This window comes from Canis aureus, chromosome 12 (genome assembly GCF_053574225.1).
Source record: "Canis aureus isolate CA01 chromosome 12, VMU_Caureus_v.1.0, whole genome shotgun sequence".
NCBI lineage: Eukaryota > Metazoa > Chordata > Mammalia > Carnivora > Canidae > Canis > Canis aureus.
In genome coordinates this window covers 57,974,081-58,042,859 of record NC_135622.1, presented here as the reverse complement: position 1 = coordinate 58,042,859, position 68,779 = coordinate 57,974,081, and the positions used below count along the sequence as shown (strand labels likewise).

Here is a 68,779-nt window from a genome sequence, read left to right as displayed (position 1 = left end):
CAGGGCCCACCTCCCCCCCGCCGCTGAGCAGAGGGAAGGGGCCAGGGCCCAGGAGCTGGGGTGCCAGCGCCCTCACCCCGGGATTCCTAGCCGCCCCCCACCCCGGGCACTGCACATCCCTGAGACCCGGAGCAGACTGGGCCCGTCCACAGGCTGCGAGAATCGCCTGTGTGTTTGTGCACACGAGTGTGCTGCTCAGCTCCCTTGCTCAACAGCTGTTCATGCAAACGTCCCAGGCCCGGGGCCATGGGAACAGGGTGCAGCAGGGACCACACTGGTGGGACCTGCCCTCCTAGGCCTCTCGGCCAGGGGGGTGGCAAGGGGACGGTCAGCATCCCGGCCAGAGGGGCCAAGCCTGGGCCGTCCTGGGGACGGCTGAGGGTGTTTGCAGGCGCACCGGTGAGGAGTCACACGGGAGCCACCCTCTGAGCTTGAGGGGACCACTGGGCTCCAGCTCCAGCCGCGGAGCAACGGGTACCAGGCTTAACTGCTTGGTGACCAACTGAAGGATGGGCAGGTTGTGCGCGGGGGCAGCCCAGGGACTTTCTAAACTGCGGGACAGGGAGCTGTTTGCAGCGGCCGCCAATGTCTGCCAACATTCCCATCGGGGCTGATTTCAGGCTGGGATCACTGAACCTGGAATTGAGGAAATGCGGGCAGTGGCAGGTGCGAGCTGCTCCAGCAGGTGACCACCTGCAGAGCCGGGATCAGCAGCTCGGAGGGGGTAGCGGAGCTCCAGGCAGGCGACCTGTATGAGGTAGAAACACTTTTCTCCTCAGGACGCAGAGTTCCGGGCTGGGCCTTATCTTGGGGGTCAGGGTGCAAAGCACTCTGGGGTCTCCTCTTCCTTTCGAGCTGCAGAGGCAGGGCCCGGGGCTTGGGGATGGGAGCTTCTCTCCCCACCTCTGGGCCTGTGGGCAATGGCTGCTCAGCGGAGAGAGGGCCTGAGAAGCGATGCTGAGCTCAGCCCCGGGCCAACGGGAAGCTCTTCACCCGAGCCCTGAGCTGTGGGGGAACCTGCGCACATCTCCATGAAGCCCTGGGGACGGGGCAGTCTGCTCTGTGACCCCGGACCTCCCCTACACCCACGCACAGCAGCCCCGGGAAGCTGGAGGATGAAGGCCAGAGCAGGAGGGCAGAACCAGGCCATGGCCTGGGTGAGGCTGGCGGCCCCCGAAAGTCATGGTCCCCAAGGCTGAGGCTCTGGTGCTTGTCTTTCCCGACCTGTCTTCCAGCAGCTCTCTGCCCCGGGGAGTGTGGCCACTTTCACGTGCCAACATGGCCAGACTCTAGCACGTGCATGCACACACACACACATGCACACACATCCCGTTATTCAAGCAGCAGGAAGCTAGAGACTGCTGGGAAGGGACGTCGTCCAGGTGGTCACTGCCAGCTGAGGGAGTGTAAGCAGACCTCACCCACCCTGCGAAGGCCTGGGTGGCACAAACAAAGTTTCGAAGAAGAAGAAAGAAGAAGAAAGAAGAAAGAAGAAAGAAGAAAGAAGAAGAAACTCCCCCTGTGGACTGTGGCAACAGTCCCGCCCAAGAGGGTCCAGCCTGCTGCTGACCTCGTGGACTCCTCCCAGCAGTGCCCATCAGTTCCTTGTGCTCTCTCTCTCGCTCTCTCTCTCTCACTCTCTCTCTCCATATTAATACTGTATTGAATATGTAAATCTCATCTATAGACTTACCTAAAACAATGTATTGCAAGGAATTGGCTTCTGCATTACACACCCACATATGAGGGTATCTACGTGTATCTACATACACACGAACACGCTGCTTCTGTTTCTCCGGTGGAAACCCTGATACGCTGGGGCTGCCCAGAACCCTTGTGTCGTGAGTGTGGATCTCGGTAGCAAAGAGCCCTAGTTCCAGGCCCTCGGCCGAGGCAGGGGCTTCTTTTCCTGCTCTAGGGTTGAGGTAGGTGGGTACGTCCAGGACTGTGCGGCAGATGCTGCTGTGGAAAAGCCTTATCTCCATGAACACGGGGTGCCCTGAATCCTTTTTATTCCCTCTAGGGTGAGCTTAGGCTTTTGGAACCCGGAGCTGGGAAGAGGGGTGAATGGTGACGGGGAGGCAGAAGGAAGAGAGGGAGAGAGAGGGAGCTGGGAGCCAGATACAAGGACAGGCTGCCCCCCACTCACTTGTGGGAGAGGACTAGAGAGAGGACCTGCGGCCAGGAGCTGCGGACGGCCTTGAGGACCTAGGGCGGCCACCGGCAGGAAGCCTGGCCCTCAGCCACGCGGCCACAAGTGGAAGAGTTGTGCCCACAGCCTGAGGGGGCACAGAAGCAGAGTCTCCCCCAGGCGAGCCTCCAGATGGAGATTCGGCCCAAATGCCACCTTGAGTGTAGATTACTGAAGCCCTAGGCTGAAGACCCAGCTAAGCCACATCCAGATTGCTCTTTTAGTAACTCATGGAAACTGAGACAATAAATGCATATTGCTTTTGTGGGTTTTTTAAAGATTTTATTTATTTATTCATGAGAGACAGAGAGAGAGAGGCAGAGACACAGGCAGAGGGAGAAGCAGGCTCCATGCAGGGAGCCTGACACGAGACTCGATCCTAGGACTCCAGGATCGGGCCCTAGACTGAAGGCAGATGCTCAACCACCCAGGCATCCCATAAATGCATATAGTTTTAAGCACCTACCTTTGTGGTAATTTGTCACACAGCGTAGAGAGCTAAAACACCCCTGTCTTGTCCCTGCGGCAGAGAATTCCTGCAGCTGCCTGCAGAGCGGTTGGCCCCAGGCTCCAGCCCAACCCACTCTCCACGCTGTGGTCAGAAGCATGGTTCCAAAGTGCAAACATGATCACCGTTTCCCCTGGTGGAGATCCATCATGACTGTTTTTGGTCGTCAGAATAAAATGCAAATCCTCTATAGGGCCTGTAAGGCCCCCGATAACCTAATCTTATAAATGGGCCTTTTCACCAACTCCCACCTATCCGTGGTGGGGGGGAGACCAATCCCCCAACTTCTCATGTTCAGATGTTTGTGATCTCCTCACTTTCCTCTGGCTCTCTGTGCCCCGCACCCCAACACACACACGCACACACACACACACACCCCCCCCCTTTCCTCTTCCTCTTTCCCCTTCCTCTTCGAAGCTCGGCTCAGACATGGCCAGGAGGCAGCCTTCTGACCCTGGGATGAGCACTGTCTGCCGCCGGCTCCCATGCCTCACACAATTCCTCTGGCCCCACCCCCAACCCCTGGTCACCTGCATGTCCCCCCACGCTCCCCCAGACTGTGTGTGTACCCTGGGAAGACAGCAGAAGCTTGCTACCTCAGAGGTCTGCTGAAGTGAATAGCATGGATATTCACGGGGGAGCATATTAATGGATAGCATGCCCATCCCTGGGGGCGGGGGTCATTTAACCCGTCCACGCCCTCTAGATGAGGGGTGGGAGGCGTGCACGAATGGGGCGATCTTGGGAGCAAAGTCGATACGGATGCCAGGGCATATGGAGCCCAGACATTTGCTGGAATCCTGAGAGGCTGGAAGCTTCCGTGGACTATTTAAGCTGAGCTTCTGCTGGCCCTTTGCCACCATACTGACAGTGTCCTCTCACAGCTGGAAGGGGAAACTGAGTCAGGGACAGAGACTGGCCAGCCTCCCTGGGACCACTCCCCGCTGGCTGCTGAGGCACTCAGCCTGGGTGTACCCCTCTGCAGGGGAAGTGGTGGCTGGGCACCCCCCCCATGTGTGGGGAGGAGTTTCCCCAGGGTGGGGAGTTTCCTGCTCCCTGACTACTAGACAAAGCCCTCCGTGGGACACTGTGGGACAGGGAGCTTCCAGCACCCCTTCCGACCTGCCTCCACCCAGAAGAATGCCCTGGGCCTGTGACACCCTCGTCCCCTTCCTTCCTTCCCCACCCAGAGCTTTGTGAACTGGAGCCAGGGAGCCGGAGGGTTGGGAACTTGAAAGATCTCCAAGCCCTGGGCTGCAGCACCCGAGCAGCACAGAGTGAGACTGTGTCCAAAGATGCACCAAGGCCCGGCTGCAGGACAGCGTGCTCCCTGAGAGCACCCGGGGACCACCCAGCCGGGGCCGGCCTGCCAGCCTGGGCGTGCAAACTCAGGGAGCTCGTTTTCTGCCCTCGAGCTCCAGAGGTGCCCCCCCTGCCTGTGGGATTGCTCTGCCCCCACCAGGGTTTCTTGGGGTCCCACACTCAGGACAGTCGATGCAGCCCCCCAGAGTGAGATTGCTAGCTGTCGCCTTCTGCCCTCTGCAGAAAATAAAGAGCTCCCTCCACCCAACATCATGCACAAGCCAGTCCTGACATGAGGGGAAGGCTGGGCCCAGAGAAACCAAAAAGATAACCTGCTCCGGGTGGGCACAACTGGATTGCTATAGGTGCCTTATTTTGTGGAACAAAACCTCTAGTTCTTAAAACAACTCAGCTAGGGAAGTATTCATTTTTTTTACATTTTTTAAAATTTAAAAGCAATTAATTAACATTTACTGGATTATCAGTTTCAGAGGTAGAGTTCGGTGATGCGTCGTCAACTGCGTGGAACACTCGTTGTTCATCACCTCACGTGGGGTCCTTCATGCCCATCACCCAGTGGCCCCATCCCCCCACTCCCCTCCCCTCCAGCAACCCTATTCGTTTCCTAGGGTTCAGAGTCTCTTGCGGTTTGCCTCCCTCTCTGATTTTGTCTCATTTATTTTTCCCTCCCTTCCCCTATGCTCCTCTGTTTGACCAGGTTTCTTATATTCCACATGCATGAAATCATAAGACAATTGTCTTCCTCTGACTGAACCATTTGCAATGGTGTGGTTGGAGCTAGAGGGTATTATGCGGAGGGAAGTATGATGACTCCCATCTTCAAGTTGGAGGGACAGGATTTGGGCTGTCAAGTGGGCCCCTAAGGGTCCAGAAAACAAAAGGGCGAGGGCGGTCAGTGTTGGCCTGGACAGAAGATGCTCAGGAGGGAAAGAGAACCGCGGTGTGACACCTACCACCCTGGAGACGTGTGTGACTGCAGAAAGCCAAACCCAACCCAATGAAAACGTGGGGGTAGGGGGTGCACGCGGGCTTGTGCATACGTGTGTGTGCATGCACGTGTGCACATGTGTGTGTTTACATATAGAAAAAAGCCTGGCACTGATTAGGGGCCCAGGGAGGTTGCTGGAAAGCGGGGAAGACTTGTGCTGTTTGTCCACAGCGTGAGCGCGAGGAGGGAGAAACTGAGGAGAGGCAGAGAGGGGGAGGGAGAAGAGAAATTGTATTTTTTTATGTGCATTTCTGTGTCTCTCTCTTTTGTATAATGAGGACGATTGCTTTTGCAATAATGATATTCGCATTTATTTGAATTATTACATAAATTACTAAAACAAATCTTCAATTGGACCAGCCACAACCAGACACCATTTAAGGGTCTAACCCAGGAATTCCCAGGCCACAGTGCATGATGGCTTGGTGGGCATGCTCAGTGTGGGCCTGGAGGAAACGGGGGGCCGGGGTGGGAGGCAAAAGGCAGGGCTTGCACCACCCCCAACCTGCTGCATGATTTTGGGGCAATTTCCCCAACTTCCTCGTCCTCTGTAAGATGGGGGTCATTTGCACCTATGAGGCAAAGTCAGCACGTGCCCTGTGGCACCTGTGGGGCTCAGTGGGTGAAGCGTCTGCCTTCGGCTCAGGTCATGATTCTGGAGTCCCAGGATCGAGCCCTGCCTCCGGCTGCCTGCACAACAAGGACCTGCTTCCCCCTCTCCCTCTGTTCCTCCCTGCTTGTGATCGCTCTCCCTCTCTCGTTCACTCTCTCTCTTAAATAATTTTTTTTAAGTGTGCCGACAGTGACAGGTGCACCTCGTGTGACAAATAGCGGGGAATATGATTAACTTTTTGTTTACTGTCTATTAGTATTCGTATCGTTCCTACTCCTCACAGTAGGAGTGACAACGTCGGAGTCTGAAGCTTTATCAGTGTCCACACGTGTTATGCTAAAGGTTCCGGAGGGACGTTTGTCTGCATTACCTTGAGGCCGCGTCCCACCTGGCACTGATGGAGAAGATCTGCTCGGTGTTTCAAGGAGCAAGTAGCTGGTGTTGCCTCTGAGGGTGCCCCATCCTCGTGGCAGAGGGAACAGAGGTGGTCTGGATTCACATGTGGGAAGTACGCACGAGTCATAGCCGGTCACCTTTGCATCCGTGCAGGTGGCATCACTGGTCCATCTTGAGGAAGGACAGACACCCCCTGGCCACTCAGCAATCTTGCCCTACTAACCCTCTGGGGGACCCCCATGCACTCCCTGAGAGTCAGCCTGGCATCGGGGGACCAGCCCACATGCCTTGGAGGCTGTTTCTACCAGGTGGTGCTGGTGACACAGGAGCAGCCTGCCACTGTCTAGAGCCATCTGCCTCGGGCTCTAAATCCCCCGCCCGTGTCCTCTTCTGCACAGCCTGTGCCCAGCCCTGCTGTGTGCTCCTCCACGACTCATCCTCCGGCCACTGTTCTGAATGGCTGGCCAGGCGCATTGGTGGCCCACCCTGAGGGGCACGCCATCCTAGCCCCTAACCCTAAAGGCCTGGTGAAGACAAGTGTGCCCAGCTGCAAGGTTCTCCCAGCAACCCTACATGGAGAGCACCACGGAATTGGACACTTGGGACACTCGAGAGCCCCTCCCAGGCTGAACCGCCTGGCCTCTCTCAGCCTCCTTCCTTCGCTCGCCGTGGAGATGTCCCCACCTGTGACCAGGAGGGGGTGATGAAGGAGAAGTGCTTTGTAAATCTGTGCGTGACCATTACAGCCCAAGCGTGCACAGCCCCTAACTCCTGCCTGAGCCCTGGGGTCAGGCCTGGGGATCGGACAAAGCAGAGGTCAGGGGTTCCCACCTGGACAAAGTCAGGCTTCCCGCGGGGACCGCTCAGGTCAGGGACTCCGGCCTCTGGGAAGCTGTCCTCCCACGGGGGCGAGGAGGCTGTGTCACCCGGCTGCGTCACCCGGCACGTCGGGCCTCCTCCTGGGCCCAGGCACCAGGCTCTCCAGGCGCCAGCAGGGCCGGAGGCCTCAGGAAGCCCCGGTAAGGGAGGCCCGACGTGCTGCCCGGGAGCAGGAGAGGGGGAAGGCCCCGGGAGGCTGCCGGCAAGTTAGTGTTTCCTGCTGGGCCTTGAGGTGGCTTCCCAACGCCAGGGAGGCGGGGACCTATGCACGCTGACCGATCCGGCCAGGGGAGCCCCAGGGCCCTTAGCTACTGACAAGGGCCCTGGGCCTCCTCCCTGGACCTTGGCCAGCCCTCGGGGCTGCCATCTCGGCGGGCGCGGGGTGGGGGGCCCTGAGCGTCCGAATGACCGCCGGGCCCTGCTCGCTGGTTGGCGCAGACGCCGGGATGGAGGGACCCAGCTAGGACCCGGTGCGCGGCCGTGGCAGACGCAGAGGGAGCTCAGGCCAGAGGAAGGGACCCGTCGGGTGGGGGGCTGCCAGGGGCAGGGAGGCCGGCTGCTGGCGCTCCCCTGTTCTGGCAAGGACTGCCCAAGGCTCGGGGCCTCAGCGGCCAGCCCACCCCACGAGGCAGCCAGCCCACCCCACGAGGCAGCCAGCCCACCCCACGAGGCAGCCAGCCCACCCCACGGGGCAGCCAGCCCACCCCACAAGGCAGCAATCTTCTCAGGCCCGGTGCGCGCCTGCCCGGCCTGGCTCAGGTAGGCCTCCCCCCGGGGAGCTCGCCCCTCGGGGGCCGTCTGGGGGGGAGGTCTGTCGTCCTCCTTCCCCATTCACGTGTAGCGGGAGGAAAGGCCGTCTGTCCGGGAGCTGGCCGCTGAACCATTCCTGGAGGAGAGACCTGCCTAGGTCTGTGGGTCACTGGTTGTAGAGAGGGCCCCGGGGCCTGAGCCCTGTGGGGTTGGAGAGGGTCGGGGTTTGGGAGGCGGGGAGGAGAGACATGGGGGCACTGCCTATGGAGAGCAGCTCCTGGAGGATGGAGGACTCAGGCTTTTCTTTCTTTGAGGGACACCTGGGGGGCTCAACAGTTGAGCGTCTGCCTTTTGCTCAGGTCATGATCCCGGGGTCCTGGGATCGAGTCCCACATCGGGCTCCCCGCAGGGAATCTGCTTCTCCCTATATCTGAGTCTCTGCCTCTCTCTGTGAATAAATAAATAAAATCGTAAAAAACAAGAAAAAAAGATTATTTACTTGAAAGAGAGTGTGTGTACGCACAAGCTGGGGGAGGGGCAGAGGGAGACGGAGAGAGAATCTCAAGCAGCCTCTTCCCTGAGCAGGGACCTGATGCAGAGCTCGATCCCAGGACCCTGAGTTCAGCACCTGGGCCCAAATCAAAGTCAGACGCTTAACCAACTGAGCCACCCAGGTGCCCCAAGGACTCGGGCTTTTATGACAGGATCATTCTGCTTTGTGTTAAGCCTTCACTTGTACCCCCTCTTCTTTGTGACCTTTGTGACATGTGTCCATGTGCTTGGCTGTGAAGGATCAGGCTGGTCCAAGAGGACTCTAGGCCCAGGCGATGAGGAAAGAAGGAAGAATCTGCACGAGCAGGGAGGGATGTGGCCCTGGAGGTCCCTGATGGTGCTGAGAAGGATGTGGGTTTCCAACCAGGACAAGGGTTGTACTTGAGCACTTGAAGCTATTCCCTTATGTCTCAGGAGCAGGAGGGCTCAGTGGCCGAGGGACTTGATGGCTGCTGATGGAGCACCTCAAGCATCCGTTCAGTTCCCCCGAGAGCTGGGCTGTCAGCTCTGGCTGGCAAAACACATCCCTTCCCTGGAAATCCAAACTCCTCACTGTGGCTTCCCGGAGCCTGCGCCCCTAGCTACCCTGCCTGCCTCCCAGGACCCCCTCGCACACAGACCCAGCCACGCTCATGGCTCCCCTGAGTCTCCATGGCCACTCTGCACACAAGTACCACTCCCCAACCTGCACATGCACACGTGTGCGCACACACACACCCTGCCTGGAAAACCTGCTCCAAGGCATTTTTCACAGTGCATTACTTAACCACATTTTTGGTGATGATTTTAGATTTACTGAAGAGTTGCCAAGATAGTACAGAGAGTCCTGGCACACCCTCCCCCCAACCTAGTGCTAGCATCTTACATGCCAGGGTCAGAACCCAGAAATCAACACTGGGACAACACTACAGACCACACCGCAGACCTTATTCGGAGTTCTCACTAGTTCTCCCACCAGTGCCCTCTCACGATTTCCGGATCTTGTCAAGGGACCACAACACAGTCATCCTCATGCTCTCTAGTCTCCTCCCATCTAGGTTGGTTGCTCGGTCTGTCCTTGACCCCTTTGAAGAGTCAGGGCATTCTGTAGAGTGTCCTTTGATTTGGGTTTGTCCGACAATGCTCATGATTCGACCAGGGTTGTGGAATTCAGGAGGAATCACACAGGGTCGAAGTGTCCTCAGGGGTTTATAACATCGACACACCTGAGCCCCGGTGAGGGTAGCCCCTGCCCCCCGGGCTTGGTCATGTCTATCAGCTCTCGCCTCTAGGGAAGTTACCTGTCCCCCACCCCCTTTTTTTTAAAGATTTATTCATGAGAGACACAGAGAGGAAGGCAGAGCACAGGCAGAGGGAGAAGCAGGCTCCTCATGGAAGCCCGATGTGGGACTCAATCCCAGGACCCCAGGATCATGACCCAAGCCAAAGGCAGACTCTCAACCACTGAGAAACCCAGGTTTCCCTTTCTAAATTGTGTTAGAAGCACCAAGTCCAGCCCTCACTCTGGGGAGAAGACTGAAGCTCCACTCCCTGGAGGGGGTTCTCTCTACGTATTACTGGGATTCTTCTGTACCAGACAACTGTCCCTTCCCTCCTGTTTGCTTAATTGCGATGCATTTGAGTTATCTCCTCTTTGGAGAACCTTAGAGCTGAGTAGCTAAACAGCACTGCCCACCATACGTTCCTCTCCGGTTGCACCTATCAGACCACATCGTTACTATTACTTTCCTTGTGAGCCTCTGATCACAGGACAGTTTTGGGGTCATTACTTATTGAGTAATTGGGATGTGGTAGGCACCTCTGCCAAGAATTTATAGGAACATCACCTCATTTAATCCTCATGACATTCTTCTATTTTTTGCTTTTATTTTATTTTTAAAGATTTTATTTATTTATTCATGAGAGACACATAGAGAGAGAGGCAGAGACATAGGCAGAGAGAGAAGCAGGCTCCCTGCGGGGAGCCCAATGTGAAACTCGATCCCAGGACCTCGGGGTCACACCCTGAGCCAAAGGCAGACACTCAACCACTAAGCCACCCAGGCGTCCCATGACATTCCTCTAAGTAGATATTTTTACTATCCCTCTTTGACCGATAAGGAAAAAGGCTCAGAGAAGTTAAGCAACCTGCTCAAGATCACCCAGGTGGCGACTGAACTCCATGGGGGCAGGAACTGTGTCACACGCATCCCTCCCCAGTGGCTAGCAGAGCACCAGGCTTCCTCAGGAACATGCCTGCTCTGCAACACAGCAAACCCCCAGGCCATTGTCTTGATAACTGCCTCCATCAAGTCCCTCCTGCCTTCCTGCCCAGGGCCTCCCAGCGCCCTCCGTGGCCAGCAGTACCAGCAGAGGTGTCACTCCTGCCCCCGGAAGCCCCCCTGGCAGGAGGCAGAGGAAAAGGCAGTGAAGCGGCTCCCAAACCTAGAGCCCTGAGTGCTTGCTGCTCCCAGCTCTGCTGATGCCCTGATGCCAGAGCGGACCGGCCCAGAGAGGGACCCAGGCAAGGTGCCCAGGACAAATCAGGGCGTGAGGCATTTCCTAAGCTCATCTCGGCTAGGCGGGTCGCTAACTTCTTGGTGAAGAGTGAGCCCGGTCAACACCCTCCTGCTCTCCAGTCAGAGTGGCTGGAGCTTCCAGTTCAGGGTAGAGACAAGTAGAAGATGGTGATGATGGTAAATGTGAGCGAAGAGACACCCCATGGGGACACCGAAGAGGGGCACGGATGGCAGCCTGGGTGGAGGGGGTAGCACAGCTAGCTGGGGCCCCCACCACCAGTCTCTTGGTGGCCGGGCAAGCAGCTGGCAGTGGGGCCAGCCAGCCGGCTCCTGCTTCTGCCACGCTCAGCCCTGGGCCGGGGCATCTTCCGCAAGGAGTTATAATCCAACCCTACGGCAGGTCAGGGCCAGGCCGGCGGGGCCACAGGAACAGGGCAGCCGGCCAGAGGCTCAGCCTGGTGCTCCCCGGAGGGCAGGAGCGGGAAGCGGGACAGACCCTCGCGCCCCGACTTGTCCCGGGCACCTTGCCTGGGCACCTTGCCTGGGTCCCTCTCTGGGCCTCCACTCCGTCATCAGGGCGTCAGCAGAGCTGGGAGCAGCAAGCGCTCAGGGCTCCAGGTTTGGGAGCCGCTTCACTGCCTTTCCCTCTGCCTCCTGCCAGGGGGGCCTCAGGGGGCCGAGTGCCACCTCTGCTGGTGCTGCTGGCCATGGAGAGCTCTGGGAGGCCCTGGGCAGGAAGGCGGGACGAGTTCCCCGGGAGATGCTCCTCTCCCGCCGTCCCGCTGGCCCCGCTGCCTGTCCAGGCTGCGGCCAGGCCTGCCCTGGGTGACTGCAGAAGCCGTGCTGGCAGCCTACCCAGCTCCAGGCAGGTGGCCAGGCAGGCGGGCTGGGTGGCCACGGGGATACTTGGATCGTCGCCCTCCCAGGCCAGCGGGTAGTTTGTGCTGTTGTCCAGGGCCACATCGGCCGCCAAAGGCTTTCTGTTGGGCTTTCCCCAGGACAGCAGCCTTGGAGCATCCATCTAGGGGGCCTTACCACCTGGTGGAGGGCACCGAGCTGGTAAGTCAGTCTGGAGGTGTGGGTTCTAGTAGCTTCTCTGTGTACACTTTGGACAAGATGCCTCTGTTTTCTGGGTCTGTTTCTCTTCCCCAAATGAGGCGGTTGGACTGTATCAGTGGTTCTCACAGCAGGGGCCCTAGAAGAGTGGTGTCAACAACATCTGGGAACTTGTTAGAAACACAAATTCTCAGACCCCATCCGAAACCTCCTGAGCCCAGCAGTCTGTGTTCTAACAACACTCCCTCCAGGGAACTCTGGTGCTGCTTCGTGTGAGGACAGCTGGCGTGGATACTCTCAAAGGTCTCTTCCCAAGGCCTTTTCACTCTCTCAGGCACCCATTGTGTGTGCAATGTGGACACGGTGTGTCATCAACACTAAAACGTCCCCTCCGTTCCTCAGATGTCTACCACCCACTGGCTCCTTAGTTCCGATGACAGCTCCTGGGGGAAATCGTGCCGGACTACTCTCCCCAGCTCTGCAGGCGGAGGGAGCCAGGACTCCTCTGCTCCGCCTGCACTCATGCCTCCAGCAGGCGCCTGGTGGATAGTACATTCCCTTGTTTGTGGATCGGTTTCTCTCGCCAAGTGGAGCCTCAAGGGCAAGAGTTGGTCTTCCTCTGTGGTCCTGGAGCACCCAGCACACAGTAGGGGTCTCCTTCCCAAAACAAGAGACTATATCGCGCCTGGGCTCTCAAGGCCCCCCTGCAAAGAAGCCTCCAGGGGACCCATCCTGAGGCTTTCCTTTGGTAAAAGCTGCAGCCTGAGGCCCACATGGCTTTGCTTCTGGAGCCTGGGGACCTGACCCATAGGTACAAACTGGTTCTCCCTCTTGGAAGGTTTGAAGGCATAATATATAGGCTGTGCTCCAGCCTGGAGACACACAGTCACAGGAGGACATGACCAGGCACCACCTGCTTCCTCACCCGCTCCCTTGGAGGGGCGAGATCCAGCCATCCCCTTGTGTTTGGTGGGAGCTGCAGCAGCGCCTCCTGTCACCTGGGCCCACTTACAGGGACTCCCCTGTCTTCTTACTGCCTGTTTGCCAGAGAGTCCATAAAAAGAAGCCCTGGACTCAAGTCCAGGAGATGGGCCGTGGCACAAATGGCACCAGCAGCACCAGACAGGCAGGTGGCTCCACCTCTGTAGCTCTTGGTTTCTTCACTGTAAAATGGGGCCAAACCAGAGGATTAAAAGGGAGGAAGAGCTGGCACCTTGCACAATTCTTGACTCATATTTGGTACCTAATTAACATCTGTTGAGCTGAACCTTTTTTATAACTCAAGTGCATCAAACATCATTATTATTTCTCTTCTGAGCAAAGTGGTTCCACATAGACTATACCTCGATTTCCCCATCTGTAAAATGGCCTCAATTTCCCCATCTGTAAAATGAAGGGGTTGCTTAGGATGATGTGTGCCTCAGCTGCCCCTACGAGCCCCTCTGCTGCCCCAGTGCCAGCACCCTGGCAGGGCTAGAGGGACAGGGGCCCTAAGGCATTAGGGGTGACAGACACCCACTGCCAGGTTGGTGGATCGATTACCCAACAGATGGGAGATTGTATGGGTTGGTGATTCATTAATCCATCTTCTCATCAGTCAGCAATGAGGTAAGTCGCTTAGTAAACCAGACCACAGTCAACCAGCTAGTCGGTCTGCAGCACATTCTGGTCCTTGTGTGGCTTCCAGCCAGTGAGCCCAACCCAGGAAGAAGAGAGGAGGATCGGACCCGGGCCCACGGGAGCCAGGTCTCCCCCTCACGTCAGCTCCACCTGCACCTCCACCCTGCCCCCTGCCTGCTTTGCTTTGCTGCTCTGAGTTGCACAGCTGGGCTCTGGCCAAAGCTGAAACCCTCAAAAGCTGGCAAGGCCTGGGACTGCCAGTCAGTGCCCCATGGGAGAGGTGCTGAGGGTCAGGAGGAGGAATGGGTCTGCTGGCCGTGGGTCTTTGCATCTCGGCTGCACCCAGGCAGGGGCCAGAGTGCAGTGGAGTCAGCTCCAACCACCTGTTTGTTCATTTCTTCCTTTCTTTTCAAGATTGTATCCACTTATTTGACAGAGAGAGCAGAGGCAGGGGGAGCTGCAGAGGGAGAGGGAGAGGCAGGCTCCCTACTGAGCAGGGAGCCGGATTCGGGGCTCAATCCCAGCACCCTGCTATCATGACCTGAGCTGAAGGCAAATGCTTAACCGACTGAGCCACCCAGGCGCCCCTCCAACCACCTGTTTCTGATCTCGCTTTGAAATCAGCTCCTCCTGGTTCAACATGGAAAGGAGTCCAGCCAGCTCTTGTAGAATCCTGGCTGTCAGAGATGGAATGGGCCTCTGGAAACATCTAGCCTACAGATTCCCACATTTGGGCATTTCACTGACCATAAAACTTCAGAAAAAATCTGGGGAGCTGCCAATGTTTTGCTTTCACAGGTTAAGGCATTCTGTACCATCTGCTTTCACTACCTCTTCCTAAGACTCAGGACATTCTAACAAGAAAAAAATTAAGAGGATATAATCTCTGTAATAAACGATAGTCCTTAAATTGTACTTTGCTAGGTGGGGAAAAAAATGCAACAAAACCATGGCAATGAACTGGATCATAGTTTGGGACTGATTAGAATCACAGAGCTGAGTCAGATAACTGAGCTCAAAGATGAGGAAGAGGCCCACCCCAGGTGACCCAGCACTTTAATCCCTGGAGCTAGGACAAGAGCCTAATTCTTGGTCCAGGGTCACTCCACCATTATGACTGGGACCTCAGGGTGGCGGGCAATCACTGTCACTGTCTGAGTCTGTTCCAAATCTTTCTCATCCCACCAGGGCCTGCTCCCCAGGGACAGCTCCCACATCACCAGGAAGGCGGGTCACACATAAACACCTTGGCTGGGCCTTCTATCTTCTCCATCCCAGAATCATCCTGGATCTCCAGCCATTTCCTCTCCTTTCCCATGTTCTCCCACAAGGCAAGCCCTTCATCCTGCTCAGGGCCAACTTTCCTGTCGCGTGTCCCCCTGTCCCTCCCCAACACACTTCCCTCACCCCCTCCCCCCGTCCTCCCAACCCCTGTCTGTCTTGCATCATTCACTTTTCTCCACTGGCCCCTTGTCTTCAGCATATAAACATGCTCAAGTTTCTGTACTGTCATTTAAAATTCCTTCCAAAGTCCACGGAAAAAGAAATCAAGATGGCTTCTAAACATATGAAAAACTCAGAAGGAAACTCCCATCAGAGAAATGCAATATGATAGTATGAGCTCTCATTTTTTCCACTTAGCTCAGTAAAGGTCAGAAAATTTGAGAAGGCCCAGGATTAGTGAAGAAATAAGGGACTGGCTTTGCAGTCCATTGTTGGTGGGATAAATTGGCACGAGTTCACGTTTACAGGAAAACATGACCATCTTTCTAAATTTAAAATGCACGTACTCATGTATCCGAAGGGTCACAGCAGCCGTATTCCCAGCAGCCCCAGGTTGGAAACAATCCTGAAGTCCACAGAAGAATGGGCCAATGCATCATGGCACATTCTGCAACAAGAATACAATAATTCCAACTACACACAACTACATACCAGACTCAAAAGAGAACCAAAGCATTCTCTCTGTACAAGTTTCAAAATATGCAAAAGTTTCTGGTGTTAGAAGCCATGATAGGGATTGTCTTAGCTGGGGTCAGGGTGGGGCTTCTAGGATATTCTGTTTCTTGATCCAGGTGCCAGTGACATCAAGTGTGTGCCTTGTGCAAATTCAGTGAGTTGTACCCTTTCATTTCCACATTTTCTTGGATCTGTACTGTATTTCACTGGAGTTTATCTAAAGGAAAAAGGGCAGAGAAGAAATGCTGGGACAATTGACCCAGCCATTCCAATTGTAGGAGGCGATCCTGTAGATGTCCTCGTACATGGGCCAGCTATGCTCGGACATCACGTCCTGGCAGCTGGAATTAACCTGAACACCCTGCTGATTTAACCAGGGGTGCTTAAGTAAGTTAGGATACATTCATATAATGGAACATTATTCAACCCTTACAAGTCATGAGATTTATTTCTTGGAAATGACCAAACAGGGTTCAGAAGAAGCACGAAGACTGTCGTGCAAGGGCATGTTTGCACATGCACAGATTCTGGAAGGTCACAATGGACTATGGTGGCAGTCTGGTCAGTGGCCATTGTGTGTGCCCACATCCAGTCTGTCCACACCCATCTGAGCCTGTAGGGGCTGGTGCCGATGATGGCCTCAGTGATGTCTCCCAGTGAATGAATGACTTGTAGCTGTCTTAGGTTTACAAACATGCCACTATCCCTCTGATGCCACGTGGGACCAGCATCCAGGGCTTGGTGTCACCACAGCCTCGCGTGCATGTATGTGTGTGAAGAAAGGCTTCGTGGAGAAGCAGTATCTGGGTAGAGGTGAGAGAGGAATAAGGAGGGACTGGCATGAGCAAAGACCTGTCTGTCTGTCTGTTGGTCACATGGGCTAGACAAGGGAAGGATAGAGCCTTCTGCTTGAAGAGCCCTGGGCCTGCCTGCTGCCCAAGTTTCCAGATATTCCTGTTGTCTGGGGAGCAAGCGCAGAGCCTGATGTAGAGAAGCTCATGTTCCAGGCTCACAGCGAGCAGCTGCCATCTCTTATTCTACGGAGACACTCCAGCCGCATGACTTGGCCACACTGGCACGGCTGGGGTTTGGATCCAGGTCTGACTTCCAGGCCCTGCACTTGGCATTCTGCTGAGTTGTCTTCCTGCTGTAGGGAAGTTAGGGAGGGCTTCACTGAGGAGTCACAGTCTCACAGTCAAAGGAGAGAAGGGTTGCCATGTGCTGTGCATAAGGCACACCATGTGCAAAGCAGAAGAGGGTGACTTGACCCAACGTGGGGCTGGGGACTGTAGGCACAGAGTTCTGTACTGGAGCAACGGAGGCATGAAAAGGGATTTGGGGAACTAGTCAGCATGATGCAGAAAGCTCTGGCCTGGGGCAGTTATGCAGAGTCATGGACTCTTGCCTAAGAAGTGAGGTTCAGTCTTGGAACTACTTCGCTTCCAGCTGTGAGTTTGCATACCATTCTGGTACCATCTCTACGTCGAGAAGATCATTCTAGCAGTGAGATGAAGGGTGGCTGATGGTCAGCAGTGAGGCCGGAGGCAGGGAGATGTGCTGGGAGGCAGTTGGCAACAACTCAAGTGAGAGAGGATGGTGGCCTGGGCTGGGGCATGAGTGGGTGATAGAAGGCGCTAGTAACGTGAAAGATATTTAGGAAGGAGAAGGACATGAAGGAATTGTCAAAGGGAAGCAAGTGCAGGAAAGGGAAGAGTCCAGGTGACTCTGATCTCTGGGTAAAGTTTCTGGGTATCTGGTGATGCCCTTTCCAGAGGGGAGAAGTCCAGATCTAGATAGACTGTGAGTTCAGTGTCAAGGACATGGAATTAGAGGCGTCTGCAGGATGTCCAAGTTGACTGGGTGGGGCGTGGGCGGGGGTTGGGAGGGAGCCGTGTTTGCCTTTATTCGCTCATTCAACCAATGGCAACTGTGTGCCTGCACTGGGCCAGGCACCAGGGCTTCAGAGTGGCTCAGATAAACTCCCTAGCCTAGGGAGAGTTCCTTCTGGCGGGGAGCTTATTAACAAATAACTAAAATTGAAAAGAGACAGATCATGAAAGGTGCCGGGAAGGGGCGGAAAGAGAAGCGGAGAGGAGTTATTTTACCCCCCACCCTACCCCACCAGAGCAGGCCTGCGGGGAGGGGCAGTGCATAGACCCCTGGGCCTCACCCACTGCTTTACTAGCAGAAAGGGGAAGCCCTGCATGCTCTTGTGGCCTGTCCCTTGGGCCCTGGGCTTCTAGAGCTCAGAGCACAGTCTCCACAGTGCAGGGATGGGATCCTCCGCTTTCCCAGTCATTTGCTTTTAGGGCTGAGGACTCCTCCCGGTGGCCTTTGCCCCTCCGCTGCACCAACCCCGTATCTCAGCTCAGCAACTGTGCGCCCTGTGGGTGGATGAAGTGTTGTCCCACGGGGGTGGGGGTGGGGCTGCAGGTTGTAGGGGTACAAGTAAACACAGCCTGCAAGAACTTAGAGCTGCAGAAGTGGGTAAGCCACACCCAGGCAAGGGCAACTCAAGTACAGGGAGGGAGAAAGATGCCAGTGGGTCTCTCTCTCATTCAAGTCAGAGGACTTCTTGGAAGGGGCGATGCTGACACGGTGTCTGGGAAGAATGGGAGGGTGTCGCCAGGCACCTTTCAGGTCTTGGTTCACCCTCTCCCTGCCTAAGAGAGTGGAAACGAGCCCAGAGCTGCCTGGGAAGGAGCGTCAAAGGCAGACTGGGCTCTGGGCGCCCGCAGAAAGGAGCCGGGGATGCGGGAACGTCACCTGGAGCCAAGCCCGCTTTCGAAACTCCTCCCCATCAGGGATGCGCTCCTAGGAGCCAACCAGAGATAAAGGAACGCAAACCACCAAGCAAAACCTGGTGAGATCTCCGCGCGGGAGCGACCCACGTCCGGGGCCCGCACCAGGCCGGCCGCGGGCGGGACCCCCTTAAGCACGCCCCGCGCCCCGCCAGCCTGCCGGCCCCGGGACTTCCCCCGGCCCTGGGCGCCGCCCCGCCGTCCAGCCGGGCTCCCGCCAGCGCTGCCGCCGCCGCGGCGGCCGGGACCTTTCCCCTACTTTCCAGGGCCTCAGGCCCCGCCCCCGACTCCGACCAAAACACGTGCCGCATCCCGCCCTGCCAGATCACGCCGCGGCCAGGCTCCGATCACGCGGCGCCCCGCGGCGCCCATTGGCCGGCGGCGCAAAGGCCGCGCGCGGATTGGCTGGCGGGCGCCCGGCCCCGCCCCCGCGGGGCGCGGTGTATTTTGGTTTCCCTTCGCGCCACGCCCCCGCGGCCGCTCCCTCCGCGGCCGCCCCGCCCCTCCCGCACCGCGAGGGCCGCGCCGGGGCAGAGCGGCGCGGGCGGGCGGAGGCTCGCGCCGGCCGCAGCAGCTCCGGGTGGCCGCCGCCCGTGGGGCACGTGCGGCTGCAGCCGCGGCCGAGCTCCCGCCCCGAGGCTGCTTTGTTGCCTCCGGGCCGCCGGCACCATGCACACCGCGGGCTCCGGGGGCGCGGGCGACGCGCGTGCGGTGAGTGAGCGCCCATCTGAACGAGGGGCGAGGCGGGGACGTGCCGCCCGTGCGGGGCCTGGGCGCGGGGAGGGGGCGGGGGCGCGGGGCCCGGCCGCGTCCGCATCCGCATCCGCATCCGCGTCCGCACCGGTGGGGGCCCTTGCGGGCTCCGGAGCCGGGAGGGGCAGCGGCCGCGCGGGGACGCGCCGGCTGCCCGGGGGCGTGTGCCCCGCGCCGCCCTGCGCGTAGCTTTGTCTGGCGTTTCCGCAGCGGCCGCCGGCTCCCGGCGCGGGGCTATTTCCAGCCATGACGTCACCGGGCCGTGCGAGGAGGCGGCCGTTGGGCGGGGCGCGGCTGGCGGGAGAGCGACACGCGGGCGGCGGGGGTGCGGCGAGCGGGCGGGAAGGTGGCACGCGGGGGCCGGGGGCGGCGAGCGGGCGGTGGGAAGGGGTAGGGGGCGGGGCAGGGGCGGGGCGGGCGGGAAGGTGGGCAGGGAGAGGGGGCCGGGCAGGGGCGGGGCGGAGCTGAGATGGCCTGTGCAGGGGCCGAAGCTGGCGGGAAGGTGGCACGCGGGGGAGGGGCTGGGCAGGGGCGGGGCGGAGCGGGCGGGAAGGTGGCGCGCGGGGGGGGGCTGGGGCGGGGCGGAGCGGGCGGGAAGGTGGCGCGCGGCGGGTGGCGAGCGGGCGGTGGGAAGGGGTGGGGGCCGGGCCGGGGCAGAGCGGGCGGGAAGGTGGCGCGCCGGGGGGCAGGGGGCGGCGAGGGGGCCGGGCAGGGGCGGGGCGAAGCTGGCGGGAAGGTGGCACGCGGGGGGCGGGGCAGGGGCGGGGCTGAGATGGCCTGCGCAGGGGGAGGAGCCAAACTGGAAAGGTGTTGGGGCGGGCGAAGCTGGAATGCAGAGGGTATTCAGGGACCGGGACGGGGCGAGGCAAGCCAGGTTGGCGGGATGGCACCCTCAAGGAGGGGGCTGAGTGCGCTGAGGTGGGGCTCTCTTCTCACCCAGGCCGCCGGGTGTCGGGCCTGAGGGCTGCAGGGAGTTGGCGGCCTAGACCTAGGACCTTGGTCATGGAGACTCGAGCACCCTGAGGGCCTGAGAGAGGTGTGGGAGCCCTGTGCGCCTCCAGAACAGACCTCGCGCCCCTGGTGGTCCAGCGAGCAGGCAGACGGCAGCCCCATGTCTGTGACCTCAGGCTTCCGAGGCCTGGGGTGCAGACAGAAGCTGGGTCAGAGCTGCATTTGCAAAGGCTGCTACGTTCCGGGCGTGAAGCGGGGGAGACCTGGCGCTTGGGCGAGCCAAGTGGAAACGTGTATCCTCATAGATGTAAAGGGTCTTTGGGAAGAGATCCGTTGCTTCCAGTTGCTTTTCTTCCCCTTCCTCCCTCCCCCTGCTAAAAGGACCTGTGTGACACACAGGAAGGACATCTGTTTCCTGGGCTGTGCTGGATTTTTTAAATTTTTTAAATTCTTATCTTCTCTATCTTATCTAGCCTTGTGGCAGTAAGGAGTTACTGAGTGTTCCTCAGAGTCTGAGGAACAAGGCTCAACCAGCATGAGCTCCCCACTTCCTGGCACCCATGGAGTTGAGCCACTGGAAACTTCTGTGTATGGTGATGCCCTGACTTGAGAAGGCCGTGCTGAGTGCTTCAGAGAGTTGGCAAAAATGCATCTGTAGGGACACTCTTCTGGTGGCTTTGCCAATTCTAAAGAACCATGTGTCCTCTTAGCCAACTGAAGAGTTGGTGTCAGTTTCTCCTCTTGGCTGGACAGTGTCACACTGGCCACTTTGGCTCACACCTGGGGGATTCAAGTCTTACTGATCATTTACCAAAGGAAAACACACAAACTTACCTTTTCTTCAATATCAGGGTTTTCCATGCTTGCCATTCAAGTCCAGTCATCTTCACTTTTCAGAACATTGGCTTAAAAGTGAAATCGTCATCAATGTTCTGTTGGCATGTTTTCCTGGAATACAGATTGTGTTGTGCGTGGAGTATCGTGTGTGTGTTAAAGTGCATAGTGCAGGCGCCTGGTGTGTGTACCCGTTTTTCCCATTGGGGTTACCCTCTCTTTTCCCCTGAACTGAGAAGCCGTTGTGTTGTGTCGCCTTCAGGTGGACATCATGGACATCTGTGAGTCAATCCTGGAGAGGAAGAGGCATGATAGCGAAAGGTCTACATGCAGCATCTTGGAGCAGAATGACATTGAAGCAGTTGAGGCTCTTGTTTGCATGAGCTCCTGGGGTCAAAGGTCCCAGAAAGGTGACCTATTAAAGATAAGACCCCTCACACCTGTTTCTGACCCTGGGGATGTCACCACCACTGTGCATGTGGACTCAGCCTCGCCTGAGCTACCAAAGGACTTCGACTCATTATCAACTCTGGTAAGAAGTGGGGAGGAGAACATTTTGTGTAGTGACTGAAGTATATTAAATAAATGTGCTGAAGAACTTATGGGTGGGTTCATCGGGCTGCTGGTAGGCAAGTGTATAACCTCCTCTAGGTGGGTCCTAAGGGCGAAAATTTCTCTTACTTACTGAAAATATGTTCTTTCCATTAATAGATCATAGCTTGCAGCCACAGGGTTAAAATGTTCACAGGACTCCTACAGATTGATGTGAGATGGTAAAATGTACTTGCTCCTCTGGGGAATTGCAAAGAGGGGGCTTAGCTTCCTCCCAGATGACCCATTCTGGGATCAGGATACGTGGGTGGCAGCTAGAAACAGCCTGTGCTTTGGCACCAGCCTTTATTAGCTGGGTTGAAATACTGGCCCCTGCTTCCCTGGAGCAACCCACTTCTACTTGTGTGAGCTGGGTCCAGTCAAGCATGGTTTTTGTTTTCCTAACTTGCTAGAGCTACACAAGGGCTGGTAGAGATGGCTTCTCAGCTTGGAGAAGTTGAGAATGGGCTAACAGAAGTGAAAATTAGAATCTGATTGTCTTAGGCTAGAGGCTTGCACTGGAAGGAGAATGTGGAAAGCAGATGTGGGAAGAGGGATGAGAAGGGACTTGTGGGCAGTGGAGAGAATTGTACAAGCACCTCGCGGAGGTATATGGCTTCAGCTCTTCTACAGGGAGGCTGACAATAAGTGGGAGTTGTTGGGTGCTGCAGGAGACGCTTGGTTCAGGCAGAGCCACTGGTGAGAGCATGACCTTTGGGGGATTATTCTGATAGGTTTGGTTTTTTGTTTTTTGTTTTTTTTTTTTTAAGATTTTATTTATTCATGAGAGAAAGAGACAGAGACATAGGCAGAGAGAGAAGCAGGCTCCCTGCAGGAATCCCAGGACCCTGGGCTCATGACCTGAGCCGAAGGCAGATGTTCAACCACTGAACCACCCAGGTGCCCCATTCTTACTAGTGTCTGGTAGGGATACTAGTAGGGACTGGATATGTGTGTGTTGAATGATTAGCACTGGGATTTAAAATTAAAAAAAAAATGAGAATCAAAAAATATTGTGAAAAGCTCTTATTTTGAATATAAATTTGCTTTCTCATTTGTGCTCCTAATACTTAAATTGCTCAGTTTGGTAACTGTGCAAGCCCAGGGGTGGCACTGACATTCTTAAAACTAAGCAAGTGGATTGGTTTGGGAGAGATCAGGAAATGGGGAAAAGCCTGGAATGTAAAGTATCTCACATAGACTTGAAATCCACGGGGTGCTGTTGTGAGCAGGCTGAGAGGAGTCTTTTCTAGATAGTTTTTAAAGGCATTGGGGGCATTGTGATCAAAGTAAGTCCTTTTTAAAATTTAACCAAAACAACCTTTTCACACAGTTTTGTGTTTGTTTGTTTTTTTAAGTGCATGACTCCTCCTCAGAGCCCTGATCTTGTGGAGCCATTGACAGGGACACTTGTTCCTGCCCAAGTAACTGATTCCAAAGCATGCTTGGTCACGGCCGTCCCCCCAGCCTCCACTGAGGCAGGCCAAGTGCCAAGCAGGAAAGTGGAGAGGGGCCTTCCTGGTTTGAAGCCAGGGCCACAGGAACCAGCCCCTGGCCCTTCCTGCAGGCCCATGGTGACGAGTGTCATCCGCCATACTGGAGGGAGTCCTGCTCTTGGCCACATTCCTGCTGCCCACATTCAAGAATGCCAACTTTCTGTCGACCCAGAAGGAGAAGCACAGTTGTTGGGACATACCACAGCTCTGCTGGACACACAACTCACAGACAATCTGCTGAACACTAACCCGGTGTCGTGTCAGCCTTGCTTGCACAAGTCTGGTGGCCTGCTGCTCGCTGACAGAGGCCAGCAGGCAGGATGGCCTGTCGCAATTCAAACCTGCTCACCAAAGAATTATGAAAGTGACTTGCCAAGGAAAGCCACCCCTCTGATTTCTGTCCCTGTCTCCGGTTCCCCTGTCTTCTGCCAAATGATCCCTGTGACTGGACAGAGTGGCATGTTACCGGCTTTTTTGAAGCCTCCTCCCCAGGTGTCTGCAGGGACCGTCAAACCCATCCTGCCCCATGCTGCTCCAGTGCCCTCGCCTGTGTTCGTGGGACCCCCTGTGCCTCAGGGAGCTGTGATGCTGGTTCTGCCCCAGGTGGCCCTCCCCCAGCCTGCCACCTCTTCATCCAGTGTAGTGGCTGTGGGGAGTCCCAGGTTCTTGCCCCTTGCCCCTGCTCCAGTGTTCATCGCCTCCGGTCAAAACTGTGCCCCTCAGGTAGACTTTTCCCGACGGAGAAATTACATTTGCAACTTCCCAGGCTGCCGGAAAACCTACTTCAAAAGTTCCCACCTCAAGGCCCATCTTCGCACCCACACAGGTGAGTACACGGCAGGTAGGGCATCGGGACACCAGATCCTGTGTTTAAGAAATGCACCCTGAGCCTTCCTTGAGTGGGAGGGAAACACAAGAACCACTGGAAAAGGTGGAGAGCTGGCTGTTTTTCTTTGGCTCTGAAAAGCCTTCATAGTCTTGTAGGGATTGGGGTTCACATTAGTACACCCATCACTTTTTTCTAGAATGTGCCGTGTGCTCATCCCAGTATGTTAAATGTAGTGTAGTTCTAAGCTCGTGGTCCTTTGATACATTTTTAGGGTGATGCTCGTGTTATTTTCTCTTTACGTTGCAGTAGACTCCTCAGGCTTTTTGCATCTTAGAAAATGTGCACTTCACATTCTGTAAACATGAGTAACTGTAGGGAGAGGAGGGTGACAGTGGGTTGTAGAATACAGCGTAGGAAGGGCTGGACTGCAGGGAGTTCCTGTCGTCTTCCAAAATACATTTCAGGTTGGGACGCCTCGTGGCTCAGTGGTTGAGAGTCTGCCTTTGGCCCAGGGCATGATCCTAGAGTCCTGGGATGGAGTCCTGCATTGGGCTCCCTGCAGGGAGCCTGCTTCTTCTCTCTCTGCCTGTGCCTTTCTCTCTGTGTGTCTCGTGAATAAATAAATGAAATCTTTAAAAAAAATACATTTCAGGTTGATGGTTTCTAGTTAGCACGTGATCGCTCTAATCGTGGCAGCTCCCACTCACCAGATGAAGCAGAGTCTAGTATTTAGGTGTGACAGTCACGGCTGCATCAGAGCAATGGGTGCCCATAAAGGGCTCTACTTTTGAGGGAAGGAATTATTCCTTTTACGAATCTTCCCCCTGCCCCAAACTTATAACAATGAGAGATTTATTTTTATTTAAAAATATGTTTTGAGGGGCACCTGGGTGGTGTAGTCGGTTGGGTGTCCAGCTCTTGGGTCACAATCTCAGGGTCATGGGATTGAACCCTGCATCAGGCTCCATGCCCAGCAGAGTCTGCTTGAGACTCTCTACCCCTCTCCCGTGCACATGCTTTCGCTGCCTTTCTCAAATGGGTCTTAAAAAAAAAAAAAAAAACTTTTGAAATGTGAGATTCGTTTGACAGGTTTGGGCCCTGACATATATCTTAGGTGTGGCAAAAAGAAATGGAGAGGATTTCTTGACTTTTGAACACCTCAATACCAGGTTAACAGGACATTGCTTTCTTAGATTTTGAAGAACAGAATTTAGAGTCAAGACGTGCTACTGTTCCACTAGGAGGTCGGCCTGAAGAACGGAATTTAAAACTGACGTGGGTTAACCCCTCCAATAAGGTGCTGAGCATTTACGTTTTCTTTAGTGTCTGTTTTCTTCCCTTTTAGGAGAGAAGCCTTTTAATTGCAACTGGGATGGCTGTGATAAAAAATTTGCTCGTTCCGACGAACTCTCTCGCCACCGAAGAACTCACACTGGGGAGAAGAAGTTTGTGTGTCCGGTGTGTGATCGGCGTTTCATGCGCAGTGACCACTTGACAAAACATGCCCGGCGCCACATGACTACCAAGAAGATCCCGGGCTGGCAGGCAGAGGTTGGCAAGCTGAACAGAATTGCCTCAGCAGAGAAACCTGGGAGCCCCCCAGTAAGCACGCCAGCCTCTGTGTGAAAGGTCAGCCAGGGAATTGCCAATGGGAGTTTCAAAGCATTTTTTCAGGAATGGAACTGATGGTTTTCTCTCAAAAAAAAAAAAAAAAAAAAATTAGGGGGTAGGAGAAAGTGGGGAGCTGGTTCTGATGAAAGTATGTTAGCTTTTCCTTTTTGGTTGGGACCCTGTTCAGTATCTTTTGTAGTTTCAGAAGTTTTTTTGAGGAAATGGAAGAAAATTTGATCATCTGAATCACCAGCATTCAAACCGACGTTTCGGCAATAAAGTTTACAAAATCTGGATTTTTACAGCCTTTCTATTCATGTTTTGTAAAACTGAGACAGGGTACAAATTTTTATACTGTTTTTTATTAAAGTATTTATATTGTTGGTATTCAAATCACCTAGATAGGTGATCTTATGGTCTTCTTTTCAGATGGTTTTCGTAATAACTCTACTTTTAGTAAATTTGACGTTTTTCAGCCACCAAAAAAATAAAAAAAAAAACAAAAAAAAACAACAACCCACAAGTCTGTAATCAGGCTGTTCAGATCTAAGAATTTTTTAGAACCAGAACTGGTTTGAATAGGGGCTACTTAAATGGGGGACGGGGAGGGGGAGGGGAAGAATTTGCATTTAGCTTTTTCATAGCATTTTCAAGAAATTCCAAGCAACAATTCCTTTAAGGCTGTAGCCCGAGGAATTAAAATTTTGGTTAAGTAGAACTAGTCATTTACCTATGTCCATGGTGTGACTTGTGAAGAATGTGCCCCAGAGGGTCATTCAGAGTACCTGAGAAATACCTGGTGAACAGTGAGCCGTAGGATCTGAGTGTCTGTGTCTTTGGGGGCCATTGCTCTGCTGAGAGCAACCTACTCAGTTTCCTGTTTGTACCTCAAACACCAAAAAAAAAAAAAAAAGATAATGTAAGCACTCAAATCCAGCCACTTTGTTAATTGTTGACTTCTTTTGCTGTGGCCTTAACAGTGTTTTGTGGGTAGAGTATCTTAGAGAAGAAAATGTCCTTATTGGTTGGAGGAACTTTCCACTAAAAATACAGTTTGTCTGAGGTGAAGTGTACATGCAGAGAGTCCAGCTCCAATATTCGGATGTCATTTATTTGTTAAGTGTTAAGGACTATAGGAAATGTAAGTAACGCTAAAGGCAGTAATACTACTCAGCTTTTCTTTCATTCATTTTATTTGAAGGAAATTGATTAAACAAAATTACTCGGAATGAGGTGTTTTGCAGTCTGCTTAGAAAATAGACCCATGGTACCACTTTGAATCGTGTGATCTCTGGTCTTAATTCTACAGAGACCGCAGCCCCAGGGTCCAGGAAGCCACTGAGATTGCTTGCGTTGGGCGGCTTTGGGAATCCAGGCAGCACAGCTCATGCAAGGAACGTAGGAATGTTGCACTGCTTTGTGAGCCTGGGAACGGGTTTTTATTGTATATGTATTTAGATTTTGTCTTTGTGTCTTAGTTGTTGACGTTTATTTTTATTAAAATAATGGTGAGGTTGAAATATGGAATAAATACAATTAGGTTTTATGGTAACCATCACCTGGTCAGTCACTGTGTCGCCTGATATCCAGTAAGTTGCACCAGCTCCTAATCGACATACGTGTCTGAGTGCTGGCTCTATGTTTAGATGGCTTTAATATTTTTGGACACTTCGTAGTTGAGTTTCCCCTGCAGGCCATGGGATGATACAGTTGCAAGAGAACAGTGATTAAATGTATATAGCTCACATTCTCCACCGCCCAGTCTTTTCTCCCACTTATACCTGAAATCAGTGTAAGCATTTCTGACTATGTAAATGCTGTTGAATGGCATTAAATTTGGATATTTTTCTTAATTATGCAAAATATTGGAGGTCCGACTAATGTTCTGGTGGATAATACAAGGTCTTTGAATACTGGATTACTTGTCACATTAAACTTCATTCTCTGAGCGTGGTGTTTCTAAAGAATAGATGTGTTAAAAATGGTTTTGATTTACACTTCCATTTCCTGATTAGATATAGAAATACCTTCTGTAAACGACTCCCGTTTGTTGATTGAAAGACCGTAAATTGGGAGAGTTTCCATCTGAAAAATACTGTCCTGGGCACCAGAAGCCTGGTGTGATCTCAGCACGGAGGCCCTCCGCCGGCGGCTCTGGGGGTCAGGAGCAGGGCGCGTGCGGCAGCCTCCCCCGGTGCACTTTATTGCCTGATCTTTTTTGACTTTGAGCCTTTTTAGTTAGTTTCAGTAATAAAATTTAAGACGTTTTGGAATTACGTTTTATGTAACAGACTTTGACTTATTATTTAAATATGTGTGATGTAATTTTTTTCTTTGAATCCCATAAACCTTTTTTGATTTGCAAACCGGACTCGTGTCCTATGTTATTCAGCTGCACCGGAATGTACCCAGTCTCTTCTCAGAAAAGAATTGGGCCCTCCTTAACCCTCCTCTCTGTTTCCTGGGGCTCCCTTTAGATTCCTTGGAGGGTTCTATATGAAAGATATGTGCAAGGAGGCTGCCTCTGTGTGACCCCTCTCACACCGGTCCAGTTGTCACAGGATGGGACTGAGTGTGCTGGGTAACCTGTGACAAGAGCTGGCGTGGGAGGGAGTCTCTCCTCCCACTCCCCACCCCCCATGCCCCACCCCCGGCCCAGGCTCTACAGGTGTCACAGAACCGTGGTCTTCACTCCCTTTTGGAGGCATGTTCTCTCTTGAGCCTGCTCCAGCTGGGACTTTGCATCCACTGCTCACTCAAGAAGCGGAGACTTCCAGCTCAGGCCTTGTCCGCCAGCAGCTTTGGACAGAGCTGATCGCCCCCTACAGGCCACACTCTCTTGCTTTCCTCGTGCTGCACTGTCCGCTCCTTTGCTGGTCGCCCCCCTTCTCCCTGACTCTTTTCCTACTCACCTCACAACCATGGTGGTCTTTTCTAGTCTTGGGCCTTAGATAGAAAGACCCTCTCGACCGTGGAGACCCCTGTGTATCTGCCCTTTGCGCGTCTCCCGTGAGCACCGAGTACCATACCCAGCTGTCTACTTGATGAGTGTCCTCTCAGCATCGCAAACTTCACCAAGCTCATCTTCTCTCCCATGCTCACTTTCCTCACAGTCAATCCCACTGTCTTTAAAAAGAACAGTGAGTCCATCCAGTGTTTAGGTGTAAAACCTTGGCATCACCTGGACTCCTCCCTCACTTGACGCTCAGTCTGTCGCAGTCCTGTGGACTCCCTGCCTTCCAAAGCTGGCCACCCTGGGGTGTGATTCCCAAGGCCACACTGCTCCTGGTCGTGTGTGCATGTGGCAGGGACGGGGTGGCTTTGCATTCAGCAGTCCCCCTAGAAAAGTCTTTCCAACTCCAAACATCTTTGTTTCTGGGGAACAGCCACAAGTGTGGTACCTTCAAGCTTCATGAATTTGTACTTGCTGTACTTCCTCTGTTGTCACCAAGGTTCTGCTTCCTTGCTTAACATCCACTGTTCCTGTGCTTTCCACTTGCCTTTTTGTTTAGGGACTTCTATGGAGAGGAACTTGAGACATTTTCCTGAAAGCCAGGCCCTGTCCTGGGAGAAAGCCCAGGTACCGGGACTCCCCACCCTAGAGGGGTGAGACACAGTCCCCTTGAAGGAAGGCTCATTCCCAAAGGCCTCTTATCAGTCCCTAAGAAGCTTGGGTCCCAGTGGGTTCCAGGATTGTCCTGAGCTGGCTCTGTGGCTTCTTCCCAGCGTGTCTTGCTGAGCTCAGAGGACAAATTGGCCAACAAGCAAGATGATAAAGGGGAAACAAGATGCCACAAGCTGAGTACTGAGGAGGTAACACATGTACGATGCAATGACAGTCATATATAGTGACAGTGCTCACATGTCCTCCTCAGCTCTCAGTATGCAGTTCTGATGGCAGCCAGGGAGCCTTCCCAGGCACCCCTTTTCTGGACTCTGGAGCCTACAGTTTCTTTTTTTTTTTTTTTTTTTAATTTATGATAGTCACACAGAGAGAGAGAGAGGCAGAGACATAGGCAGAGGGAGAAGCAGGCTCCATGCACCGGGAGCCCGACGTGGGATTCGATCCTGGATCTCCAGGATCGCGCCCTGGGCCAAAGGCAGGCGCTAAACTGCTGCGCCACTCAGGGATCCCTACAGGTTCTGTCTTGAAGTCTAAAACTTGTATTTTTTGGAGTTTTATTGCAAACCTAATAAACTCACTGAAATACAGGCTCCCATATGACGGGGATCCTATCACATCCACCTACCCACCCATCCATCCACCCATCTACTCCCTGTCCACCCATCCGTTTATCCACCATCCAACAACTTTCAATGAACTGTCCTGTTGGAGCAGAAACCCAGAGATGAGTCGTTTTAGTTTCTGCCCCCAAAGAGCTCATCCTGCGGGTAAGATGTGAAAACATATGAACATTTCACAGAATAAAAGAGGATCAAGGGTCAGGGAGCACTGTGCAGTGAGTGGCTGATTGCCTGTACCACTGGAAGGTCTCCTGGAGGAACATGGGAAGTAAAGGTGAAGGGAAGGTCTTCCAGCTTCCAGGCCCTGGACCAGAACAGCAGCTAGCGCAGGACAAAGATGCCAATGTCCAACCCCCTCAGCCCCAAGGCTCTAGGTGCCAGAGGGTGGAGTGTGAGGGCCCTGGTGTAAGTGGAGGGGCCACTGCCGGGGCGGCAGCCTCATGCCTTCCCTAAGGGCCAGGCAGGCATCGCTGAGGGTTCCCCAGGGCAGGCGGGAGTAGGGAAGCAGCCCACATCTGCTGCAGACTCACCTGGGTTCCCATGAGGGATCTGGGGAAGGTGTGGGTCTTTGCCCCTCCTCCCCCTTTCCCGAACCTCCTTTCATGCCAACACCCTACCGCCTCTCCTGAGTAATTAACTGTCCCCAATCTTTCATGGCACCTGTCACTGTACTCACACCTGTTGTTTACCTGTTTGTCCCCTTCTGTAGACTGTGGCTTCCCCGAAGACAGGGCGGGCAGCCCTTCCTCGTGGCTGGTCTTTGTCCCTAAGACCTAGCCTCCTTCGAGGGGCAGGTGACTCCCTCAGCGTGTGCTAAATGGAGAGAAGTTCCAGCTCGAGTCAGGCTGCACTGGTTGAGGAGCTGGAGTGATGAGGCTGGGGCAGGAGTTCAGTCAGGAGGTTCCAGACCTGCAGAGAGAAGAAAAATGCTAAGAAATAGATCGGCTTTGAGCAGCAAAGGCTGTGGGGTCTTGATGGGGAAAGCCAGGAGGTAGCCAGTCCTGTCTACCAGTGTCCAGTCCAAGGGTGTGCGTGCAGACCAGTGGATGGCCCAGGGCAGAGGTGGCATGGGAGAGAACGGCCTTCTTTGCTTTCCTTGTTTTTTTTTTTTTTTTTTTTAAAGATTTATTTATTTGTAGGGCGTGTGGATGTAAGGAGACAAAAATCCTGAAGCCGACTCTCCGCTTGACATGGAGCCCATAGGCATGGAGCCCAACACGAGGCTTAATCCTGGGACTCCGAGATGGTGACCTGAGCCAGAATCAAGAGTCGGTCACTTAACAGACTGAGTCCTCTCCCACCAGAACCCCCCACCCCCAGGTGCCCCGAGAGGCCTTCTTTCCCGTGAAGGGGTCTGACAGGCCCCGGATTCCCTGCAGGCTGCTTTGGTAGGTAGTGTCGACTTGGCCTGCTGCAGGCCGACTCCTTTGTTGCTGAAAGATACTCTACTTTTCTAAACTTTAATTTCCATACATATGAAATGAGGCCTAAGCTGAAGAGGCCACGCATCTATCTCAGGGTCTGGTGCTTTTATTTTGCATGTGGCAGAAAGCCTTAGGTGGGGCGCCTGGGGGCTCCTCGGGTTAGGCATCTGACTCATGACCTCAGCTCAGGTCTTGATCTCAGGGTGGAGAGTTCAAGTCCCCCATGGGGCTCCATGCTGGGTTTGTTGCCTACTTAAACAAAAAAAAAAGCTTCGTTGTTTCCTACCCAAAAGAGCCAGGGCTCCCTGAAGGGGCACAGAAACGTCAGAACAAGCTTAGAGTATTCTCGTGTTGCCAGCTGCCTTCAAGAGTGTCAGGGACCGTGCTATACAGCAAAGGAGTCATTCCAAGGGACTGCACGGGCCAACTTGCGAACCATGTGAACATTAAAATAATAGAAATACAAATTCTGCTTCTGCCCAAGATGGAGTAACAAGAACCGAATACACCCTCTCAGCGGAAAGAGTAAGGGAGGGGATGCCTGGGTGGTCCAGGTCGTTGAGCATCTGACTCTTGGTTTGGGCTCAGGTGGTGATCTTGGGGTCCTGAGATCGAGCCTGGCATCTGGCTCTGCTCAGTAGAGAGTCTGGTTGAGATTCTCTCTCCCTCCCCCGCTCACCCCACTCTTGCTCGGTCTTTTTCTCTCCCCTCTCTCAAGTAAATAAATAACTCTTAAGAGAAAGAAAGAAGAAAGGAAGGAAGGAGGGAAGAAAGAAAAGGAAAGAAGAATGAAAGAGCGAGTAAGAGAAAACCCACCCAGATAAAATCGCCATCCTAGTGTTTTCAAGGAACTGGACCATAGGCCATGAAAGCCAGTCACCCCTGAGAGGAAACAAGTGGGGTGAACCCTGCGATCGCCCCCAGTTTGCTGCCTTGAGGACGTTTCCAGGGTGCCCTGGAGGGAGGGGAAAGCAGGCAGGACCCAGAGGAGTCCCCAAGTTGAGGAGATTGACACCGAGGGCCCAAGGATTCTAGGGTGGTGAGGGGTGGAAGGACAGAGTGCCGAGGAAGAGGGGGTGATGCAGAGAAGTCTGGAGACCGACCCAGGGTGGCCCTGAGCAACCCGTGGCAACAGCCTGAAACCCAAGGCAACTGTGCCCACGGAGCCCGAGGCCCCAACCCCATGCCCACCTGGCTCAACGTTCAAACCCAGGGATGCACTGTGCGAACCCAGGGAGCTGTGACATGGGTGCCCAGGCAGTTCAGCTGTGGGACACCCCTCCCGAAGCATCACAGAGGGGACATGCCCTTGCCCAAACCACCCTGAGATAGCTCTGCAGCGGCTGCATTTACTCCCAGGGCCCAGAGGCCTGCGGTTGGCCTCGAGGGGCCCCTCGAGCACGGGCTCCCAGCCCAGTGAGACCACGGGGGGGGGGACCTCTGCAACATTAAGAGAGGGAACACCTGGAAAAGGCCCAACTCCTGCTGGCAAGTGGAGGAGGGGCTCGAAGCCGTGGGTCCTTGCTCGTAACCTCCGGGTGTCCCTGAGGAAGAGCCGTGCCTCCGGGCAGACCAAACGCCGAGCCCCAGGCCCAGCCGGCCTCCTGTGGAGCACAGGCCAGCTCCTCCACCCACAGCCCCCGTCGCGACCAGGCCGCCACCTCTTACCCGCACGGGCTGGGCAGTGACAGCTCCCAGCCGTTTGTCGTGCGGGCCTCCCAGGAACTGTGGGCACTAGGAAGGACGGGCCCTCTGCCCGGGGACAAGATGAGCGAGCTACGGTCCCCGGGTCACTTGCTGGAAAGTGGGGCCGAGCGTGGGGTCCGGGCCTCCTCCTCCACGCAGGCCTCTCCTGGCTCACCCCCTCCCGGCTCTCGCTGCAGAGAGAAGCAGATCGGCCTCTTCAGGGAGCCTCCTCAGGGAGCCCGGCTACTTCCGACCCCCCTTTCCAAGGGCGAGGGAGCAGCGGGGGCCGCAGGAGCCAGGCCGCAGCGGCTCCCGGTCCCTCCCCTGGGCTTGCACAGTACTCGTCTCGTCTTCAGGCACTTGTACAGACTGTGAACACACTCACACTCTCTCTCACACACACAATGTCTGTAACCTCACGATAGGTGCTACCAAGGTCGTGTTGTTTTTCTTTTTTTTCTTTTTTTTTAAGATTTTATTTATTCATGAAAGACACACACACAGAGAGAGAGAGGCAGAGACCCAGGCAGAGGGAGAAGCAGGCTCCGTGCAGGGAGCCCGACGTGGGACTCGATCCTGAGACCGCAGATCACGCCCTGAGCCAGGGGCAGGTGCTTAACCGCTGGGTCACCCAGGTGTCCCTGTTTTTATTTTCCACTCAGATTCTCTCCTGTCGGATTAGTAGGAAACTCGGCCCTTCCCTCTGCAGTTCCTCCCCTTTCCTACAAACTGTCCTAAACCTCTTGGGGCTGAGCTCACCCGAAGTTTCCAGCGGCAGCTCCCCAGGGACGGAGCCAGGCAGTCCTGACCTGCGCTGCCACTGGGATGCTCACTTCCTGTCACCTTCCCTTCCCAGGGTCCACACCCCACAGAAAAAGCAGCTTTGCCTCCCCAGCTCTGGAAACGGATGCTTGCATCACAGAAAACAGCCCTGTCTACCTGTGAAGGTCAGATCTGTCCCCAGGGGGTCCCGATGACACCACACCAAAGGGCTGATTTGGGGTGGCCTCCTTCCTAGAGGAGGGCACCGACCTTCAGAGCCTCAGATGTGGTTTGTCCTCTCCACGGCCCCCCAGAAGGCTTTTCTCCTAATCATGGCCAGAGCGGGAGAGCCTCCAGCACATAGGTTGGGCCTCCACTGGGGCATCGGCCGCGCTCCTCCAAGCCCGTCCCCTCGCAGCAAGTACGTTTACAGGTGTGCCCACCCCGGAGACGGCATGGCCTCGGGGGCGGAGACCAGCTCCTGCTCAGGCACCACCTGGGCATCCGGCAGAGGACCAGGCTCCCGGCAGCAGGGGCTCAGGAGACGGGGCCGTGGGGGGCACAGAGGGAAGCCTCCGGGGCCTCACCGGGCCTGGCTCGGTGCATGATGGGCGGCCCATGGGAGTGGCTCTGAGTTGGACCATCCAGGGGCACCGGGGGGTTCAGCTTGTTGAGCATCCAACTCTTGATTTCGGCTCGGTCTTGACCTCAGGGTCATGAGATTGAGCCCCACATCAGGCTCCACGCTCCATGGGGAGTCTGCTAGAGATCCTCTCCCTTCCCCTCGCTCACGTGCTCTTTGTCTCAAATAAATAAAATATTTTTTTAAAAAAAGATTTTGGACCATCAAAGGGGCGTGTCTCAGGAAAGCTCATCTCACAGTGAGGAGGAGGGTGCCCGAGAGGAGTGGCTTGGGAACACACGGACAACGGCAGAGGGAGGTGACGGCGATGGTGCTCCTCCCCCAAGAGAGTGGCCACGACGTTTCTCAGAGCCAGGAATCAGGTGTGTTTTCTGAATTCCTGGCACTCTGCAGGCTCTCACAGGACTGTGTCCACCACGGAAACCAGGAGATGCACGTGCACTGCTTAGACTGTCCCAGGCACCAATGTGTGTCCTTGTCACTTCAGACTCTGAGGCCTTATTCTTCCTGCCTCTGCTTCAGCCACATTCCTCCCCGCCCATGAGCAGGTCCTGCACTCAGCTCCAGAGCCGAAGGCTGGGCGCGGGAGGCACACCGAGCTGCCCCGGGAAGGGCTGAAGCAGTGCGCGCAAGAGCACTCCCAGGCCTTCCCCGCCGCCCCCTGGGCCGGCACCCCCCTGGCCAGCGTCCCTGGACCCCCCCTTGCCCATGGGCTAGCACCCCTCCAGACTGGCACTCCCTCTGGGCCGGCACCCCCTGGACCTGCACCCCCCTGGGCTAGCACCTCTCCCGAGGCCACTTGGCCACCCTCCACCTCGCAGCTGGAACCCACGGTTTTATTTGGCTGGCCACTGTTCAGAAGACACTTGCCCAAATTCAGGGAAGTTAAAAAAAAAAAAAAAAAAAAAAGGCCTGAGAACAACTGCTTTGCTTCGATTGTGCGCATTCACCTTGACATGGACACAGACCATAGTAACCACAGGAGAAATTTATTCTTTTTCTTATCACTTTTACCTCATTAAGAGTTGTATGAGGTTTCCACTGGAAAATTCAGGAAACTGGCTGAACATGTTCCGTTTTAACAGAATAACGATGTAAAACTGTAAACATTTTGCATCATTAAATTGAAGACCTGGTCTGGTGGTGAGAAATAAAATTTTATCGTCTTTTTCAAAGAAATATTTATATTATTAAAATGGTAATGGCTTTCATCTTTGGTCAAAAGAAATGATTTGGGCTTGGGTGGGGAGTAGCTCTCGCTTCAGGGGTGGGGGTGGGGGGTGGGTCTGGAGCCGCTCCCCGAGGGGCAGTAGTTGGAAGGCTCTGCGCGCCACCCTCTGGCTCGGCAGTAAGAATCTTCCAGCCGTGGAACATCTGATCAAAGACTGTCTTGCCAAGTAATAAAAGTTCATGGAAACACCCGTTTGCCTGTGACGGCAACAGGCCTGTGGGTCTGGGGACAGTGCCAAGGGGCCCTGCGTCTGCATCCGGAAAGCTCTTGCATCTTGCAGACGATGCCAGGGAGGCTGCTGAGTTGGTGGTAAATGTGACAAGCTGAGACTCATTCTGGTTTTGGCCAAAGCTGACGTCGCGCCCACATGCCCCTTTGTTCCGACACCCTCCCCGCTGCTCCCCGAACCGCCTGCCACCAGAGCCTTCTTCCCAGGCCGGCCCCGCCTGGGCCCCTGCAGGAGTCCCATCTTCCAGTCTGGCTGTGGCTCTCCTGGGCCTGCCTGGGACTCACAGGCATCTCTGGCAAATCGGCTTTCTCATCTGTCAGATGGGAATGTTCTGGGGCTTTCCTGGCCTCATGGCCGTGACTTTTGACCTTATACCCAGTGGGAGGAGAGTAAACTGGTCCCACCGGGCAGTCGGTGGTGTGGTGATAGCAGGTGTTCCTCAAGACCTCCTTCAGGTGGGCGGGGGTGCTCCCCTGCAGCAACAGAGGCAGTTCTGCGCCCTTGGGTGGGGGGTGGGGGGAGGCAGGGAGCAGAGATCAGGGAAGGGGAAGCCTGGAATTGCCTAACCCCAGATTGTCAGGACCCCATTTCTAGAGAGAAACTGAGGCCCACAGGGTGGAAGTGGTTGCAGGATCAGAACTGAGGGCTCCAGCTCCCAGCCGCGCACTCTCCGCCCGCCACACCTGCCGAGGAGGGGAACAGGCCTGTCTTCAGAGAGCCAGGGGGGTTGTGGCCCTGAGCAGCCCCAGCGCTAGGAAGGAAGAGTCACATAAGGTCTAGAGCTTGGACTCAATCCTTCCTCCCCCGAGTGAGGCGGCTGTCCAGGAGCTTGGGTGTCACCGGGAGCTGGTTAGAAATGCAGACTCTCAGGCCCGGACCAGGTGGTTCTAGTGCAGAACCAGGGTGGCTCCCGCCAGCTCAGCAAGCCTGCTGCCCGTGCCAGGAAGTGCCTTGGGAGCCAGTCTGAGCTGTCCCGGGCGGGGCAGAGGGCCAGCAGGGAGGGGAAGCATTGCAGGCTGCGGGACAACCTCGTGGCCGAGCCCTCCCCAGAGACCCAGGGAGGGGTGTGGGAGGGATCACCCGGCCCGCACCCCTGGGGCAGCCCCGTGCCGCCTTCGGGCCGAGCTGCACAGCTGACCCCCTCGCTGCAAGCAGGAAGCCGCATGTTTCGAAGGAGCTCGGCGTAACCGCGTGTCTAAGGGGGCTCAGCTCCAGCCACAGCCTGGGCAGGGCAGGGGCAGGCGGGGGTGCACAGGCCCAGTCCCCAGTCCGGCGGGGGCGGGTGGCGGAGGGGGGCTGTCCCCGCCCTCAGCGACAGTACTCCTGCTCGATGCTGGCCATCAGCTCCTCTTCCGAGTAGTCGTACGAGATGACCGAGGTGCCCGGCTGCCTCTCGGGCCTCCTGGGGCTGCCGCCCGGGGCTCTGTGGGCCAGAAACATGGACAGGGGGGTCAGGAGACAAGATGTCACCTTTAAACGCGTCATCTCTATGAGGGCCCCTCAGGGACTTCTGATCCGTCCTGAAACCAAAACCGAAAGCCTTTGCCCCGGGGATACCTTCTCCATCTTTCACACGAGCAGCCTCTGCCTGTTCCTCTGGCTCGTGGCCTAGGACGGTGTCGCCCAGATGGGACCTTCCCTGCGAGGAAGCCAGCGCCCGGGGCGTTTGAGGGTCGGGCCCTCAGGGTGGAAAGGCCGGAGTTTGAATCCCAGCTCTGCTACTTACTAGCTTTGTGACCTTGGACAAGGCATTTGCATCTCTGAGCATCAGTGTTTTTTTTGTTTTGTTTTGTTTTTTCCTCTAAAACAGAACTGTATGCACGGCGTTCACTCTGGGACATAAATAAGATGATGCAGAGGGGCGCCTGGGTGGCTCAGTGGTTGAGCATCTGCCTCTGGTTCAGAGAGTGATCCCGGGGTCCCTGGATCGAGTCCCCCATCGGGCTCCCTGCAGGGAGGCTGCTTCTCCCTCTGCCTGTGTCTCTGTCTCTCTCTCATGAATAAATAAATAAAATCTTAAAAAAAAAAAAAAGCTAATGCACCACATGACACCGAATCTTGTACGCTGCTCAGCCCTTAGCAAATGTGAGCTGCATTGTGAGATATCCGCTGCCTGATTGACTCCCTGCGCCTGCACCCTTGTGGGGTCAGACAGGAGCTCCTGCAGCAGGACGGGCGCGGGCATGGGAGAAGCGACCAGAGTCAGACCCCTGTTCCTGCTGCCCGGGCTCCACAAAGTGCTTCTCCCCAGCCCACACCTGGTGGCCCAACCCCACTCTCTGACTTTCTGGACATCACAGGGACTTTTGGGTGGTGGTCGCTGTACCCCAAAGTTTCCTTTCTTTCAGGCTGCTCTCCTGGCACTGGCCTTGGCCTCCCCAGAACCTTTGATAGGTGGGAGGGTGTGGGCGTGGGGTCAGGCTGCGTCTGAAGGGGATGCGAGGTCTGCAGCCCAGAGCTGCCCGCCGCCAGGTGTGGGACAGTGGCCTCCCACCTGCCAGCCGGAGGCTTGCTGCCGTGCTAGAGAAGGAGCCCATGCTCCTCTGCCAGTCAAACAGGTGGCCTCTTTCCCCACCTGTGAACCCAGGCAGCTGGGCCAGGTGATCCTCAGCAGCAGGTGCAGAAAGGCTTCCCCTCCATGGGCCCTCACTTTCTGTCACCCAGTCCTGGGACCTCAGGTCAGGCCAGCCCTGTCCTCAAGCCAGCCTGACCGGCTCAGCCCTGCTGCTTCCATGTCTCTCCGACCTGGCCCCTCAGGAGAAGGACACAGATGTCATCAAGGATGATCAGGACTCAGGGGTCAAGGCCCTCATGGCCCAGTTTCACATCAAACGGTCCTTTCAACCAGCATCCATGAGCCACCTACCATGTGCCCGGTGTGGTGAGGGACCAGGGATGAGTCAGATGCCCGTGCTGCCTTCGTGAGGCTGAGCGAGGATAGGAGCCAGACAGGCCGTGTGTACCTGCTGCCTCACAGGTCACAAGTGTGGAGGCTGGGCGCTGACAAAGGAGGGAGCGACACCAGCTTGACCAGGATGGAGGGCAGGGCAAGAGTTTGGGGGAAGATATTTTAACTGGGCTTTGAAGGATTTTTCTCTCCAACATTTTATTACAAAGACTTCGAAGCATACAGAGAGGTTGAAATTGTAGATTCAATGATTAACTCAATACACATTTTTCCCTGTATTTACTTTATCAGACATCTAACTTCATCTGATTTCTGGAGGTATTTCAAAGTAACCTGCAGATGTTAGGACATTTCTCCCAGAAATGCTGTTCAGCTGGGTTCTGACAGCAGAGCCGGGGGAGGGGAGGAATGGGGGCCCGAAGCCACCGAGGTCTGCAGTGGGGGTGGCGGGAGGAGGGCAGGGGGGCTGAGGGAGCCTCCCAGGAAAGCAGGTGAGCGAGGGAGGGAAGGGGGGAAGGGGGAGTCCTGGTGAGGGTGGTGAGGAGGCCTGAAGCACCTCCTGGAGTGCGCAGCTGCAGGGGCCTCTTCATTTAAAAGGCAGAAGAAAGAGCTAATTCATTCCAGGTAGAATTTAACCCTTCTGAATTCCTCAGGTTGATGAAAGCTGAAGAAAGTCACCGCTCCTGCTCTTTAGAATCAGTGGCAGCTGAGTGGTCCTGCGGGGCCTCAGGCAGGCGTGTCCCTGGGTCCCCAGCACAGCTCTGGGTGCAGGAATCTGGCTCAGCCCAGTGCAGTGGCCTGGGCCCTTGGGGTGGCTGCTGCAGTGGGACTCCTCCCTGTCCCGGCACCCGAGACCACCCTGGGGCGGGCACGGCTAGCGGCGATCCAGACGACCCAAGGAGGAGGGTCTGAGGGAGCACCGGGGCTCTCCCCGATGCTGGCGGAGGCTCTGGGCCTGGGATGCCAGGGCTGGGGGTGGGGGGCAGGTAAGGGTTCCCACTGCTTCACCTCTACGCCTCCGAGGGGTCCCAGGATGTTCCCACTTGAAAGTGGGGGCCAGTGGCTGCAGCTTGGCACCTAGGCCCTCTGTCCCTCGGGGAACTTCCCGCCATCCAGGCCCCGCGGGGCCCTGTGCTAACCGCCACCTGCCTGCAGATGCCAGCTCCGACCTCCCCTTCCCGATGCCCCTGGTGATTCTTCCTCCTGTCTCCTGGGTGAACTCCCACCTGGCCTTCAGGCCAGTTTAATCATTACCAGCTCCTCCGTGAGCCTTCAGTGTTACACCTGTTCACATCCACGGTCTTAAGGACCAGAATCACCCACAACCCAGTGACGGGGGCAGGTCACTGTAATCCCTTTAGAGGTAAGGCAACCAGATGGGTAGGGTGGGGCAGAGTGGCCAGGGGCCCAAGGCCATCCCAGCCCAGCCTCGTGCTGGGCCTCTCTTGCCCTGAAATCCTCAGGCGGCCCGGAGCCATGCGGAAGGCCTGGAGCAGACACCGAAGGCCTGGGCTCTGGGCCTGGGTTCCTTCACTAACACTTCCCAGGGGGGTTATTTTATTTTATTTTATTTTATTTTATTTTATTTTATTTTATTTTATTTTATTTTATTATTTTATTTATTTTTTTAAAGATTTTATTTATTCACGAATGAGTGACATAGAGAGAGAGAGAGAGAGAGAGAGAGAGAGAGGCAGAGACACAGACAGAGGGAGAAGCAGGCTCCATGCAGGGAGCCTGATATGGGATGTGATCCTGGGTCTCCAGGATCACACCCTGGGCTGAAGGCAGGTGCTCAACCGCTGAGCCACCCAGGGATCCCCCACTTCCCAGGGGTTTTAAAAGCATGTTACTGATAAAATTGTAATGGGATTACAGGGGACCACCTGCCCTCCCTGTAGCTGCAAACTCGTGCAGCCTCATCCACAGACGTGCTACTGCACATGATTTCTGAGTGAAGCAGCGAGGACTGGGCACGCCCCGGATGATCTGCATCGGGGCCTCTCTCAGGAGGAAGATCAAGGTGGCTGTGAGGCCATGGAGCTTCTGCACACTCCCATGGCTGGGACCTTCCCTCTCAGGAGGCAGCTGCATCTGGTGGAGGAGCTGGGATTCGCGAGCCACAAGGGCTCCGTGGGCAGCTGGAGCCAACACAAGAAGCTGTGGCTTCTGGCAGAGGAAACGCGCTTGCCCCATCCTGGCACCTACCTGGAGACGCTGCTGCCCTCTGGGTGCTCGCCGGCGCTCTGTTTTGAGGGCACCTGGAGGAGGACAAAAGGAAAAAAGCATCAAAAGGTTGTCAGTGGTGCAGCATCGTCTGCTCTGGCTTTCTGCCGCAGATGATGGCCACCACGTCCGACACACACAAGACTGGATAAAGCAGAGCTGGGAAGGTCCCCGTTGGCTTCCTAGTTCCACCTGCTTTCTTCACCAGTGGGAAGGCTGAGGCTGGGGCAGGGGTGACTTTACAAAGCTCACACGAGGAACTCCCTGCCTTGTGGCCAGCTGGCCAGCTGCACCCCCATCTCTCACCTCCAGGGGTCACATCCGCCTTCCCCTGGGCCCTGCCAAGCTTTCTCTGTCCTGAGACAGGGTTGTTTAGATGGAGCGCACGTCTGTAGTCAAGCCTGGCCCTATGCCCGCACCAGCCCGTCCCAGTGACCACAGCTTCAGAATGAGCCTAGACATCCTCATGCACGTCCTCCCACTTTTTTCAAAAAAAGTCTTGGGATCCCTGGGTGGCGCAGTGGTTTGGCGCCTGCCTTTGGCCCAGGACGCGATCCTGGAGACCTGGGATCGAATCCCACGTCGGGCTCCCGGTGCATGGAGCCTGCTTCTCCCTCTGCCTGTGTCTCTGCCTCTCTCTCTCTCTCTGTGTGACTATCATAAATAAATAAAAATTAAAAAAAAAAAAGTCTTGACTACTCTGCATTTCCCCATATATGTATTGGAATTGGCTTGGCCTCTTCTATGGGAAAAAAACAATCTGGGGGATTTTGTTGGGGTTGGACTAAACCTTAGATCATTTGGGGAGAATTGATATTTTTATAATAATCTGCCTTTTGATTTATAAACAGGGCCTGTTTCTCCATTCATTCATGGCTACTTTAATGTGTTTTTTTAAAGATATTATTTATTTATTCGAGAGAGAGAGAACTAGCAGGGAGAGCAGTAGGCAGAGGGAGAAGCAGGCTCCCTGCAGGGAGCCTGATGCAGGGCTTGATCCCAGGACCTGGAGATCATGACCTGAGCTGAAGCGAGACACTTAACTGACTGAACCACACAGGGGTCTCTTTAATGTCTTTTTTAAAAACAGATTTATTTGAGAGAGAGCATGCAAGCAGTGGAAAGGGGGCAGAGGCCAAAGCAGAGGGAAAAGCAGACTCCCCACTGAGCAGGGAAGCACATGCAGGGCTCCATCCCAGGACCCTGGGATCATGACTTGGGGCAAAGGCAGACACTTAACCTACTGAGCCACCCAGGCACCCCAACATCATTATTTTATTTTATTTTATTTGTTTATTTGTTTATTTATTTTTTTAATTTATGATAGACACACAGAGAGAGAGAGAGAGGCAGAGACACAGGAGGAGAGAGAAGCAGGCTCCATGCAGGGAGCCTGATATGGGACTCGATCCCGGTACTCCAGAATCAGGCCCTGGGCCTAAGGCAGGCGCTAAACCGCTGAGCCACCCAGGGATCCCCACTTGATTATTTTTTATTGTTTGCTGCTCTTTATCCTTGGAAACTTCTTATGAGTTTCTCTGAGGCCTAAGAGGAAGATGGCTTTTTGCCAGATACCTCATGAGCATTTCCAGTCTGGATCCATTTGAAATTAAATCTACGCATTCAGGCCGGCATCGTGACCTTACTTATTCTGCAGACATTGGGGAGTTTTGAAGGTTTCATTTTTTCCTTTTAATAGTGGCGCAATTGTGTTCCCTCATTCCGTGATCCTACACTGCCAAGAGAGGGAACTGGGCTTTTGCCCCCACAGGAAGCTGCTTACGTTCTCTCCAAATTCTCTTGTAAAGCTCCCCTCTGTCCTCTGACTCAGAGATGTAACCACATGGATCAATCATTCGCCAGCCATTTACCCAGCACGCCCAGCGGGCTCTACACTCTTGAGGCGCTGGCAATGTCACCAGAGAAGTAAGTCTTAAACACATAGCCAGATGTGTAAGAGCACAGAGTTGAGAGGGAGGTGGTGTTGCTATAAAATGTGCAACTGGAGATCGTGAGCAGTTAAGAGCCTGGGTTTTGAAAGAGACACAGACCAAACCCTGCCCTACCAGCCATGTAGTTCTGGGCAGTTTTCCTGACCTTTCTAAGCAGTGGTTTCCTGATGTGTAAAGCAAGCTTACTGTGGGATACTTTAAAGCATTCCAAAGTGCCTGGCACTTAGTAAGTTCTCAGTAAACATTAGCTGTTATTATTTCTATTATTATATTATTATTATACAGATCAATGCTCTATACCATGCCGTTCTCTAGCTATTAACCCATTAGCGTTAGTCAGCGCTTCCCAGCAAGAGTACCACTTCTCCCAAATTTACAGCTCTCCAAGCTGGGCACAGGATAAACATGAAGTCTTTCCCAAATTAAGTTGAATGTCAAATTGCTGGGTTGTTATAATCTTGAGTTTAAGGTCTATATAGCAGTTGGCATAGTAGAGTCAAAATAGCATAATTCAAAAAAGGGTTCGAATCCCAGTTTTGCCATTCAATAATGATATGTCTTTGGGGGAATTGTGAGGCCCTCTGAGCATCAGTTTACCCAACTGCATAATGGGGACTTACCCCTCAGGGCTACTGTGAGATGAGAGATTATCCATCCAGCTCATCCTTAGTGTAACACCTATCCTCTAGATGACCACTAAACATCATTTGAAGTATCTGAACCAATGTGTAATCTAGAGTAACCTCTGATAAAGCCCCACTGGAAGATAACTAGAGCGTGTGATGAGGTGAGCCCAGGGAACATCTTGGTCTTCAAGGTATAAGGAGAGGTTCCCATACATGTTCCTCCCTGATAAATTAGTTCTTATGTGTTTCTTTGAAAACGTTAGCAGTGGCAAGTGGAAGCAAGCACACACTGGGTATGGCCTCTGATGTAAGGCCAGGGGATGGGCAGTGGAAGGCCAGCCAGCCTCAACGCACTGCCCTAAAAAGTTGTTCTTGCTGGTGCAACACTGCAAGTGGAGGCCGGCCCCAGAGCAAAGGTGCACTCTTGTTCTGGGGGTGCCCTGAAGAGTCGACTGTGGCTGCTGATCTTGCTTTGGGGGCATCAGTATCATGGCACATTTCTTTGGACGCTCATTTTTGCCTTTGGGGAGTGTAAGGATGAAGAGGAGACGACTCCTGGAGTTACCAAAGAATTTACAGAGGGAGAAGGACAGAGAGTGGGATGGAGCAAAGAAAGAGGACGGGAAGTAAACCTCCCCCCCACACACACTTCCACTGCCTCTTGAAGCCCCCCATCCCACCTCAGAGTAGCTCAGACCATCTGAATGTTGTTTTTTTCCTAAGTAGGCTCCATGCTGGGTGTGGAACCCAGTGTGGGGCTTGATCTCACGATCCTAAGACTGAGAACTGAGCTGAGATCAAGAGTCAGATGCTTAACTGACTGAGCCACCCACGTGCCTGTGAATGTTCTTTTTCATTAAAAACAAAATTCTGTGACAAAATACACATAGCCTAAAATTTGCAATCTTAACCATTTTGAAGTGTATATTTTAGTATCACCTACATTCATATTGTTGTGCAACCAATCTCAAGAGCTCTTTCCATCTTGCAAAACAGAAACGATGTCCCCATTAATCAACTTCCCATCCCCAACTGAGGGGCTGCACCCCTCAGCCCAAGCCAAGTGTCTGGCTGGTTTCAGTTGGCATGTCGTGGGGTTCATCCACGTTGGAGCAGATGCCAGAATTTCCTCCCCTTTGAATGATATCCTGTCATGAGTGTGCACCGCATTTTGTTTCTCCATTAGTCTGTCAGGTTGCTTGCACCTTTTGGCTGTTGTGAATAGCACTCTTGTGAACATGGGTGTCCAGAGATCTCTCTGAGGCCCTGCTTTCAGTTCCCTTGGGTACACATGACAGTCCTCCCTTGCACTGCCACCAGACTGCCTCCCTCCAGCTTTCGTTCGCTGCGCCTGCTTACGCTCCCAGGGGCGCCAGAGAAGAAGGGTCGTACTTTCACCCCGTTGTCTTTGAGCTGCTTTTTATGACGTCATCCTATTTGCACCCTTGTGCCCGCTTGTCAGCTGGAACCGGCTTTTGCTGTCACCTACTTTGGTTTGCCCCTCATCACCAGGCTCCGTGAAGGTTGTTACAAATGCAGTTTCTCCCATCGGGAGGGCAACCGAGAGTCAAACCTTCGCGGGATCAGCCTGTCTCCGCTTCCCGCTGCTTCCACCCCCACCTACGGGGCACCCGGTGGGGCAGCCGGGCCCACGTCACCCGGGTGAACCGCACACCCTACAGTTGGGGTTCGGAAGGAGCACTGGACTCTTGCTTCTGCAGTTTCCCTGATGGCTCAGCCTTGTCACATCTGCTCCCGTCCCCCTGATGTTTCTGTCTGTGCCCCAGGTTTGAACCCCGGAGTCCTCTCCTTGTCAACTCGGCTCTGCCTTTACCTTGACTTTCTCAGCTGTGGAATGTGCTAGAGGCCCTCCCAGAAGCACAGCAGCCCCTGCCGCGGCTCCAGGCCCAGGGCAGACACAACTCCCCGCCACCCGCCCGCTGGCGGCCTGCCACCTGTGCGCCACACAGACAGGGGACCCTGGGGCCGCGGGGGGGGGGGGGGCCGGCGTGGGAACCGGCGAGCTCGGGGAGCGCGTGAGCGTGCTGGGTGGCGCGGCAGGTGTCACCGGAGCCCACGCGGGCTTTGAGGAACACACCAGAGCTGAAGGGGAAGCAGGAAGGGGGAGGAAGTGAATCAGACAATCTTTACGGTCTCCTCACGCTCTTACAACTGGGGTTTTTTGGGAAAAAGTGAGTATCAATGGTTAATTTCTAGAAAATCCACTGCATTTTTTATTTGCCAAAATGTGTATGTCCTGCTTCTTCTGTCTAGAGAGCCCTCCTCCCCTTTAACTGTTCACGTTGACCAGTTTTATAGACACGTACACACGGATGATGCAGAGAACTGACCCAGAACAAGCCACAGATGTGTAAATACTCGGTTCGCTGGACGAGCACGTATGTGTGCACCTGTGAAACCATCACCGTGGCCAGCACACCGAACACGTCCCTCAGCGCCGTGGTCCTTCCTCCTTCCCTCGCCGCCCTCCCGACTCCAGGCAACCATGGATCTGCCTGGGGTCACTGCAGGTTTGCGTGCACTCTCCCCTCTGGAAGCCACGACGCGCGAATCCTACAGTGTGTACCCCTTCCCGGGCTTCTTTCACTCAGTGTAACGATTCTGAGATCTGCCCACACTGTGCATCAATAGTTCACTGTGTCCGGGGCATCTGGGTGGCTCAGTGGCTGAGCATCTGCCTTGGGCTCAGGTCGTGATCCCGGGGTCCTGGGACCGAGTCCTGCATCGGGCTCCCCTGGGGAGCCCGCGTCTCCCTCTGCCTATGTCTCGGCCTCTCTCTCTCTCTGTGTTTCTCATGAAATAAATAAATAAAACCTTTCAAAAAATAGTTTACTGTGCCCAATGTGAGACTCGAACTCAGGACCCCGAGATCAAGAGCTGGACACTCCACCGACTGAGTCCGCCAAGCATCCCGGTAGTTTACTCCCTTTTATCGCTGGGTCCTTATTCCACAGCCTTGGAAGATTTCCCCTTCTTCACTGTCAAAGAATTATCCTTCTTTGAAGCCCAGGTTGGTTCGGTTGGTTGGGCGTTTCTGTGTTTCATTATGGACACTTGAACCCCTACAGTGAGAGCAGGGCCGGGACGCCTGGTACCTGGCCCCTCAGCCTCAGCGATGCCCAGCGTTCCGGCCCGCCCGCACCCAGCCCCGCTCCCGCCGCCAGGGGGCGCGCCCGCCCGCACCCAGCCCCCCTCCCGCCGCCAGGGGGCGCGCCCGCCCGCACCCAGCCCCCCTCCTGCCGCCTCCCGCCGCCAGGGGGCGCGCCCGCCCGCACCCAGCCCCCCTCCCGCCGCCAGGGTGCGCGCCCGCCCACACCCAGCTCCCGCCTCCCGCCGCCAGGGGGCGCGCCCGCCCGCACCCAGCCCCCCTCCCGCCGCCAGGGGGCGCGCCCGCCCGCACCCAGCCCCCCTCCCGCCGCCAGGGTGCGCGCCCGCCCACACCCAGCTCCCGCCTCCCGCCGCCAGGGGGCGCGCCCGCCCGCACCCAGCCCCCCTCCCGCCGCCAGGGGGCGCGCCCGCCCGCACACGCCCACTGCACCGCCCCGGGGGCCAGGCGGGCTCTGCCGGGACCGCCATCCCCGTTCGTATAATGACAACCGGACTTTTCCCAAAAGAAGCCCGTGGCTCTGAGAGCACCCAGCTCCGCTACGAGGCCATTGCCTTGAGCCAAGCGCTGCCAAAGGGACAGACGGCCGGGCCGACCTGGAGGAGCCGAGGGGTGGGGTTCGGGGACGGGACGATGAACCGCGTTTGTGCCGGGCTGTCGCGCCCCGTAACGCACGTCCGCATGCCCCGGCGCGGTGACGAGCACTGGGGACTTGGCCCGACGCCCTGGGTCGCCCCAGCCGCGCCCTGAGCCCCGGCACCGAGGGGGGGACCCGGGTCGAGCCCCAGAGCCTCCGAGGAAGGAGACGTGCGCGTCCCCGGGCCTCGCCGGGCCGCGGGCCCCGGGACCAGAGGGGAGCCGGGGCCTGAACCTGCGGCCTTGGGCCGGAGGCCCTTGCTGGCTGGGAGCTGGAGACGCCGTCCTCCCTTGGCTTCCAGACATGCCATCCCTTGGTTTTCTCCCTCCTTTACTGGGCTCCCCGCGGGCGCACCGAGGCCGGGCTCCTCGGGTCCTGTCTGGGCGCACACCCACGGCCCCAGGCCAGCGCCGGGCGCTCGGGGCGTCGGCGGGTGTGGCTGCTGGCGGGGCTCTGCCCGGGCCTCCCCGTCCCGCACTCGCAGCCCCAAACCCACCTCTCCCCTGAGCGCCAGCCTCCTGCAAAGACCCCTTCGCTTGCCTCTCTGTGTCGGTGTCTAACAGACACACTCAAAACCGCATTGCACGTCTCCACATCAGCTAATCAATAGCAAGGACATCCTCCCAGCTGCCCCAGCCGAAAACTCTGGGGTCGTCCTTGAGCCCTTTCCCTCTCACAATCCCCCGCCCCCAGCCAATCCCCTGGGGACCTGGTTGCCCGTGTCCCTGGTCTGCGTCCACAGGCCAGCCCCTGGTCCCGCGGCTCACACCGCCTCCGGCTCAGGGATCCCGGCTGTGGCCCTGCCGCCCCCCGCTGTGTGGCCAGCACGCGGCCCCGAGGGTGAGCCTCAGCACAAATCGGGTGTCCTCTGATCAAAACCCTCCAGTGCTTCCCACCTCCTTCAAAATAAAAGGCAAAGGCCTAACGGTGGCCAGAGGACCACTGTGCTCTGCTCAAACGCCGGCCACCATCCGGGCCACCACCCTGTCTCCCACTACCCTGACCGCGCCCTCTCCACTCCAGACACCCTGCCCGACCCGCTGCTCTTTGAGCAGACCCTCCAGGTCCTCCCCCCCCAGGACTGCTGACTGGACGACCCCTCGGCTTGCGACACCGGTTCCCACAGAAGCACCACGGCCCTCGCTTCCTTCACGGCTTCGCCAAGTGCCACCTCCTCAGTGACACTTTCTCTATTAAAAATGACAATCTAGATGCACTCCTATTCTCCCCAGCCCCTGCTGACTTATTTTTTTAAGGTATTTTTTTATTTGAGAGAGAGAGAGAGAGAGAGAGAGTGGTGAGGGAGGGCCAGTGGGAGAGGGAGGGAGACAATCCTGAGCAGACTCCAAGCTGAGCGGGGAGCCCGATAAGGGGCTTGGTCTTACGACCCTGAGATCATGATCTGACTGGAAATCAAGAGTCGGACACGTAACCATCCAGGTGGCCCTGCTTTATTGATCTTTATACTTTAGTTTGTTGGACTTTATACAATCAGAATGGTAGCAGAGGTTTTGTCTACCTGGTTCACTGATGTATAACCAGCACCAAGAACTGTACCTGACATGTGCGGACGCTCCATACCTGAATGGAGGTACCTGGGTGGCTCAGTAGGTTAAGCTCCTGCCTTTGGCTCAGGTCATGATCCTGGGGTCCTGGGATGAGTCCTGCATCGAGCTCTCTGCTCAGCGGGGAGCCTGCTTCTTATTCTGCCCTTCACCCCACTCATGCTCTCTCTCTCTCTCTCTCTCAAATAAATAAAGTCTTAAAAAATATATTTTAAAATATACGCTGAATGCATGGATCAATAGACAGTACATTTTCTCAATTAATAGAGCACTAAGTGGCAGAGGTACTGCTACATTTTTTTAAAAAACTATAATTTGATTAAATAACTCAATAAAACCCAAACCCAAACCATTAGCTTTTCTCACATGATTTTCCCATCCTAAATAGTTTTCGGTTTCAATATCCCACTAAAATGCTTTTGACTTTCAAGGTCCACTGACTTTAGAAAAGGAATTCTTCTCCTCACACCTCACACCGCACAGGCACAGGGTTGGGAATTAATCCAGGACAGCAAGAAGACAAGGTTTAGAGAACTGAAGTACATGAATTTGATGGATATTTTGCACTTATTAAAATAATTATGAATATCATGCAGCAATATAAAAAGCCATTTATGAGATAGTTTAAGTATAAAAATTCAAAACACAATATTATAATTTCAGTGATATCAACACAATGTCACTAGGGCCACTGAAGTAGCCCCTACATACATGTAGATATACATTTCTCACATACACCTAGATAGGTCGATTGATCGATCGATCATATATAGAGATGTATATGATTGCTTTAAACACCTCTTAAAAGGGGTGCCTGGGTAGCTCAGTCGGTTAAGTGTCTGACTCTTGGTTTCTGCTCAGGTCATGATCTCAGGGTCATGAGATAGAGCCCCGCGTCAGGCTCTGGGAGTGGAGCGAGTTTAAGGTTCTCTCTCTCTGCCCCTTCCCACCCCACCCCCTCCAGCTCTCCCTGTCTTAATAAATAAATAAATAAATAAATAAATAAATAAATAAAAATACTTCTTAAGACTTAATTTGCAAAATTCCAGTTTTAGGATACGGCAATACCTCACTCTGATCCAGCACCCTTAACTGTGTCAGGAAAACAACCAATCATTAAGAAATAAGACAAAAAACGAGCACTCGATCAACTAAAATAATTGCCACAAAGCCCATTGGCTGAAGAGATGATTCTTCGGGCCAGGAAAGAGCATCTCCCAGGCCCGACCTCAGAGGGCCCTGCTCTTCCTTTAAACACAGAGTTAGCGGGCATGGTTATGTGAGTCTACCCTCCGAGGGCAGCTCGGAGAGGCGTCCACGAGGCCGGGGGACTCAGAGAAGCTTGCTTGGCTGCATTGTAGACCGACAATGGTTAAAACGCGACAGTGGTAAGACCGTGGACCGAGGCAGAGAGCCAGTAGCAAGTGTCTCAGCTGTCAGGGCCACTTTGGTAAGAAGGGTATAGGAGCCTGGCCATCCAGAGGCTGACCTCTGCTCCGCCATACTGTGTGGCTCTAGCGAAGTTCTTGACCTCTCTGTGCCTTAACCTCTCTGTGTTCTGTCCTTCCCATCTGTCAAAATGGGCGATAATAATATTAAAGATGAAAAGAGTTAATGCATGTTTGAGACCCAAGTGCACATTAAATGTTGGATCAGTATTGATCCATGTGCATACCAAGTTTTCCCTAGCTCAATGACGTCTTGTTAACTCAGTCTTGTAAGAGGTACAATTGCCGAGACAATCTATCAAAGGACGGAATCTAGCAAAAAGCCTACATCTCACACTTGAATATACAGGCAGTTAACCTTCCGCGACCTTTACAATCAAGAAATTAGGAGCCCTGACCTTCTCGCTTTGTCTCCCCACACCCGGAAAAAATTGGACTCCAGGAGCTTTTTTACAGACCTAATAATCTAAGATGCTAGGGTTCACTCAAGAAACATTTATGGCCCAGAGGATACATACAATCCACATCCGTACGATCAGCCACGGCTGGCCGATTTTCCCTCCTATCTCCATCTCCTCGGCCCTCCGACTGTCCTGCTTCTCCCGGGGCCTGCTCACCCAGACCACCGGGGCAGCCCCCAGCTGGCCACGCTGGCCTCAGGCTTGGCCCCGTCCATGCCCCCACAGCCCCGGGTGTCAGCTTCCTAGAACACAAAGCACCGCTCCCCCTAGCCCTTCAGGGATAGCCACAGCTCTTATGGGGAGGTCCAAACTCCTCAATGTGGGGAACCCCTTGCACGACCTAGGGTGGCATGACGCGTGCCCTCCAGGGCCTCTTCACCCCCCACCCACAGCCTGTGCACTGCAGGCCCCACCCCATCGCCTTTGACACACATGCACACGCACAGGCACCCAGGATTATCTCTGCACAAATGCTCATCTCTGCTCCTTTGCCTGCCTAAGGCCACAGATCCTTCCAGATTTGCTCAAGTGCTGTCCTTCAGGAGTCCACCCTGACTTCTCCAGGGGATCTGTCACTCCCCCTTGGACTCGCTACTCAGGTGCACCTCTCACCGCGCTGTGCTCTGCCTTTTGTCTGTGGGTCTCCCCACCCCCCACCCAAGAGACTGTGGCTTTCTTCTGGGCAAGGATCGGGGCCATCTGTGTTCGCTTTAGCGCCTAGAGGGGTGCCGGGCACACAGACATAGCGGAAAGAGTGAGTCCAGCAGCCCTGCACCCGGGGAGCCACTGATGCTCAGTATATCAGGGGCAAATCCATTTTTTTCTTTTCTTCTCGTTTTCACTTCTAAAGTTTCCAAGGCGTTTGAAACTTGGACACTAGACGATCGCTTCCAAGCTCAGAATTTCCCCCAAATTTCTCTACTGTTTACCCATTTCTAGTGTTATATAACCGAATGGTGACGTAGTCTCGAAGGAATCCTGCGAACGAATTTAGCCCTGCTTGCTGCCGCTCAGTTCGGGAGGGTAGGGGGGGACAGGAGGGGGGGGCCTATCCCGGGAGGGGATAGTGGCTCTGCAGGATTCTCTGCTCCGTGGCTGCCCCAGAAGACGCTTCCCGCTTCCCGCTTCCCGGTCCGGGCAGTTAAGCAAAGCCTGCGGGGCTGCAGGGAAGGAGGTGCCGCCTTTGGCACCGTCCTGAAGCCCAGGAGCCGAGGGTAAAGATCTTGTTCCTGCTGCTCCGCTGAGTGAAGACTGTTGCCAAAGCCGAGGGCTTGTTTTTATTGTTTTTGTAGAACAACGGGGCTGTTATTACAAGTGTTCTGGAAGACAGGATCCCGAAGCCAAAAACAGATTCCACAGCATCTTAAAAATAGCCGGTAGCATGTGAATGGCCTGACTAGCCAGGCAAGGCTCTGGATGTGTCTGACACGCAGGGCATTTGTGAACCGCTGCGTGGCTACCGGTGCCACCACTTAGCAGCCTCGCTGGAGAGGACGGCCAGCACCCCGACAGCGCCCCGCGGCTGGAGGGGCCGGGCCGGCCTGTGCTTCCAGAGCCGCCGGTTCTAAGGGGAAGGGGAGGCGGAGCTCTGGCCAGAAGGCAGCCCGGGGGACGCGTTTCTGCCAAGGGATGCGCGTCCCTGCTCTTGCAGGCTGCTCCCAGCACCCGCACCCCACACTGGACGCAGGGAGACCCGCACCCAGAAGCCGCAGCCGGGGGGGGGGGGGGGGGGGGGAGGGAGGAGAGGCCGCGCGGGCCGCAGAGCTCGGAGGCCTTCGGAGGCACAGAGGCGGTGGGTGACACTGGGGACAGAGGGGAGCCTGGGGGCGGGGGAGGGGGGAAGGGGGAGGAGGGAGGGAGGGAGGGAGCGCAAGGCTGGGGCTGGGGCTGGGGCTGGGGCCTGGGACCTGGGACCTGGGGCTGGGGCAGGGGCTGGGGTCAGGGAGCAGGGGCTGGGGTCAGGGAGCAGGGGCTGGGGTCAGGGAGCAGGGGCTGGGGGCTGGGACCTGGGGCAGGGGCTGGGGTCAGGGAGCAGGGGCTGGGGGCTGGGACCTGGGGCTGGGGTCAGGGAGCAGGGGCTGGGGCGGGGGCTGGGGCGGGGGCAGGCGCGGCCCCAACAGCGCCGCGGCTCCCACACTCACCGGGCTCCCGGCGCCGGCTGCGGGTCGGGGCGGCTCCGGGCCCCGCGGGGCCAGCTCCCCCGGGCCCCAGGCCGCCGACTCGGCCAGCAGCTGGTCCAGCAGGCGCAGGGTCTCGTCCCCGCCGTCGGGGGGCGCGGCGGGGCCGGGGCGGGGGCCGGGGCCGGGGCCGGGGCCGGGGCCGGGGTGGGCCGCGCGCTCAGCCGCCTCCGCCTCCCCGGCCTCCTCCCGGGCGGCCGCCGCCGTCGCCGAGGCCAGAGGCCGCGTCCCGCCCTCCGGGGCCGCCCCGCCGGGTCCCGCCCGCCGACTGTCGGGGCCGCGCAGCCGCCTCAGGGCCCGGCCGCTCCGGCTGCTGCCGCTGCCCATGGCGCCCCCGCCGCCCGCCCAGCAGCGGGTCTCGCCGCCCGAGCGCGGCCCCGGGGCGGGAGCGCGGCCGGGGCGGGGACGCGGGAGGGGGCGCGGCCGGGGCGGGATGGGGGGACGGGATGGGGGGACGGGATCTGGGGGCGGGGACGCGGTCCTGGCCGGGGATGGGGGGACGGGATCCGGGGGCGGGAGCTCGGTGAGGGCGGGGACGCGGCCGGGGGCGCGGCCGGGGCGGGGATGGGGGGCGGGGGGGCACGAGGAGGCGGGAGGGGGTGCGGTCCAGCCGAGGATGGGGGCGGGGGGCGACGGGATGGGGGGGACGGGATCTGGGGGCGGGGACGGGGACGCGGTCGGGGGCGCGGCCGGGGTGGGGGTGCGGCCGGGGCGGGGGAAGAGTAGGGGGGACTCGATCTGGGGGCGGGGACGCGGGAGAGGGCACCGCAAGGGGTTGGGGTACGAGTCGGGGCCTGGGGGCGTGGGAGTGAAGGCGCTAGAGGGATGGGCGGGCGACCAGGGGATGGGGATGCAGATCTGGGTTTGGGGGGGGGGAGCGCTAATGAGATGCAGGGGTGCGGCTCCGGGCCTGGAGGGTAAGGGGTAGAGCAGGGATGGGATCCGGGGGTGGAGACACGGAAGGGGGCGCAGCCGGGGTTTTGGGTGCAGACCCTGGAGGGGTAGTGTAGGGCGCAGAGAGCGAGGGCACAGGAGAGAGGGGCCGCCCGGGAAATGGGGTGCAGACCCGGGCTTGGAGGGATGGCTTGGATCCGGCTCGGGGGTGAGGGATCCAGACCCCGGGGCGAGGGCCAGGGCCAGGGGAGGCCCGGAGGCAGGGCACACCCAGGCCTGTGCGCGGTTGTGCTGGGAGCTGGAGCCCGGTGCGGGGCACTGGGGGGGGGGGGGGTCGGGGATACCAGGGTGGAGTGCCCCCTCCTCCTCAGTCTCCTTCCCGCTCTCCTCCTCCCCGCCTAGGGTGGGAACCCCCTCGCAGGTCCACCTGCAAGGCTCTGGCTCCATGACCCTCAGGTCAGCCAGGTCCCCCCTGCCTGGGACTGGAAGCCCGGGGCCCGACAGGCCTTGGGACAAACTCCGCAGGGCTTTTGGTTCATTTATGGAAAACACAGCATGAGGACGTGATGAGAGTAGAGAGGTGACATCACAGCCTTGCCCCACCAGACCTGGGTGGGTGGTGGGCACCGTCCTCTCGCCAAGCCTCCCATTCCTCAGATGGAGCAAGCACCTGAGGATTGATAATGCGTGGGATTTCTACCCTAGTGGCCTCTAGGCCTCAAATTGCCACCCTCTCCCTCCACTGGAGGAGGGAAGGGGCCACCCTCCCAGGGGACAGTCCCTCCAGTCTATGGGCTGGCTGGCGAGCAGCAGGCAGGGTGGCCCTCTCATTGGGTCCATGCTCCTGCCCCATCCGAGACCAGCGCCCCAGCCCTGAGCCTTCTCCAAAACCCTCATAGTAAAAAGCAACCACTGTTAGGAAAGAAAAATTATAAAAGAGGGAATAGAGAATGCATCCCCCCACCCAGGAAAAAAAGCAAAGGAAAGACCAGTAGATACTAATCATAATTCTAGATTTTGGTCATTGGCTAGTAAAGAAAAGAAAAATGGTTATTATTTTAAATGAACTAACCCCAAAATAAGGGCAGAAGGCTCCTAGAAACAGTCTGCTTCAACCCCAGCGATGTTATTGTTGGTCTTGCCTGTATTGTTTAGACTTGATTTCTTCCTCTTTTCCACTTACTTAAAAACCCAACTCTGGTTCCAAAGTAAGACAAATGCCAACATCGTGAGTCTCACTCACCCATCTCGACTTGGCGTCAAGCAGAATCTTGACCGAGTTGCAGAACAGTTGGTGAGGTGAAATGTTGGCTAGCCTTTTCCAACCATGGACTTGAAATGTTACTGTTTTATCGCTCCACGAGTAGGGATTAAAAGCTTTATGCCAGAGAAGATGGAATAAACATGGGACTCAACTTCATTTTTGTTTATGTTATTATCAACAGACCAAGGAAATCTTTCTAACATTCCCCACACACACACCTTTTTTTCTTCTTTTTTTGACATACAGCCTCAACCATCCAGATGTAGGAGATGGGCCAAATACATTATCTGAAGTCATCTGGGTGCTGTAAGTCTACAGATGTGTCTAATTTGGAAGCTATTGATAGAAGTTTTCTGTTTAAAAAAACAAATCTCATCTTGAAACTCTTTAAGCCTGGAAAGAGAAACATTCAGTGGGGAAAGACATTTTTCTTGAACTAAGTTCAACTAAGTTTAATCATTTAAAGGAAAACATGTTTTACTTCTGCCCAAGTAGAGTCTAGTCATGTGACTCAGTTTAACTATATTCAGAGCTCCCTGTGTTCACCTCCCAGGGCAATTGATGTTTCTGACCGCTCTAGATCCCAATCTTTTTCCCCAGACTTGTCTAGCTTGCTTGGCTCCAATGACAGTAAAGCCAAAGACTGTTCTTGCCACTCTGAGAATCCGTTTAAGAATCCAGCTTTGGAGACCTGGCTTCCAACAAATATGCTAAAAACCCAGATTGATTTTATTAGTAGTTTCCCATAGTAAGCAAACAACCTAAGTTTTCCTACATGACTAATGCCTCCTAAGATCATCTCTAGAAATAAACAAGACTCTCTCTGTCCCAAGGGGTTAACAAAATCCCAGGAATATTGGGACATAGGAAATGAGGCCTAATCCCTCTTACGGAGGCATCTTGGCAACCTTACCTCTCCAGCGAAAGGACTTCTTTATGCAGTGACCCTGGTGGTAGCTGTGAGGGGGATGGAGGATGAGATCCAGCTGGGGAGCCGTCTGCTTAACTCCTGGAAAGTAATAACTTCCTTGCAGTGAGCAAATTAAACTTTGGGAGAGAATTGTAGTTGTTGATACTTTCAGCAGGACATGTGTCCTGAGTGATGTTTTCCTTGGCAACAGGACTAGCCTGACATCTGGAGATGAAGCAGGTACTCTACTTACCACAACCCAAGGACCACCCCCCCTTTTTTTCCACCCCCCTTTTTAAGCCCTACTCGAGTGCCCTACTTCAGGGACTCTACAGATCTACTATCTCTGCTCAGGACCTCTATAATCATCCACCATTCCTGACATCGCCAGGGATTGTGTGAGGCGAGATACACTGTGCAGGTTCTGGTTATTATGAATATACAGAAAGATCATATTTATATTCAGGTGAAAAATGAAACAGCATTTGAAACACAGGCAAGCCATGTTTCTATTTTTAATGCTGAATCAGTAACTTGAGAGAGCCACGATGCTATCAATTATTGCTGATACCTTTGGATGGCAGCGATGTCATAGAATTACTATTGTCTTCTTGCAGAGTGTCCACGCTTTTGCATTTGGTTTCATGGCTTCACCGCTGAGCGGGTGGAGAGAAATGTAAGGAAGAGTTGATGCTATTCATTAAGGATAACCAATGAATTACAGAACTCTTTTGCAGTATTTAGTTGGAAATAAGAAATCTTTAAATCCTCAGAGTTGGCACATTTTCATCATGAGAAGAGGGTGTCCAGATGAAACAGGAAGAGAAATTGCAGCCCGTGATGTCAGAGGCTGAAGAGGAGATAGGAGTCAGTCTTCCAACAGTGAGGCTCGGGGACTTGGGCAGCACGTATGAATGAAAGTGGGAGCAAGAAGTAGGGGTACAAACCAGAAGATTGATGGAAGGTCTTCATACTGACAGTGCATCATCCTTTACCTCACCCAGCTCACGGGTAAGGAAAAAGGATGGGGTCACTGGTGCAGAGCTCTGCTGCTGTGCAAAAAAGACACTTCCTGGTGAGGTTTTACCTGGAGTGGGGAGCTCTGGTTGTGGGGTGTTCACAAGGGGCAGGAAGCAGGCCATCTGGAGTTGGGCTATGCTAGGTTCAGGCGCCCACACCGGGCCCAGTGAGCTATGGTGCCGTAGCCTGTGTGGCTGGGGCTGTGGACAGGGCGAGCAGCACGACTGTCCAGTACAGCATCCGTGCTTGCTGGTCTCAGGGGACCTGTTCCCTTCTCCCTTGTAGGTCCATTGCACAGACAGCCAGAGCCTGACTCACTGTCCCACACACACAACTTGGAGTTGGAGACCTAGAGGCTGCTCAAAGCTTACTTAGACTCTAGGCTTTGTGAGAGTTCTGTTTCATCCTGTGAAAGTTGTGTAGCAGGAGGGGAGAAGGGAGGAGGGAGAGGGCAGTGGCAGGAGGAGGGGGCAATGAAGCCAGGGCGAACATGGCCTTAACACGTTTTGATTATGGAAGTTAACCTTTGCGATACCACTGGCCAAAGAGCATGCATCATGGCTCCTGAGGGGCTCAGTGGTTGAGCGTCTGCCTTGGGCTCAGGTTGTGATCCCGGGGTCTTGGGATCAAGTCCCACATTGGGCTCCCAGTAGGGAGCCTGTTTCTCTCGGTCTGCATTTCTACCTCTCTCGCTCTCTCTGTCTCTCTCTCTGTCTCTCATGAATAAATAAACAAAATATTAAAAAAAAAAAAGACCATGCATCAAACACGAAACATCCAACTTTAAGCCCGAACAACCCCACCGTGAAGGGCAACTGCAACGTGAGACCACCCTGTTCTGGTAGCTTTTGCACAGAACCAGTGCATGGTCCAGAGAGCTGGGGAGATGCTTACTACATTCCAACTTCTTCTGGAAGACCTGAGAATTCCCCAGTGAATTGATCAGCTAAAGGAACAGAGGACTCCTATTAAAGGTCAGGTTAAATATTAAGTTTGTTGGCCCTTTCGTTCATAGTGTTTTAATTTGTTTAGCGGCCTTGAGTCTCAGCCTGCTCATTCGGATGGATGCCTGGGAATTGTTTGTACAGGTCCTCCTGCCGGGAAGGACCACCTGGCCTGTGGAATGCAATCAACCACCACCCAGGGAGGACACCTGGCACTTTCTGGTCCCTTTAGAGACGTTGGCTCCTTAAAGGAGCCCTTCAGCAACCTCATAAGGTAGATACCATTTTATGGATGGCAAAGCTGAGGCTCAGAGGAGCAGCAGAAGCCAGTAAGTAGCAAAGGTGGGACTCAAACCCAAGCCTGTCTGGTCCTCATGGTCTTTTCATTATGCTAGCTATACCCAAATATTGCACAACTGAGCTCTAAGGAGCTACCAACCTAGTACCCAGGGCTACCCATGTAGGTAAGGTGACTGACCATTTCTCTTTGTTCAGGACTGAGGGTATTCTTGGGTTGTGGGACTTTCACCCAATGAGTCCGTTGCCCCACATGTAGGGTTCTACAGGTGATTTACTGAACAAAAGTGCCTGACCAAGGAGCAAGTAGAGGCTACAATTCAGCCATGCTCTCCCCTCTGCATCGGCCCGCATCCCCACATTGGGCTCCCTGCATGTAGCCTGCTTCTCCCTCTGCCTCTCTCTGTGTGTCTCTCATGAATAAATAAATAAAATCTTAAAAAATATATAAATAAATATAAATATTTGCTGCCAAAAGCCTGTTCTGCTGGGGGTTGCTTCTTGCCGTGGCATAACCTAGCCCCACAGCACCCCATGGTGAAAAAACGGACATTGACTCTGTGAGCTGTGCATAGGCCTCTGGAGAGGAGTAGAGTAGGATTGGTAGTTTCCGAAGACCACCCTAGTCTATCTCATTGAGATTGTTAAGCATAAATAGGTTTTGTAAGAGGGTTTGTCTTAAATACATTCTTCGAAACGAAGTTCTTTAAACTTTGACCATAATCTTCTTCTGATAAAAGTTACTTTAATAGTACTTGTGATGGTCAATTTTAGGCGTCAACTTCACTGAGCTAGGGGACACACAGATAGCTGGTAGAACAGTATTTCTGGGAGCGTCTGGGAGAGTGTTTCCAGAAGACATTAGCATTGGGACCCCCATGTCCTCCCGCCCTTGGACATCGGTGCTCTTCGTTCTGAGGCCTTCGGGCGCAGAGTGAGTTATGCAACCAGCTTTCTGGGGGCTCCAGTTTGCAGATGGAAGATTGTGGGACTTCTGAGCCCCTATGACCGTGTGAGCCAGTCCCCATAGTAAGCCTCCTCTTACATATACCGCATTCTGCATATCCTACTGGTTTTGCTCTCTATAGAACCCTGGCTAATACACCAAGCCTCGTAAAATCCCTGAGAAATAAAGAAAGCAAATTTTATTTCCCTACATTGATCAAAAGTTAGCACTTCTGGTTGGGGCAGCACGGGGCTTTCTCTGCATAGTTCGGTGCTGTCTCAACACTGCGATAGATCAGCACGGCCAGCAGCCTCCCTTCTGGGCTCAGCAGACCTCGGATCTTGAAGACAGTGGGGCAGATGGTAAGGAAAGGGTCCGTGAGAGCAGGAGCGGGGCTCTACCCAGGACAAGAGGCCAGCCATCCTTCTGGATCAGTAACCACCATTCAGACTTGAGAGGTTTAGTTGTTTTCACTTACTGGATTCTCTGTCTTAAAACTGCACCTGGGTGGCTCAGGGGTTGAGCATCTGCCTTTGGCTCAGGTTATGATCCCGGAATCCTGGGATCAAGTCTTCCATCGGGCTCCCCACAGGGAACCTGCTTCTCCCTCTGCCTCTCTCTGTGTCTCTCATGAATAAATAAATAAAATCTTAAAAAAACAACTGCACCCCATAATAACCTTACACCTTGGTCGACATGGCTTCTGCTCATCTGTGCTTGATGTGTTTAAGAGAAGAGACAGGTAGACCTGATGATGGGCTATTTTGTTCAGGGATCGGCAACCTACAGCCAGCAAGCCCAAAACAGCGTCCACCTGTTTTTGTAAATAAAATTTTATTGGACACAGCCATGCCCTCATTTGTTCATGTGCAGCCCTCCTCTGGTTTTACATCATTCTGAAGGTTGAGTAGTTGCCTCAGAGGCCCTTTGTCCTGCAAAGCCTAAAATATTTACCATCTGGCCCTTCCCAGAAATTGTGCCAATTCCCAGGTTAGTTGAAAGGCCTCTGAGTTTCACCCAGTCGTTCCAGATGATATAGCTTATTCCTGCGAGCAAAGGAAGTTAATATTAACCACCTAAGATTTTTAGTGACTTATTTCTGCCTTTGTACCTTACAGCACATTCTCACCCAAGGCCTTGGGTGAGCTTGTTGAACTATGAAATACAAAGTAAAAGATTCTTGTAGACAAATCACCCTTCTCAACTATTTAAAAAAAAGAGGTTATTTATTTACTTGACAGAGAGTGAGAGAGCACAAGCGGGGGAGTGAGAGAGGGAGAGGGAGAAGCAGACTCCCCGCTGAGCAGGGACCCCAACCTGGGGCTTGATCCCGGGACCTGGGATCATGACCTGAACCAAAGGCAGACACTCAACCTACTGAGCCACTCAGGCACCCCAGCCTTCTCAATTTTTAAATTCCTTCTTTTGTATGAGCCAGAAACTAGATCTGCAAGCCATCCTTATATTTCTACTTCTACGGTTTTTTTCTTACAGGTGAAATGTTGAAAGCAATTGCATTCCCCTCATTTTTTTTCTCTTATTCACACACAAAGGGGAAAATCTATTTCCAGTTTTTGTAAGCATCAACACTAGGGATGTATTAAGAGTTATTTGAATCCATTTCAAGTTATTTGAATACATATCCAATTACGCTTTGATTCCTTAAACTAAAAGCAAACTTATACCAAAATGAAACCATCAGAAAAGAAACTCAATCTGTTTGAATGAGTATATACCCCACATATATTCGAGTAATTCTACATAAAATGATAAATCTGGGGGATAAACAAACAAATGATCCATAATCTCAACCCTCAGGGAATTGGGAGACCAGTGGGAGAGACAATAGTGTTAAAAAATTAAAATAAAGGGAGACCTGGGAAATAACAAATACAAAATATAGAGGAAGGAGGATTAACATGAGTTAATAACGCTAAGAGTGGTCGAGAAGGCATCACAAGGAAAACACCAAAGCTGGGTTTTAAAAGAGGAGCAGAAGTTGCATCTTGGAAAGCAGAGTTCTGAAGGCATGGGATGTTGGGAAGCTTGGTGTGAGGGCAGAGAGATGAGAGCTGGCACCTTCTTCCAAATGCCCTCAGAGAGCCCAGGACACTTGCCCACAGTCACACAGCTCATCAGTGCCAGAGCCTTGGGCGGTCCCACTGCAGAGCCCATGCTCCCCTAACACCCACGTGTCCTGGCCCCTGGCTGTGCCCTCCACCACCAGTGAGCCACCCCAACTAGCAGACCAGCCGACGGTAGCACAACTGGCTTTGGTGGCACTTATGTGGCACGTGCCCCTGTCCTCTGAGGAGCCTCTCTTGCAGACTGAGGCCGTACCAGCATCTTCCACCCCTTAGAAAGATCCCAGTCCATCTTCAGTGTGCATCACCCGGCCCTCACGTGCCCAGCTCTGGTGGCCGACTGCAGAAGAGAGTTATCTGAATGTGTCTGGAGCCTTGACCGTCCTGGCGACATGCATCTCTGCGTCTCTTCACTGTCCAGATAAGATCAGAGCACCAGCTATTCTCAAAGCAAACTTTGGTTGCTGTGGTAACTGGGCCATCAGATGCTTCCTGACTTAAATAGTGCCAGCAACTGCGCCCTGGTCTTATCTCTACAACCCAGCGCTGGGGTGAGTCAGCCGGGTGCCTCTGGTTGCAGAACTCTGGGTGGGGGTGCCCCGCGGGGGTGAGGTGGGGCGGGGTAGGGGAGTCTCTCCCTACTAGCTTCGTGTTCTCCAGCCTCAGGAACACTTTGATCTTGGTGGAGTCCAGCAGAGCTTTTCTTTAGCCATCTGTGTTTGTTGGGGAATCTGGCATCACAAGGGGGCTTTTTGCTGCCTTCTAGACCCAGCTCTGATTTTGATTTGTTGTTGTTTGGTGTGTGTTTTTTTTTTTAAAGCAATCTCTATACCCAACATGCGCCCCGAACTCACAACTCCAAGATCAAGAGCCATACACCCCCTCCACCAACTGAGCCAGCCAGGTGCCCCCCGAGCTGTGTTGATCAGATGTGGCCAGGGTGTCCAAGGATTGGCAGTCCCCAAGGCCAAGAGCTGCAGCGAGCCGGGGACCAGGGCGGTGGGCCAGGCCAGGGAAAGAGTCCTGTGTTGGCTGCTCCCCTTGTGGTGCTGGCTGCCTGGGCCCGTGGCCGGAGCTCCAGGTGCCACTCGCCCCAGACCGGTGCCCAGACCTGGTGCCCAACAGGAAAGAAGAGAGGTGCCAGGCGGTTAACAAGAAGACGGAGAAACTGTCTCAGGTTAGACAGTGAGGAGAGGTGGCAGGGATCCTGTGTCACAAAAAATGACGGTAAGGGAATATTCAGGGCATGGAATCAAGTCTTCAGGACCGTTGATAGTATCGTCCACAGTCAGGGTCTTGGTTTCACAATCCTACAGTGGTCATGCCACACGTTGACGCTAAGGGAAGCCGGGTGCCCCATGCAAACACTGTACTATCTAGGCAAGCCTCCCATAGGTCTAAAATTATTTCAAAATAAAATGTTTAAACACCGTGTGTTTTTCTTCGTTAGCATAAAAGGAGATACTTCCTTTCCGATCCTGGGACCTCATAAACTAATTTCGCCAGACTGCCTTGATTCTTTGTCTCCCATAGGGTGACACAAACATGTCACTCAGGCCAGGAAGCTGCGGGGAAACAGAGCGAAGAGCAGCTGGCCTCTTCTTAACACTACAGCCTTTACCTAGATTCTTTACTGTTCGGGTTACTCAGGCCAAAAACCTTTGGGTCATCCCTGACTCCTCCTGTCACAACACACCTTCAAACATCAGCAGTTCCCTTGGTTCGGCCTTCCAGTTACAGATCCAGAATCTGGCCATTTCTGACCACCTCCATGACCCCCTCTCATTCCTCTGCCAGCCTCCCTGCTGTCCTTGCCCATCCCCAATCATGCCAGACACATGCCCACCCCAGGGCCTTTGCACTGACTATATCGGTGTCACTCATTCAGAAAGCTGCACCACTCACATCCATCCACATGGACGGATCCCTCTTTCTTCCATTTCATCATTGTAGGGAGGCCTATTTTAAATCAACCCTCCACCCTACATTTCAGACCCTCTTTATTTTGCTCTATTTTCTCTCCATAGCTCTTTCTCCTTCTAATATACAATTTAATATACTTATTAGTTTATTGTTGGCTTCTGTTTTCCTCCTGCTAGAATGTAAACTCCTGGGGGCAGGAATTTTTTCTGTATTATTCCCTACCATTTGCTCCCAGCACCTAGAATAGTACCTGGACGTCAGTGACCACTTGTTGAGTCAATGATTAGTGGGCCAGAAGGATATAGGATGGCCTTTTCCTCTCCAGAGACAAAGAGGAGCACAGAACTATTCTTTCATAGGTTTTTGTTCTCCTAGAGCAGAAATATGTCTGGCTACATGCATGCTGCCCAGCCAATGTCAAAACAGAAATGGGGTCTGTTCTCAAATGCCAGTAATGCTTGCAAACGAAGACTCTCAGGTATGAGTTTGGTCTCCACCATCTGTGTAGCTCCAGATAGATTAGTTAATCTCACTGCACTTCAGATTCCTCATCCATCACATGGGGATTCATAATTCCTGCACGGTCGTGTTGTTGTGAGAAGTGAATGCAATTAAGGGTGGTCATGCATCTCAAGCCATTGGCACACAATAATGTCTAGCACATAAGAAGCACTCGAAAGAATGTGAGCTAAAAATGCATTTGTAAAAGGTGACTGTTGACAATTCGAAATGCATTTTTCCCCAGAAAATTAATGAAAAAAATTAATTATTCCCTAGAGCTCCTGAGAAAATTTGGTAACAGAACTGAGAACATATAACCGGCTCCAACCTGGTACCAGTTCAGTGGACATTTCTGGAGGACCAGCCACATGCCGGCCACTGTCCCCGTGACAGGTAGGACTGACTTCTCAGGGACCTTCTGGCTCTGGAACCATCAGGTGGGGTAGAAATCAGTTGTCAGCAGCTCAAAGGACACTTAAATGCCATCTCTCCTAATAGGCAAGCTGAGGCCTGGAGAGGATATAAATAACTTGCCAAGAGTCACACAGCTGCTCCTGTCCAAAATCCCGCTCCGTTTGAGTTCAGCAGGACTGTATCGATCACCAATGGTTGGAATAAAAATGTCTCCTTTGCAATAAAAATGTGTCCCAGCGTCTCCTATATAACAAACACTGTGTCATTGCTCTCAGGCGAACGTGAAGCCTGAGCTCCCTCCTGCAGCGTCTCCTTTATGTCATTTTTTTAAGATAATCATTTTTATTTTTTTTACATTTTTAAAATTTAAATTCAATTTGCCAACATATAGAGTATAACACCCAGTGCTCATCCCATCAAGTGCCCTCCTCAGTGCCAGGCACCCAGTTACCACCCCCACACCCACCTCCCCTTCCACGACCCTTGTTTGTTTTACATGGTCTTGCCTCCCAGCTCCCAGGCAGGCTTGCCTCCCAGCTCCTGGGCAGCCCCAGAGGTCTCCAGGGGTTTTGTGGCCAGCCTAGACGCCCAGAGCCGGTGACCGACGCGGCGCCGAGCGCGCCCCCTGCCGACCGTCCGCGGTGCCCCTCTTCCCGGACTGTCTTGGGTCTTCAATCCGCTGATGTGGCCTCCGGGGAGGAGATGAGGAGGCACCATTTCCCAGAACCTTTGTCAAGGAGTATGTCTTAGGGATAAGTTTTCAGAGGAGGAAACAGAGCCCCATGGCTTTGGGGGAGGGGGGGGTCTCTGTGCAGCCTGCTGGGACAGCCGCTGTCCTTGGTGCTTCTGAAAATCAGCCCTGGCCACGTCCAAGAACCAAGCTGGACAGAGCCCAGTGCAGGGGGACAGGAGGACAAGAGACGGTTTCCTAGACATGATGCCTGAGCTGGGTGCTCCAGAAAGGGTAGGAGTGTGTGTGTGTGTGTGTGTGTGTGTACATGTCTTCAAGGGAATATTGTCTAAATTCCAGACATGTCTTTTGTTGTTAGGGCCTAAAGTAATTGCCAGTCTCTATGAGGAAGTAAGTAAAAAGTTCAGATTTTAAAGAACTAAATATCGGGAGGATTTTTTTTTTTTAATTAAGTAACAGTAAGTAATGTTTAGACCTTTTCTGCACCGTTTCTTTAGCTCTCCTTGAATTGTTAACACAGAACTGGAGGGTCTCACACACACACACCCTCTGGTCTTAGAAGGGGCAGGAGGGCAGGAAAGGGGGGCTGCATGTAAGAAGATGCTTGGGAATTAACAGGGGGTGAGTGCATGAGCACGGCCAAATGATGGTACCAGAGATGGGGTGGAGGTAGAGGGTGACCAGCCACACTGACAGCACCGCTGGGTGCTGGGGGTTGGGACAGGCAGGGTGGGACAGCTACTCTGGGCTTTTCAGGCCCCTAAATCAATAAACACCCTTTTTGCTCCAAGTGTCTTATCACTTGGAACCAGTAGAGTTCTATGTCCCCTTCTCATTTCACTCTGCTCGGCTCTGCATTTCACTCTATGTCCACTTTCCATTCTGTGCTTCTGAATCTCAGACTTAATTCTCCTAAGCTCCAAACGCAGCATGACATCAGAGCTTCTCTTTCCACCCATGGCCAGCAAATGGCCTGAAATTGGGCTTCTTTGGCCCAGGGCTTGAGTTGGTTGCCCATGCCTAATGGGTTGAGAGCCAAGAAATTGCCAGGGTCATGTCTTCCCCCCTATACCTTTGGAGACCAGAAAGACAAGAGGGGAGCTGACCCATGGGCTTTGAGGGCCTTGCAAGGACTTGGATGTCTACTTGCCCAAGATGAGACCAGTGAAGTCAGAGTGATCGGGCCCATGCTGGGTGTGCAATGCAGGCATCTTGGCCCTCTACTTCCTGGAACACTTTCTTGACACTTTGGGTTATGTTAACCCACCCAAAGTGTGATTCTGCAGGTTTTGAACCTGCCCATCTAGCAGTACCAGTCTCTAACCTCTGTAATCTCCCCACACTGCTGTCCTCAGCCATGGGCCAAGCCCAGATAAGCCTCCCTGGGCCTGCCCATCAGGCACCAGCAGAGAAAGAATAGTGACACCTCTCCTGGGTCTCATCAGGCAATGCAGTGGGGCTTTTGGATGGAGAGGGGGAAGACCTGGAACACCCTAGAACAAAACTCCTAATCCTCATAATAGCTACCATTTACTGAGGATTACCAAATGCCAGGTACTGCACTAGATGCCATAAATTCTTTCACTGAAGCCTCTCGCAACCTACTGAAATATCAATGTCCCCGTTTTATAGATGAGGGAGGTAAGGCTCGATGAAGAGGTAGCTTGCTCGGTTACACAGCCAGGATGTGGCAGGAGACTAGGTCTGTGTGACTCAAAGCCCAGGTGCTGAAGTTACGGCTCCTGTATTTTCACATCCCACCTCAAATGGATCGCTGGTCTCTTGTCAAACAATGTCAACCTTTTCACCATATAGGGTTATGTGATGGGCAACAGATAACAGAATCAATTTTGTTCCAAATTCTATACTGTCAACCTATTAAAATAATCCTATAGGGGCACCTGAGAGGATCAGCCAGTTAAACATCTGCCTTTGGTTCAGGTCATGATCCTGGTCCTGGGATAAGTCCCATGTTGGGTTCCCTGCTCAATGAGGAGCCTGCTTCTCTCCCTCCCACTGCCTGCCACTCCCTCTGCTTGTGTTCTCTCTCTCTTTCTCTGTCAAATAAATAAATAAAATCTTAAAAAAAATGCTCCTATAAAAGTTAATGCTGGAAATGTAAACCCAAACCACAATGGTTATTGTTTTAAAAAACCATAAAATCACAAGTGTTGGTGAGGATGTGGAGAAAAGGGAACCCTTATACACTCTTGGTGGGATGTAAGGTGATGTAGTCGCTATGGAAAACACCATGGCAGTCCCTCAAAAAATTTAAAATTACATTATTCTTTGTATTTTTTTAATTTTTAAAAAATGTGGAAGAAAGGAAAAAGTACATGCCTGCTTTTCTGACCAGAATGCAATAAAAAGAGAGTGGAAATGAAAAGATGTTTAAAATTGAAATTGAGTTGTATGGATAATTAACATTTTTTACTTTCTGAGCCACTCTGATCAGGGTGGAAATCAAAATAAAAAATTCAGACTACTTAGGAAAAGAATGTAAAAATGAGACCAAACCCACTAAAACCTGTGGAATTTAGCCAAAATATATTCAAAAGAACATATAAGGGCATTAATGATTTCATACAAAACAAAAAGTTGTTAAACACAACGTGGGATCCTGGATTGGATGCTAGAACAGAGACAACGAGAAATCTGGTGGAATCAGAATAAAATCTGTGGTTAATAATTTTGCATCATTGTTAGTTTTTTTTTTCACTTTTAACAAATGTTAGATGTCATTATTCGGGGAGGCTAAATGAAGCGTACATGGGAACTTTCTATAACATCTTTGCAATTTTTCTGTAAATCTAAAATTATTTCAAAAGAAAAAGTTCAAAAAAAAAAAAAAAGAAAAAGTTCAAAGCAGCTTGTAGCTACATGGGTGTCAAGAGGAAAGGCACAGAGCATCCAATTGGTGGCAAGGCTCCTGGCTAAGCAGTGTGGACCTGAACCCTGCACTGGGGCTGGCTTTGGCCTCTTGATGCCAGTCCTCTGGTCGTGATAGCAGCTCCCTTGAGGTGGGCAGTTCTACAGCATCTGGGAATTGCTCCTGAAAGCTCCATCCAGAGCCCACCCCTCTAGCACTTTCTATAATTTTGTGAGCATTAACTCCCCCTAGTCAACCCTTTTATGCTTAAATTGGCTATAGAAGTTTCTGCTATTCTCAAATGACCCTTAACTGAAATGCAGATAGAAATACTGAATATGTATACTCTGTAGAAGGAAGTGAAAAAGTTTATCAAAAATTTACTTCCTTCTGCACAGAAAAAGGTGCCAATCCTTGATAGTTTTTACAGGCAAATTCTATCAAATTTACAAGAGAGAGATCATTTAAACTATATTAGAGCAAAGAAAAATGTGTAAAGATTCTGAATTTTATTCTAATGAAACCACTTGTATTCCAAACTACATGAGGCTAAAGAACATAATTTAAATATTAGCATTTCTTTTTTGTGACTGATGCAAAATCTCAATAATCCTATCGGTTCCAGGAGAGTAGTAAAAGAATAGAAGACCATGACAGACAAAGACTAACTTTGTGGTTAATAGCACAGATTCAAGAACAAGACTGTAAGGCTCAAATCTAGTTTCACCTGTTTGATTTTGGGTAAGATACCTAACTCCTCTGTCTCATTTTTTAAATATGTACACTACTATACACCTATCTCATGCAGTTGTCAGGAGTTAAAAGAAGTAAATACAAAAAGTGCTTAGGACAACCCCAGTATATAGTAAATTCTGCATATTAGTTGGCTGTTATTATTAACATCATTCCAGGATGCAATGTAGCAAATTACATTTAAATAGACTTAAGGAGAAGAATCACACAGTTTTCTTTGTAGATGCCAAAAGAGTTTTTGATTAAATTCAACACTTCTCATAAAAGCTCTCTGTGATCTAGGAGTACCGTGACACTTATTGAATGTAATAAAGAATATGTATCAAACATTGACAACAGATGCTTCTGGATAAAGAAGATGAAGTGAAGCCAGATCATAGATGGTCTTTCTCGTTATTCATTCATTCAATGAATATTTATCAAGAACATACTGGGGGGCAGCCCATGTGGCTCAGCGGCTTAGCGCTGCCTTCAGCCCTGGGTGTGATCCTGGAGACCGGGGATCGGAGTCCCACGTCAGGCTCCCTGAATGGAGCCTGCTTCTCCCTCTGCCTGTGTCTCTGCCTCTCTCTTTCTCTGTGTCTCTCATGAATAAATAAATAAAATCTTTTTTTTTTTTAAAAAAAAAAGGGATCCCTGGGTGGCGCAGCGGTTTAGCGCCTGCCTTTGGCCCAGGGTGTGATCCTGGAGACCCAGGATCGAGTCCCACATCGGGCTCCCGGT

The 68,779-nt window shown here is 53.8% G+C and overlaps 2 protein-coding genes and 2 long non-coding RNA genes across 19 annotated transcripts; 3 read left to right on the top strand and 1 right to left on the bottom strand.

The window, feature by feature from the left end:
• Positions 1-15,988: 15,988 nt before the first annotated feature.
• Positions 15,989-30,599, top strand: KLF11 (KLF transcription factor 11). 11 transcript variants are annotated; one of them, XM_077844152.1, is made up of 5 exons: positions 19,719-19,923; positions 20,312-20,431; positions 20,935-21,204; positions 22,622-23,585; positions 24,934-27,565. In XM_077844152.1, exons 2-5 carry the CDS (start codon positions 20,399-20,401, stop codon positions 25,212-25,214), a joined length of 1,548 nt encoding a protein of 515 aa, XP_077700278.1. In that variant the 5' UTR covers positions 19,719-19,923; positions 20,312-20,398; the 3' UTR covers positions 25,215-27,565. The 11 variants fall into 11 exon arrangements, with proteins under 11 accessions (XP_077700282.1, XP_077700275.1, XP_077700281.1 ...); XM_077844148.1 differs by lacking the exons at positions 19,719-19,923; positions 20,312-20,431 and adding exons at positions 19,936-20,145; positions 30,584-30,599 and having other exon boundaries at positions 24,934-25,217; XM_077844147.1 differs by lacking the exons at positions 19,719-19,923; positions 20,312-20,431 and adding an exon at positions 19,936-20,145 and having other exon boundaries at positions 24,934-25,217; positions 26,509-27,565.
• An 861-nt stretch (positions 30,600-31,460) lies between these two features.
• On the top strand, positions 31,461-34,908 carry LOC144281273 (uncharacterized). Its single transcript, XR_013349813.1, has 2 exons — positions 31,461-33,165; positions 33,411-34,908. It is a non-coding gene; the product is annotated as an uncharacterized LOC144281273 (long non-coding RNA).
• A 21-nt stretch (positions 34,909-34,929) lies between these two features.
• CYS1 (cystin 1) lies at positions 34,930-52,911 on the bottom strand. The gene is made up of 3 exons (XM_077844158.1): positions 52,511-52,911; positions 40,536-40,588; positions 34,930-36,842 (listed from the first exon to the last, which is right to left on the bottom strand). Exons 1-3 carry the CDS (start codon positions 52,871-52,873, stop codon positions 36,728-36,730), a joined length of 531 nt encoding a protein of 176 aa, XP_077700284.1. The 5' UTR covers positions 52,874-52,911; the 3' UTR covers positions 34,930-36,727.
• Positions 51,132-63,970, top strand: LOC144281270 (uncharacterized). Of its 6 annotated transcripts, none has more exons than XR_013349807.1 (6): positions 51,132-52,161; positions 54,951-57,907; positions 61,327-61,456; positions 61,726-62,132; positions 63,606-63,722; positions 63,828-63,970. It is a non-coding gene; the product is annotated as an uncharacterized LOC144281270 (long non-coding RNA). The 6 variants fall into 6 exon arrangements; XR_013349808.1 differs by having other exon boundaries at positions 51,402-52,161; positions 54,951-55,010; XR_013349809.1 differs by lacking the exon at positions 54,951-57,907 and having other exon boundaries at positions 51,404-52,161.
• The last annotated feature ends 4,809 nt before the right edge of the window (positions 63,971-68,779 follow it).

Bases quoted from the DNA above. Each gene is read 5' to 3' on its own strand.
- KLF11 (XM_077844148.1), top strand. From the start codon at position 19,999: ATGTCTGTGACCTCAGGCTTCCGAGGCCTGGGGTGCAGACAGAAGCTG. The intron at 21,205-22,621 runs GTAAGAAGTGGG...TGTTTTTTTAAG, and splicing joins TCGACTCATTATCAACTCTG to TGCATGACTCCTCCTCAGAG. The intron at 23,586-24,933 runs GTGAGTACACGG...CTTCCCTTTTAG, and splicing joins CCATCTTCGCACCCACACAG to GAGAGAAGCCTTTTAATTGC.
- CYS1 (XM_077844158.1), bottom strand. From the start codon at position 52,873: ATGGGCAGCGGCAGCAGCCGGAGCGGCCGGGCCCTGAGGCGGCTGCGC. The intron at 40,589-52,510 runs GTGAGTGTGGGA...GTCCTCCTCCAG, and splicing joins CAGCCGGCGCCGGGAGCCCG to GTGCCCTCAAAACAGAGCGC. The intron at 36,843-40,535 runs GTAGGTGCCAGG...TCTGGCCCACAG, and splicing joins GAGGGCAGCAGCGTCTCCAG to AGCCCCGGGCGGCAGCCCCA.